This window comes from Elaeis guineensis, chromosome 4 (genome assembly GCF_000442705.2).
Source record: "Elaeis guineensis isolate ETL-2024a chromosome 4, EG11, whole genome shotgun sequence".
Classification (NCBI taxonomy): Eukaryota; Viridiplantae; Streptophyta; class Magnoliopsida; order Arecales; family Arecaceae; genus Elaeis; species Elaeis guineensis.
This window is the reverse complement of record NC_025996.2, coordinates 38,075,738-38,147,826: the sequence shown is the minus strand read 5'-3', so window position 1 is coordinate 38,147,826 and position 72,089 is coordinate 38,075,738. Positions and strand designations below refer to the sequence as shown.

General features: G+C 35.1%; 6 protein-coding genes across 8 annotated transcripts in view; 2 read left to right on the top strand and 4 right to left on the bottom strand.

Annotated features, from left to right (window-relative positions):
- Nucleotides 1-24,040: 24,040 nt before the first annotated feature.
- Nucleotides 24,041-25,551, bottom strand: LOC140857320 (uncharacterized). The gene is made up of 2 exons (XM_073256099.1): nucleotides 25,342-25,551; nucleotides 24,041-24,362 (listed from the first exon to the last, which is right to left on the bottom strand). Exons 1-2 carry the CDS (start codon nucleotides 25,549-25,551, stop codon nucleotides 24,165-24,167), a joined length of 408 nt encoding a protein of 135 aa, XP_073112200.1. The 3' UTR covers nucleotides 24,041-24,164.
- Nucleotides 25,552-29,893: 4,342 nt separating this feature from the next.
- LOC105042942 (uncharacterized) lies at nucleotides 29,894-30,757 on the bottom strand. The gene is made up of 2 exons (XM_010920314.4): nucleotides 30,424-30,757; nucleotides 29,894-30,342 (listed from the first exon to the last, which is right to left on the bottom strand). Exons 1-2 carry the CDS (start codon nucleotides 30,640-30,642, stop codon nucleotides 30,040-30,042), a joined length of 522 nt encoding a protein of 173 aa, XP_010918616.1. The 5' UTR covers nucleotides 30,643-30,757; the 3' UTR covers nucleotides 29,894-30,039.
- A 99-nt stretch (nucleotides 30,758-30,856) lies between these two features.
- Nucleotides 30,857-39,962, top strand: LOC105042943 (uncharacterized). Of its 2 annotated transcripts, none has more exons than XM_010920315.4 (4): nucleotides 30,857-31,011; nucleotides 32,114-32,327; nucleotides 38,253-38,345; nucleotides 39,183-39,962. In XM_010920315.4, the coding sequence occupies exons 2-4, from the start codon at nucleotides 32,224-32,226 to the stop codon at nucleotides 39,712-39,714; spliced, it is 729 nt and encodes a 242-aa protein (XP_010918617.1). In that variant the 5' UTR covers nucleotides 30,857-31,011; nucleotides 32,114-32,223; the 3' UTR covers nucleotides 39,715-39,962. The 2 variants fall into 2 exon arrangements, with proteins under 2 accessions (XP_010918617.1, XP_029119762.1); XM_029263929.2 differs by having other exon boundaries at nucleotides 30,970-31,011; nucleotides 32,048-32,327.
- A 701-nt stretch (nucleotides 39,963-40,663) lies between these two features.
- On the bottom strand, nucleotides 40,664-51,747 carry LOC105042945 (very-long-chain aldehyde decarbonylase GL1-10). Its single transcript, XM_073256357.1, has 5 exons — nucleotides 51,160-51,747; nucleotides 50,642-50,969; nucleotides 41,691-41,833; nucleotides 41,569-41,601; nucleotides 40,664-41,202 (listed from the first exon to the last, which is right to left on the bottom strand). Exons 1-5 carry the CDS (start codon nucleotides 51,487-51,489, stop codon nucleotides 41,128-41,130), a joined length of 909 nt encoding a protein of 302 aa, XP_073112458.1. The 5' UTR covers nucleotides 51,490-51,747; the 3' UTR covers nucleotides 40,664-41,127.
- Nucleotides 51,748-60,999: 9,252 nt separating this feature from the next.
- Nucleotides 61,000-66,557, top strand: LOC105042944 (thioredoxin-like 3-3). Of its 2 annotated transcripts, none has more exons than XM_073256354.1 (3): nucleotides 61,000-61,378; nucleotides 61,460-61,495; nucleotides 66,215-66,557. In XM_073256354.1, the coding sequence occupies exons 1-3, from the start codon at nucleotides 61,302-61,304 to the stop codon at nucleotides 66,432-66,434; spliced, it is 333 nt and encodes a 110-aa protein (XP_073112455.1). In that variant the 5' UTR covers nucleotides 61,000-61,301; the 3' UTR covers nucleotides 66,435-66,557. The 2 variants fall into 2 exon arrangements, with proteins under 2 accessions (XP_073112455.1, XP_073112454.1); XM_073256353.1 differs by having other exon boundaries at nucleotides 61,026-61,378; nucleotides 61,460-61,485.
- Nucleotides 66,558-68,621: 2,064 nt separating this feature from the next.
- Nucleotides 68,622-72,089, bottom strand: part of LOC105042946 (lysine-specific histone demethylase 1 homolog 3) — a 7,874-nt gene continuing 4,406 nt past the window's right edge. The window contains exons 2-3 of the mRNA XM_010920320.4: nucleotides 69,725-70,584; nucleotides 68,622-68,966 (exon numbers count right to left, since the gene is read on the bottom strand). Of these exons, the coding sequence (XP_010918622.2) occupies nucleotides 69,827-70,584 (758 nt within the window). The 3' untranslated portion in view covers nucleotides 68,622-68,966; nucleotides 69,725-69,826. The remainder of the gene's footprint in view (nucleotides 68,967-69,724; nucleotides 70,585-72,089) is intronic.

Genomic DNA, 72,089 nt, shown 5'->3' with positions numbered 1-72,089 from the left:
AGAATTGGGTGGCAGAGATCATATCAATCAGAAGAATAGCCAATGCGCCAAAAAGATGATCTAAGAGGCCTTTGTTAAGCTCTACTGAGGGTTGGTATGACTGAAAATCTAATTGGACTGGTCCAATCGGATTTGTTCTAGGCTGGGTCTGAGTTTTTCAAATACTTTCGGGCCTAGGCCCAACCCAAAGTTCGAAAAAAAATATTGGACTAGGCTGGATAGGAGTGTGGCTTGACTTGGCCCAGTCCACTTCCAACCGATGGCCGAGTGGTAAGGGGCAACTGCTGATGAAAGCCCAAGAAAAAAAAAAAAGAAACCAAATGGTGAAAGATATATTTATCTTTGAATAGAAGTTTAAAAAGCCAAAAAAAAAAAAAAATGAATGAAAATGACACATTTGGTATTACTATGAGTTTGATGTACTCAGATAAGAATAGAGGTTGCCAAAATGTTGAGGAGAAAATAATCTTTTTTAAAGGGTGTTCTTATTTTATTAATACAATCATGGCTTAATAAATAGGGTTTGAAAAATATTTGTTTTGAAGGTCCAAAAATAAAAAAAAATGCCACATTTCATTTTATTGTAGTTTTATGAGAGAATGGATGTTGAATAGAGAGGTAGGATCCACGTGAGACAAAAATGAAGGAGCAGTGCATGTACAGCTAGAAGTGGCTTGTTTGTGATCGTCGTTCATTCGAATAATCTCTATGGTCGTGTCACCATAATCAATCCTATATCTTCATTACTTGGGTCTAAAATTATCCCCTTCTTTAAGTGGAGAAAAGAATTACACTTTGCTAAGGTCTATTTATATACTCATCAGAAAAAAACTAATAGGTGGCTGCTGCAAGGACGCTATGGCCTTCCTCTTTTCATTGTGCATCATTTGAGTAGAGGAGGACTAAGCGAAGCATGGGCCATAAGTTTTCTTCCCTTGGATCCCTTCATATTTTCATTTTTTTGTTTATCAAAGTATGGATGTGTTGCTGCCGGTTGATATAGTAGCCATTATTGGTCCATGTTGCATCATTTTGATATGAAAAAAATCGAGACAATCTCTAGGTTGGATGCTACTATATCAGCATGTTGTATATTGCATGGATTTTGAGGAGGTTGGGGGCTGGTGTAAGAGAGGAGAGAAAGAAGAAAGTCAAAATAAAAAATTCTTTACTTTGAAGTGATATGGTAGTCAAACAAAAAAAAGGTATCCACAAGAATTATTTAAGTACAGGCTATCACCTATTGCATTGCTTTAATCAATATATGAGAACCATCCGGTTGGCCTCTATTTTTTTTTTTAAAGGATTATCTAATAAGTTTGTGTGGAAGACCTTCTACCACATGGTTTTTGAGGTAATAGAAGGGTCGACTTGCATACTTTTTAAATTTTTTTTTTTAAAAAAAAGAAAAAAACTGATGATAAAAATTTGAATGATGAAGAAAATTAGAATTAGGGTATTTTTATTTTTTTTGGATATATGTAAGATTTGTTAGGGTCCGAGCTTGGTAGACGGAATCAAAGGAAAGAAAATAGAAGATGGAGGGAATTAGGGTTGGGGTTAGGTTTTTTCTTTAAGAGATAGAGGTAGGATTTATTAGAGCCAAGATTTAGAGATCGGAGGAGAAGAAAATGAAAGATCAATGGGGATCAGGCTAGGGTTAGGTTTTTTATTTTTTATTTTTTAAACTAAGAATGCAAGATTAGTTAGGGTTAGGGTTTAGTTAGAGGGATTGAAGAGGAACAAAATGGAAAATTGAGAGGAATTAGGGTTAGGTTTTTCATTTTAGGGATCATATGAGATTCCTTAGGGTTAGGATTTGGTGAGAGGGATCAGAGGTCAGAAAATCAAAAATAAAGAGTAGAGATGAGAATTAATATTTTCTTTTTCAAAGAATAGAAGAACCATTAGGGTTAGGGTTGGATGAATGGGATTGGAAAAAGATGAAGAAAAAGCAATGGTCAGGGTTTTGATTTCCAAGGAGAATGGGTAGAAGGCAAGAAAATAAAAGACAGAAGAGATTAGGATTAGAGATAGAGAAGAATGAGAAAATACTTATTATGGATGTGTTCGGTCTACGGTAAACCTAGATAAAGAAGATGGCAATAGAGAGTTTGGTCAAGAGGATGGCCGAAATTGTGATGCTTCATGATGTTGGAGAGTGCTATTGGATGGATGGAGTAGAGGAGAGAATTAGGAGAGGAGTGGAGGAGAAAGATCTCCAATATAGGAGGAGAAGAGGCTGAATGGAGTGAAGGAGGGGATTAGGAGAGGGTGAAGAAGGATCTCGAAGATAGAAGGCATTGGAGAATAGAAGAAAATGAGGCATAGAAAAGAAAGGAGAAGAAAGGGAGTGGGTGTTTTTCTCAAACATGTCCTCAATTTTTTTAAAAAATATGTTTTAACCTCCAAAAAGGCCAATGATAAAATTGATTAATAAAAATATTTTATTATAGCACTTAGTTAATTAAAAAATTGTTAGCATGTATATTTTTTGATTATCGTTAGTTCATTAAACAAGTTTCTTGATCATATTAAATTACTACCAAATTTGTTTTAAATCTTGGCATAAAATGGAGGGTGCTCATGTTATTTTATTTTTTTTTGGATATTTTTATGATAAAAAGGATTTAGAACTATTTATCGACAAGTAATTATATATGGTCTCGAGAAGTATTAAATTTGTGATTTTATGATTTGTTAGAATAGCTTTATACTAATTAATTATAATTAAATATTTTTTATCAAAATTATATAATATTTATCCATATCAAAATTTTGTTTAGATGTTTCTTTTTTTTGCATTGTATATCATGTTTATTTAATTTAATAAGTTTATCATCAAAAATAATTTTTTTAAGGAGGGTAGGGGATGTTGGTTATTATTGAAATAACTAATTTTTGGATCAATTGTAATTATAAAAATGGAGTTAGCAAAAATTTCATAAAAGATGATGTTGCATGATATTACTAAGAAAATTAAACTTTTCAGTCCATTTATGGAATGAAAGTTTAGAGTATGGTTGATTGTACTTATGTAGACATCATGATAGGATGCAAGCAAGAAGATCCTAAGGTCGCCAGAGTTTAGGGATGCACAAAAAAAAATGAGATGAGCCGGATGAACTTGGAGTAGAGTCAGTGATAATTAATTTGAACAATATGTTTAAGTTTAAAGTTGGAGATTTTAATTTTGAAGATAAACAGTATTATAAATGTTTGTATAAAAGAGTCAATTTACTCATAACAATCTTGCACATGAATATAGATAGCTCAAATGGAAGCTTAATCTTGGTATATAAAGTATATTCATGAAACTATATAACAATAATAGATCTATATCTAGTTTATGTTGTTGTGAAGAAAAAATGAATATATCATTGTTGAAGCAAACTCCAAATTTTTTGGATATTTTATTTGATTACTCTGAAGATAAAAGAGCATGAAAAATGTTTAGAAAATATTAAAACTTATAATTGATATTTGCATTTACATTAATTGGAGTAAAAGTTGATAATGAAATTAATAGTAAATCTAGATTACATGTATTTTGGATAAGCAGATGGAATCATCATAAAATATGTTTCTTCTTTTTGATGGATGAAAAGAGATCTAAATTTGTACAGCTCTACATATATGATACCAAAAATAAAGTTAGTAAAAGAATGAAAGTACTAAATCTAAATCATATTTCTTCAAATATAAATTAAAAATCATAGATATATTAATGCAAATATTTGATCTTGAAAACTAAATTATTAAAGCTTTCAGAATGGTGAGAGATCAATTTAAATAGTCAAAATATTTGCCTGTATAATTAAAATCAGTGGAAAACTGTCTGGAAGATAGTGCACTGTATATTGCTCCTTTATGTTCCAAAATAATGGGTGTAATTGTTGGTGATCTTGGATAATTAGATGACCAACATGATATTATTATAGAGTATAAAATAGAATAATTAAAATGTATCAGTGAGTTGCATCCTAACTTTATAGCTATGCAGTATCTAATTTTATTTTTATTTAATGAAGATAATTTTAGAATTGATATTAAATACAAAAATTTTTGGACAGATAATTATCTATGAGAAAGTATGTTATTATAAAAAAATTTATGCTTATAGATTGTAGCTAAGAACGGAAAGACATTAATAAGGAAAGGATGGTTGTTTCAACAATATATATTTGATATTTTTTCATGTGTTGAAGAAGAGTGATTGGACTATATTAGAAAAAATTAAAAGATTTTAGATCAAAAATTTATCAGGATATTAAAGATATGACTATTAAAGAGGATGTTGATGGTAATGTTATTAAGAAAAGAATTATTTTATCATCTAGTTTCATCACTAGTCTAAGATATATAACACAAAACTATCAAGATGCAATAGCTAATTATTTGCAAATAACATAGATATCCAGATTTGTTTATCATATTTACCTGCAATATATAATGATCGAAAATTTATATTGCTTTGAACCTAATTCCTGGCCAGAAACCAAAAAATGGCTTAATATTATTGGTAGAGTTTTTAAGATGAAGCTTGAGAAATTAACTTTGCATATTATAAAAAAAAATATTTCAAAAAGATAATTATGGATATGCAGCTTTTTCTTTTATGGAGATCTAATTTTTAATATATTAATTGATATAATTATAAATGATATTTTTTAATATGATTTTTAACATTTTATTTATAGCTTTATACATGATAAAATTTTAGAAATATGTTTTATCATATATTCATATCATATTTTGATTGGCTTCAAAAGATAAATATCCAACAATTGAGGATATATATTTATAATCTATATAGAATTGTCTAATAAAATCATGGAACCAATTGGATATCAAAGTATTGTAAAACTTATGATGAACGGTCTATATGGATTAGCTAGTTCAAAATCATCATGTATGACCAAAGGATAGTGTTCGAAATATTTTTTAAAAAAGTTTTAAAAAAATAATGATCAATGAAAATAGATTTACTATTTACAAAAGAAAAAATGATGATTAATATGCCATGAAGAATGATAACAAACTTGATAATAGATTCATTATTCTGCATAATTTGGATTTGATCATCATTATTAGGCACATATAAATAGTGAGCATTAATATAAACATGTTGATAAAATTAAAAAACTTATTTAGACTGTATATATTTGATAGTGTACGAGGCTATATAAAGATTATTTGAATTTGATATTCATTTTAAAGAATCAACTATTGAATAATTGATAGTTAAAAATTACTTATCACAAAAGTCAGAGCTTGATATATATTCTTGCAAGAATAGATGTGAAAAAAATTATGTTTACAAAGTGGATACAGATTAATGAATTATTTGAAGATGCTTGAAACCTAACATACATAGAATTTCTTACAAAATAGTTGTAAAATTTTAGAGATAAAATTTGGATAAGAAAAAAGTAGAAAAAAATGAATTGACAGAATTATCTATATTCATCCAAGTTTTAAAAAATTATATTATTTAAGAATACTTCTAGATATAATCAAAGAACCATTAAATCATGATGAAATCAAAACTATAGGTAAAATCATTTATCCTAATTTCTAATTAGCATATCATGTACTTGGTCTATTGGTTGATGATAGAGAATGACATAAAGTATTAGATGAAACTTCTCATTAAACAATAACATTTGAATTAAGATAATTATTTATGATATTGATTATTTATTATGGATAGTTGATCCTAATAAATTATTGCAAGTATATTGAAAAGTTTTTACAAATAATATTGTTTGCGGATTAAAAAATATGTTGAAACTACTTAATCTACAAATGCTAAACTTATAGTTAAATTATCTTTCATTTGAGCTAGAAAAATTATTCAAAAAAATTATTATTTTCTTTCAGATTATAATCTTCTTGTGTCCAATAGAATCATAGCAAAGGAAGTAAATAACAGACTATTAAGGAAAAAATTAAATTATAATACATAAAAATTAGAACAACAATACTCAATATTATTCAAAGCATTGAATAAAGAATAAAAAATTATTTATGATATTATTTTAAATATTATAAATGAAAAAATAAGATGGATTACTTTTTGTATATAGTCACAGAGAAACAAAAATTTTTTTTCTAGCAGATAATAATTTTGAAAATACAATCCCAAGGAAATATTATTTTGGCTGTTGCTTTTTCTTCAATAGTATTATTTTTGTTATTCGATGGGTTGATAGCATATTTAAGATTTAAAATTCTTATTCAGATCGATAGATTCTCTATATATTAAATTAAAAAAAGTACCTAACTTGCAGGATTAATTGAATCTACAAGTTTAATAATTTAGAATAAAATTCTTATGAATGTAGAATTATTTCAAATCACTAGACAAATCTTTAAAAGATATTTTGAAATCAAAAAATATAAATATTTAAAAAAATTATTTAGTAAAAAAATAATACTTCTTGGAGAAGATTTTAGATAGATACTTCGTATTATTATTGGAAGAAGTAGAACAAAAATAGTTAATGCATCGATAAATAGATCATACTTACGAAAATATTATAAATTTTTTTATTTAAAAAAAATAAGATTGTTGAATAGTCATCTAGATGAAGAATCTAAAGCATTGATAGCGAATTTTTGTAGATCGATTTTAGATATAGATAATGGTACAATATTGGCTATCAAGCTTGAAGAGAATAAAGAAGAAGCAAGTTAGATAGAGATTTCAAAGAACTTATTTATAGGCACAAAAAAAAAGATCATATTCAATGTATTGCTTCCCTATTTATCCTGATTTTATAAAAAAATATGATGATCCTGTGTATTCAAAAAAGAGAGCTACCATATTACATCTAGAAATGAGATGATCGATGAGATAAACATAGATATGCTTTCTCTAGTGCTATGTAAAAAAAAAAAATAGTTCTGATATAAGTTGTAGGATGTCAATAGACTCTACTACCAAAGATACTTTTTATGCAGTTGAATTTTTAAACTCAAGTTTAATGGTGTTCAATATCATAAGTTGAAATTAAAAAAAGATGTATTGATAATGCTATTTTAGAATATTAATCAAAGTATAGAACTTTGTATGGTACCATAATAATAATGAGTCATTGACCACAAAGGTGATCGAACTAAATGTCATGATTGATAGTTATATTAATGTCAAAGTTTATATTCCATGTATTACTAATATGCAACCCATGTTATGCAACAGATTTTTATTCATACAAATGACATCCTAATAAAGGTTGCTTCAATCTTCATCATCCAAAGTTTCTTCACTGAAACTGAATAGAAGACAAAAAAAATTAACCATCAGCTTATAAATTTTTAGATGATTTTTTATTGTATAAGCTGAAGAAAATCTAAAATAATATGAAGTCTTAGAAAGAATTCTATTATCTTAATTTTGATTTTGTTGAGGGTGGCATGATTAATGATCTCCCACATAATAAATAGTAATAATTTTAGAAAATGTATGAGAAATGTATGCTATAGAATATTTAAAAAAAGAATGTTACTAAATTATGCTAGGTGATTTTTTCAAAGGGCTATTTTCATAAAATAGATCATGCTCGATTTATTTTTCAGGGATTGCAAAAATTGATTCTTTCATCAATTGTGATGGACGTGTTGATGAAGAGCCTCCCTCTAAATTTTCAGATCTAGATTCATCTTCTTTAAAAATTTTGATAACTTTAAAGTTTAAGCTATTATCATATTGATTTTATGAACAAAATACTATTTGAAAGATATAATCATCGTCGGTGATCTTTTAAATAACAGCTAGAAGCATAAATATATCAATTTCTAAATCTGTTGCAAGGTTGAGTGCTGAAATACCAATTAATTAGTAAGCTATATTTTTTAAATATTATAAAATTTACTGCACCGATATTATCCTTAATAATGGTGTTCGATTTATATACCTAACATAGTCATAGCATAGTCATATTTATCTAAGAAAGAAATCTATCAAGTTTCAAATTGCTAAGTGAAAATTATTTTGTAGATGTTTTAATCATACCATGATAGTGGAGGTAGATCATTTTTTCTACATTGACTGCTTCAAAAATTATCATCATAAATTTTAACAGTGGTTCTGTAACTGTAGCATGACTTATACCACCGTCCATAAGTCATATCTATGTCTTTTAATTTTAATTTATATGTAAATTTCATATCTTAAAAAGAAAATAAATTTAATTTTTCCATCTTATATAATTGTATGAATTGATAATAAAATCTTGGAATATACCTAGCAATTTAGTAGATTTGATTGAAACAACTCTTGTATTATTTTTCTATTGATGATTACCTCACACCGTGGATCAACAATTATCTGTTACTGTTATTCGGCATATGCAATTGGAATGATTGAAGTTTTTAACCATATATTTATTAAAATATATATTAAAATTTTCAAAAAAAATCTTATGCTAATTAAGTATGTTGTGATAAACTTTTTTTTGAACTGACCTTTGTTGATAATCATCAATTTCTGATATGCCGATGTCTATATAAAATTTTGAAGCATAACATGTTGATAAGCATATTTTTTCTATGGGTGCAAGTTATCATGGTTAATTTGGATATAAAGATTCTAGTTTCAGTTTTAATAATTTGGTAAAAGGATGCTAAATATCTTTGTAAGTTCTAACAGTTATGCTAGTAAAATTGATGACCATGGGACCTCCTCTTTTTTTTTTTATTTTTTTTTTATTTATTTTTTTAACAAATTTGGCCCATAAAGTAACTAATACTGTCTGTATACTATGAAATATAGGATGCATTTTTGCATGTATAGCATTATTGTATGATCTCTAAATTAAAAAGCATGTAACCAAACAATGGTATTTGCATACTGTTAAAATAAAAATAACAATAGAAATTACTCTGAATCTTAAATTTTCAAGTTTCTATTATGCACAATTTTTTGTCCAATAGATATTTGCTTAAAAGGACCTAAAAAAATGATATGGCTAATGACATCTACAAAATAGATATTTATCGAAATAAATATATAATTATAGCATCATTTATATTTTAGAAGTTTTTTTGTGTGTCATGTTTGATGGACATACCTATAAAATAGAGATCATTATAATTTCTAACTGATAAATCTTTGAATGTATAAAATTAAATTTTTGAAAAGGTATGGAGGCATCATGACCAACAATTTTTTGTATAGTTGTCCATGGATTGATATAGTTGATATATTGATGAATAGAAGTTCTAAAACTTTTGTTATTGGGAATGATGTTGAATTTTTAAAAAAATATATATTTTCTTCGATCAGTATACTTTTAAATTGTGCGTATCCTCTATGTATAGATGCTTGTATCGTAATTTTCTATAAAAGTTTAATCCAAAAAATGAATATAAATATATAGAAAATTTATAACCAAAATGTTGGCAAAAAATTATGATAATTATATTTGTAATACCTGATCATCAATCAAATATAGTCGATGCTTAATAATTGATTGTCAACATTTGGATTTATAGAATCTCAAAGCCCTACAACTCGAACATTGATCCTTCAATTTCGCTTCTCCAATGATTATTGCGATAACAAAGTATATTCCATATTTTTCTGCTAACCTATCTAAGATCAAAAAATAAATCAAAATGTAAAGATTCTAGAAATCAAAAAAGATTTGCAAGAGATTATTCATATAATACAAAAGAAGTATACTGGAGGGTAAATCATCAAAAACTTCATAATATACAATATTTTTAGTATAATTTTCTGACATTATGTTTTTATTTTTTATCAATATTTTTATCTCTTTCTGAGATATGATACAAGAAAGTACCATGTAAAGTTGACCATTACTGAAAATTGGAGTGGACAAGTACAACTCATTTTTTTTTCAAATTTTGGCTCTGACTTTTGTTAATTATCATGGCATAGCAAAGCCTCACTAAAAATTGCTTTCTTTTGAAAGTAAATGGCTACTTTGCTTCAATCACTTGCATAATAATGTGAGAGATGTAAACTTTAGTATCAATATGACTGTTCGTGATAATTTTGCTTCTATAACTCTTGAAGTTAAGTTTATCATAATCAATTTAGTACCATTGCATAGATCTATATTTTGATTTATGTTTCGTAATAACATTACTGGAATGCCTATTTTTAAATTCAATTGATGATTAGGAACCTCATTAAATTTTAAAGAATTCAAGAATTCGATAGGGTGTAACATATTGCTATTTTATCATCCATCGATGTTTTGCATATTATATCAGGACTTAAATATACTTTCTCTTCAGCATCCAATAAAGATAGAATATGTATATTTATTTCATCAACAATTTGATTTGTAGGTGTGATTATAGCTCTTTCTTTTAAATATCCTAGATCATTATAATTTATCAAAAAATTAGTGTGGATAGCTGAAGCAATATATTGTACATGATCATTCTGTATTTTTTATGAGTAAAGCATTTAGAGTTTTTATCCAATACGGTTCGTCTTTATTTTCTTCTAACTTGATGGTTGAAATTTTTTCATCTACAACATCTAAAAGTCATTTGTCAAAATTGATCAATAATGTTCTAGATTCTTCATCCATATCAATTTCCAACAATCATATTTTTTTCAGAAATAATATTTTACAGTATTTTCATAAATATGATCTGCTAATTGATGCATCAACTATTTTTGATCTATCTCTTCCTCTAACAACAACTATCAGTAGATTTTATCGAAAATCTCCATCAAGAAGTACAATTTTTTATCAAATATTTTTTCATCTGTTGATACATAATATTATAAAATATCTTTTAAATCTTTATCGAATGCTTTAAAGTAATTTTTATGACTCATAGAAGCTTCATCTCAAACTATCAGACTTGTAGATTCAATTAACTTGCAATATGTTTATCTTTTTTAATTTCATATATTGAAGAATCATCAGTTTGAAGTGAAATTTTAAATTTTGAATGTATGGTTGATCTATCAGATGTAAAAGCAATGCTATTCCTGAAGAAGCAATAGTTAAAGCAATCTTCTCCTTGAAGCATATCCTTATAAATATCGTTTGCCATAGATATGTTTTGCCTGTCCCTCTATGACCTTATATAAAAAATAATCTATCTTTATTTTTCTTAACAACATTTAGGACTGCTTCATAAATAATTTTTTATTTCTCATTTAGATTTTCAAATAATTTTTGATATTCAATTTCTAGTTCCTGACATCATAATCGAGCTCTTTCTTTAATAATCTGTTACTTAAATCTTCCATCATGATATTATTAGGTGCTGGAAGATTGTATTCAGAAAGCAAACAATATTTTCTATTGAATATTTTCTCAAATTCAAACAAAACATGATTCTTCAATTATGATTTAGAAATGTATAAATTTGATAATTGCAAAATATTCTTCAATCTGCATACAATATCATCTATGAAATTTTTTTAGTGTATTTTTAATAACTTATTTGGATCAATAACTTCATAATAAACTATAAGAGTAATGAAAAATTATCTCAACTCTGATGTTGTTGCCCAATAGAAAGCTTCTTCTAATGCATCGTTCTATTCTTTATCATCATCCAATAACCAAGCATGTTATATGTCAATTAAAAATTGGATGTATAATACTATTGATAGTCTTAATTTCTTTATAATTTTTGGGTCGTTTAACAATACTTAAAAGCATTCGTAAATAATATAGTTCACTTGAACTGAGATGAACCTATATAATCCTGACAATCTGAGTTTTTTTTTCTCATACTCTAGAATTTATCTCTTGAGTTTCATAACCGTTTAGTAGAAAATTCTGCATATGTCAAATCTCTTGCATCATCAAATATTTTATTTGTTAGCATCCATTCGATTAACATTATTTTATCAATATCTTTTCTTGCCAAAATGTACGGTAAACTTTTTTTCATGATAAACAACTCTATTCATACACGGAAGATGCACAACTAATCGTTCAACTATTGATTCTCTGAAGTAAATATCAAATTAAATATTCATCAAACTACTTTATATACTAATACATATCTACAATCAAGGTACATTCTTATTTTATCAACTTGTTCTTGTTGTTTTTCTCCAATTTGATTATCAAGTATCACATTTTCATGATGACAGCTCTTATTCTATCAACTCTTTTATTCACATATTTAAAAAAATATTAGATCATTTTTGATTTATTGCATCATTCAATATTTATATATGCTTAGTAAGATATAAGCAGATTCAAATTATATAGAACAACAAATCTATTATCAAAGATTACTCCATTTTTAATACCATCTCAACCATCATCTCTCCTTTTGTAAATGACAAATCCATTTTCATCAATTGCTTCTCTATTATAAATTTTTTTGAAAAATTTTTGAACATTGTCCTTTGACCATATATGATGATTTTGGATTTTCATATCCATATGGGTCATGCATCATAAACTTAAGAAACTTTCATATCCAATTGATTCTATATTTTTTCAAATAGTTCTACACTTATTATAGAATCTATGTCTGTAATTATCGATACTTATATTCTGAATATAGTCAAAGCAATATATGTACATGAGGCAAACCGATTTTTGAAACTCTATTGTATATAGAACTACAAAATTTTAATAACAAATAATGTCAAAATATAACTTAAATGTATTGATAATTATATCAGATTCATTCTCAAAAAATTAATTTACCTCCGATAGCTTTTTTAAAATAGTATTTTTTAGTAAGATACAGCAGTAATTTTTTAATTTTTATTTTGAAAATTCTACTCATAATATCGGGTTTGTCTTCAGCTCTTTGATCTGGAATTAAACTCAAACTGTCTTGATTTCAAGCCATTGTACATTACAGGTAAATATGATGAATAAATTTGGATGTCCATGCCATTTATAAATAGTGATAGCATCTTGATAATTTTGGATCATTTATCTTGGACTACTAGTAAAATTTGATGGTAAAATAATTTATTTTTCAATTATATCACCATCAACATCACCCCATATAACTGCATCATTTATACCCTGATAAATTTCAGAATGAAGATCTTTCTGATTCTTCTAATATAATCCAATCTTTTCTCTTCGATACATGCAAAAGCATTAACTAAATATTCTATTTAGTTGGTATAATTGCCATCTCTCATTAATATTTTTTCTTTATTTGCTCTATGCTGTATCTCATAAGTGTAAAATTCTCATTGTAAATATAGCTTGACTATATTATGTTTTCTTCCAAATTCTCTATATTTGATATCAATTCTAAAACCATCCTCTCCATATAGAAATAAAATTGGATACTGTATACAAATACAATCACTAATATGTTTTAAACCTTCCATCTTATGTTCAACAGTGATATCATGCTTGCAATCCACCTTGCCCAAGTTACCAATAATTAATCTAGCAATTTCTAATATCGAAGAAACATTATATTGTAAACCATTTTCATGATGCTTCCCTAATAATCTTAATACATAGGTAGAAATAGATTTTCTAAAATGATTTCTAGCCATTCTGAAAGATTTAACAATTTGATTTTCAGTATCAAACATCCAGATCAACCTTCTACAATTTCTTCATCTATTTCAAAATAACCATCATCTAAATAATCACTCCAATTCTTTTGCATATTTTATATTCGATGTATATATGTATAATTGTGCAAATTTTGATTTTTCTTCATCAATAAATAACAGCGATCCCATTCTATGATGATTTTGTCCACTGATCCGAAAAATATAAGATCAAATTTTTTATTAATTTTATTATCAATTTTTGCCCCGATTGATGTAAATGCAAATATTGAGTTATATATTCTGATATTTTTTTAAATTTTGTCACTATTTATCCTCCATCATTTCTCAGTAAAAGGTTCAAAAGTTTTGGAGTTTTTTTTAACTTTGGTAAATCAACTCTACCTTCATGATAACATAAGCTAAATGTGAGTTTTAATATATTTTTAAATTTTTGTATATATTTTGCATACCAAAATATAGCTTCGCAAAATCACAGGAATGTTCTATTGACCCATATCTAAAGGCTCAACAAATTTTTCTAGATGAAAAAATGTAAGTTTCATTCCAGTTATTTGAATATTTATTTATTTAAAAAAAAAATTAAAAGCTTACTTTGATATTTAGAAATAATATATTTAGATTTTTTTGGTAATCTAGTCGATCACGCAATTGTGATGATATATCTGTTGTAGCATTATATGCCACTTATTGATCAGTATTTTTAAAAGTTTCATATCGAATAGTATCTATATTTTTTTCCTATTTACAATCGAAGGATAATGTATTTGGACTATTTTCTTCTTCCTTCCATCATGTTTTGAATTATCATTTGCTTTGATCAGTCGTTGACTTCTTTGTTCTCTAAGAATTTGCATCCGCTTCACTCTATTTTATCTATATATACTTGCACAATTATTCTATATATTACATAATCAACATGTTATACATTTTATTCAAAAAGAATGAAATAATTTTATGTATGAAAATTGTAGTATCATGAAAATTTGACATTGTTTGCAATGACATTCATTCTATTTAATAGATACGAATGATAGTCATATTTTTTTTTGAAGATTTTTCATAACAAAATGAATAATAGATGCAATATAAATGGCTCAATATAAAGTCATGTATCACATAATAAATAGCTTTCATAGATGAAAAACAATATACATGTATTTATATTGCAAATGAACATACATTACTAAAGGAACTATCCACAATAAAAGATTTTTTGATACAAAAGATCAAGGATGAAGATATTGAATTTTCTTTGAGATAGACTCTCTAATTTCTCTAAGGACATGCCTAGGTGTTATTTTTGATAGATATGAACTACATAACACAACATGTCCATGATGATGAAAATTAGGGCACAAAGAGAGAGCGACCGATCGAGTTATGTTATATACTCATCAATAAAACTCTCTGCTAATCAGGAATAGTTTTTTTACATTGTCGGTGATCTCAAAAAATGATCTAAAAGATATTGCCAAAGTCTAAGTAAAGTTGCCCTTAATATTAAGAATCTTTCTTCTTCACTTATAATATGCTCAGCAAATATTATTTTTTAGATCTTTTCATTGACTATCTTTATATGATCAAGCATGTCAATATTGGATTCTGTCAATATTAGATTCTATCCTATATTCGTTCAATCTCTTTACCATTTCTCTAACACATGCTCGTTGCTCCACACTCCTTATGGCTACAGGAGTCCTTTTTACAATTATCATTTTTCTATAATAAATATATAAAAAATTAAAAAAATATGATATACATCCTAAATTATTAAAATAGAAAAATACCTGCATCTAAAATACAAAGAGCTAATATGCATTTTTTTACATGGTCAACATTCTATTTTTCTTATTTTTTTAATCCAAAATTTAGCTTACCAATCAATGATGGTTTTCAAAGAAAAAGAAAAAATAGAAAAATGATTTGCCTCACAAAATATTATAGGTCAAAATATATTATTTAGATTTGTGAATTTCAAGTTTAATAGATCTAAAATATATTTTTTTATTGAAAACCCCACCACAACTTTGGAATCTATGCAACTTTTTTTAAATTTTTTCGAAATAAAATAATATTTTTTTGTCTATGTATATTATCCAAATTCAACAAAATTTTATTAACAATTTTTTGAAAAATATTTTTTATAATTTAAGATTTTTTTAAATTAGAGTGAATCGACGGATTGCTCCGTAAAAATAATAAGTAAAGATTTTTTTTTTACAAAAATACCTTTTCTTTTAAATTTTCATCCAAAAGTTTTCGGCTCCTTCTCACTTCTCAGGTTCATACCGTTCACTCCCCACTCGCTCACTCCTTTCCATCTACTATCCGTTCCTCTCCTCTCTTCCTCTTCCCACCTCTCCGCTCGGCCGTCACCTTTCTTCTACCACTTCTTCCCAACCTTATTCTTTCTTCTCCTCCCTCTCTTGCTTGTTTCTTCAAGATCAATCACCCCACCTCCTCTCTGATAGCTTCTCTAACTCTTGCCCTAACCCCTCCATGGCTCATTTGGAGAAAATACTCCTCACTCATCGGAGCCTCCTTCTTCGGAGTGTAGACCGTCAATCTCCTTCCCCAGAGTGCAAGTCACCAGAGCACAATGCCAGTGATGATATATAAGCCGTCTTGTTCTCCCCTCTTAATTTTTTTGCCATTTGGCTTCTCCTCCTTCGCTTACTTTCCTCCTTTTTTTTTTCTTTTTTTCTTTTATGCTTCTCCTTCTTCGCTTACTTTCTCCTTTTTTTCCTTGGATTCATCTCCTCATTTTTTTTCCTCTTCCACTCTCCCCCCTTCCTTGTTCAACACTGACAACTCCCCTGTTTCCTCTTCAATTCTCCCCCGTCCTTGCTTCAACATCGGCAACTCCCCCCTTTCCTCTTATCTGGATCTTCTATCATCCATGCTCCAATGAGAGCTAGGGTTAGGGTTTTCGATTTGCTAGGATTATGGTTAGAGTTTAGAGTTTGGGTTAGCGTTAGGGCTTGAATGACCAATCCAAGCCCTAGCAGCAAAGGCTGGTTCTGTTCTGATCCATTAGCCCAATACGAAAAAAAAACTAGCAGCCCAAGCCCACATACTTGTTAACCAAGGCCATAGTCCAAATCGTACACCCTAGGCCAGCCCTACAGTCAAATCCATATCTCGATCCTAACCCATTGTGCTTAGCCCAAAAATATATTAAGTTCGGAACAACCAAAACAATACAAGCCTAAGACCAAACTACAGCCTCTAACCAAAAGTTCTAAGCCCAGGCCCAAAATAACATCAAGCCCAAACCCATTATTTGTGATCTAAAAGCCTAAGCCTAGGTCCAAGTCCAATATCCATTACCTATAATCCACAGGCCTGAGCCCAAGTCTAAAATAATATCAAGTCCAAACCCATAGCCTATGATTCAAAAGTCTAAACCCAACCTCAGCTTAAACATGCCTAGGCCTAAGCCCTAAATTATGGGTTGTGATCCAACCCTAAATGCAACTGGATCAAGCCTACGAACCAATTTCACCAAACCATGGACTCTGATCCAAAAACACGAGCCTGAGCCCACATAAACCTGAACCCACAACCATGGATCCGAACTCATCCACAAATCCGAACCCGTTTACGAATCCAGATCCATTATCGGACTCGCATCTTAAACCCATTTACATACCCATTATTTATTTATCTTTTTTCAATTTTTTTCCCACACTCTACTCATTCAGCCATCTCCTCTTTATCTGTCAGAGCACTTTACCTTCTTTCATTCTTTCTCTATTCTATTCAAATCCTCTTCCATAACCTATTTTTTTTTCTAGCACAGGAAGATTGCTGCACCATAGAAACAACTGTATCCGAACCCTTTCATTTAAGATTTTTTTTTAGTTTTATGGATATGATGAACAGCCACTAAATTCTAGCAACAACCTTTGTCCAAGTTCATGGGCACTGGAAGGCTGCTGCTCCACAACAGCAACCTCTATCCAAGCTTTTTGGCACAGTAAAGCTACTGCACCACAGTAGCAAGTGTAGCCGGATCCTCTGACCGCCCCTCTCCCCAAATGATGCTATAAAATAAAGAGCGGAAGGCTGTTGTTATTAAAACAGTAACCCTCCTACATAGTTGATGAAGAACTGAATTGGGTTTCTTATATGATGCTAAAAATATATAATATTGATGGGAAACAAAAAAAAAATTACCCTATCCTGCTCTGGCCATAACTCCCTCGCTCAAATAGTCCTTACTTACTGTACACCTAATAATAAACCGAAATATGTAATGAGTAAAAAAATAAAAAAGAAAAGAAAGAAAGAAAGAAAGAAGGTAACCCTAACTAAAAACCCCATCTTGGAGCCTCAACCCAAGCAACTAAACTAGCAACTCCCATAGAATCCTTCTTAAAGGTAATTCGTCCATGCCCTCTGTCATCCATAAATAAATGCCTGTCTAATCATCCTCCCCACCATTCTCCCCGCTGTGCATAGCCACCATCCGCAGCCTCCACAATACTCTTCTTTTTTTTCTCTCTCTTCCAGCACTGAACAATATAGTGACATGCCACTGTATCTGTGAGATCAGACCATTTCTTCTTTTAATTATCTCCCAAACCTAGTTTAAAGAGTTAATCAACCATTAGATCAACAGATATGCACTTCTCTCCTCCCCTCTTTCTCTTTATTTTTTTTAAGCATACGAGAATATTACGATACCTTACCAGCCTGTGCACAGTCAACTCCAATTGGACATGTTAGCCGGCATGCCATATACCACGTGAGGGATAGCACAGTCAGCTCTAACTGGACACGTTAGCATACATACCATGTGGCATATGGAGAGAGCGTAGGGATGTGCTTTAATGTATAGTATAGATTATATATATAATAGAAACAAATGACCATGTATTTTAAGAGGAGGCATTTTAGTTAAAATTTGCTATGCCATGATGATTAATAAAAATCAAGATAAACATTAAATATCATTGGATAATATTTGACATAGCCAGTATTTTTTCATGGTCAACTTTGTGTTATGCTTTCACAGACCACATCACATCAAGAGCTTAAAATTTGATAAAAAATGAAGTTTATATTAAACTTTTATATGAACTACTTTCAGATTTTTTTTATATACATGAATGTATGATGGATTACTAATGTCTTAGTTTTTTATTTTATATCTTTATAAAAAAAATAATATTTTTTAAACAGAATAGCAAAACGAATGGAGTACAGTTTATTATTGCAATTATTGTTACAAAAATGTAATTGGAAAATAAAAATTAGGGTTGAGAGGTTTTGGTATTTGGTAAATCCCAACGTCAATAATTAGCTATTGGACATTGACTGCTCTTGATTAACAAAGAGGTTATAATAATTAACTATAAATTTTTATCTTTTATATATAACTATGATATCTTTATATTTTAATAAATTACTTTATATGGGATATTACAATTCAAGTATTAATCCCAAAGGAAGATATTATGCAGTTTAGAAGCCTGCTGATTGAAGTAGCTATATATTTTCTTGAAAAATTTAATATTACTTTGAACAAAAAAAATTTCATACATGCTATCCATTAGTTTATATATATATTAATAGATGGATAAGTGTACAAAAATCTGAAGGTGATAGTAGCAGTGTACCACTTCAAAAAATCAATTTCATTCATTTTGATGACCTATAATATAGAAATTATAATGACCTTCATTTGACGGATATATAGAAGCTTTTTTTTTCTTTATTGTTCATTCATATGAAAAATAGAACTTTATTGTACTAATACATTTGCTTTGTAGATGTTATCAGTCACATTATTACCGCTAGATCTTTTGATCAAGTGCATGTTAGGTAGAAGTTGGTTCATAAAAGAACTTTGAAGATAAAAATTTAAAGTAACCTTTATCAACTTAATTTTCCTTCGAGTTATTGTTATGCAGATATATCTTTATTTACATTTATTCTATTATCTTTTGATGCTATGGTAATGTAAAATATATATAATGTTTTATTTGATTGTTAGTAATCAAAGAATTTCCATCATTTTTTGAGCTATATTCGCAGAAGAATATGACCAAAACATTATCATGAAAAAAGAAAGCTTGGTTATTATTATTTCAACAAGTATGACCATGAGAACATACAAAGGTAACTTTTTTTCCAATAAATTTTGTTGCAAATATTGATGTTATAATTGTGAAGATCTTTTCTTATTTTCTTTGTATAGAAAAAATATGTTTATTGATATATTTGGCATCAGGATACTATATTGATATGCAAATAACGAAAATAATATATTATCAAAACAAGATATGACATTATACTTTGGAATTATGGATTCATAGTAGAAAACTATATGCTATGCTCTAAATATACTTGTGAATTTATATGTAGGATGATTACGCCAGTTACTCCAATAAAGTTTAAAGAACAAAAGTGATAAATTAGTATTTGTTCTCATCAACAAGCATCCATCACCTAACTCTGTCTGTAACTCACTAGAGGCTCATAAAATAAAGAGAAGATGTATACGAATGAGATATCTAGCAATAAGAAGAAGGAAAAGGATTAAATAGAGGAACTTCTGAGCATTTGTTAATCTCATATGTATTCATATCTATGGAATGGGTGACTCATTATTTGATGAATCATTTCTTCAGACAGAAAAAGATTCTGTAAATACTTATTCAAAATCTCACTTATCAGAGTCCATTGTGAAAGAATCTTCTGAGAAATTGGCTATACCGATCTATGCATAATATCATGAAAAATAGATACAATTTTTTGACTACTACCTAGTATCGACGATGGGCCCAAAAAAGTATCTAAAAAGATAAAATTTAGATATTTGCAAGAAAAATTACTAAAATTAGATCCGCGTAGCTTTGAAGTTCATATATAATATTCCATTATTAGTGATGATAATATGTTTGCACAAGATCTTTAATTATTTGATCTTTTTTAGAGATGAAATTCACATGTAATGCAACTATAAAATCAATTAACACATCTTATGGTTGGTGGTATAAAGCATACTATAACTATAAGGTTGTCATAAAAATTTATGGTGATACTTTTAGGGAATCAATGTGGTAAAAATGATTAGCCCACGTGATGTGGTAACATTGCAATATGTTTTTAACCTTGTATTCTTTTACTGAAAATAAACATATTTTTTGTTTAAAAATGATAGTTGTGCATTTATTATTAGAAGCAATGTTGTTGAAGATATAACTAGTATAACATTTTTTATAATCTTTAGAAAATTAGTTCAACAATTGATTGTATTCTAGCAGCTAATTTTGGGGTGGACATGGAATGCGATAGATTTAATCTCCTAATTGTTATTAAAAATATCTTTAGTCGCACATATTTTTTTAGAGTATGTTGGGTTCCTAGAGTTTTAATGACAATGTCTATAATTTCAAATAGCCAACATATTTCTAGAGACTAAATCTCCATCGAAAGTTTGCAAACATATTCTGTACTTGGACCTTCTTTGTCCCAGCTTCAACAAGAATATGTTATTTCAACTCCTGAAAAATAGATTTATATTAAACTTTTTGAAGAGGCAACTTCTTTTTAAAATTCTCCGAGTACAATCCAATAATCAAAATACTTTAGTTACTATTCTTTTCCTCTATTCTTTTTTTAATTTAGTGATTGATATATATATATATATATATATATATATATATATATATATATATATATATATATATATATCATTGATAGTATCACTTACAAAAAAATTTCTCATAGGGGTAATTTAGCTTTAGAACTTATGTTACCAAAAATTTTAGTCAAATAATACTTTAATAATTTTTTCTTTTGTATTGCCAGCCTAAATGAAGAGACAATGGATAATGAAGATTAAAGCATGTGTAAGTTGATGGTGGACCATAGATAATGAACTTATGGTAGATTTTTTCTTTTTTTTTTTTTTAATGTAATGCAGTGCTGGTTAGATGCTAGTCATACATAATATGAAGGACATAGCATTCATGGTGATGTAAATTGAATTTTATGGAGGAATGGCATGGAATGTGATGGGCTGTGCAAGGTAACAATTTATAAAGCAATATGAAAGCAGATATGGAGGTTCTTCTGTGTAGCTAGGGTATCTTGAACTGCTCCTTTAAATGCATTATCACAACAAAAGGATTATTTTTCTTGATCTTATAGTAAGGGCATTTATTATGGTCTATCAAAAATATTTTGTAAGGCTATTGGGCTCGACTAAAATCCTTATGTGTAGCATCATAGTGTGCGGTGCAATTATGGAGGGCCATTATCAGAAGATGAACGGTCATCAAACAACATACACTATGTATGATATAGCTTGCATTAATTGGCTATTATTTGATGAGCATTCATCTTCTGATGGTAGCTATCCACAATTGTACCACACTCTATAGTGCCACATGAGCACCTCAAAGATCCATACTTTTTTTGGCCAGGAAGTAGCAATCTAAAAATTGGAAGCGGTCATCTTACCTTCATTCAAGTTTTGCTGATGAGGAGACTATTCCTTTCATGATTGGAATTCAGCTACGTGATTCATGCAGATTCTTGAGAATATAAAATTTACTGGGAAATCTCTTCATCTTAGCTCAAGATTCCTTTATTTTTCTTAAGGAGTGGTTTCTTTATTGGTGCTCTAGCTATTTTTTCTTTAATTATCAACATAAAAGATATGATACAGTACATACATCCAAGCTATGGAGATATTGATAAGAGACAATATTGTATGATATGCACAAGCTTGGTACAATCTGGAGTTGTTACAAGAGGTCAAGATGGGTTGTTATACCAAAAAGATATGCATATATTTGTTATATGATCTATTGTAGCTGAAACTTAATATTCATTTTTTTAAGTTAATCTTTTACCATCAGGAATTTTTTGTCAAAAAAACAAAAATCTCACGTTATTAAGGATGCAAATAGGTTGAGTCAGATAATATCGTGAATAACCCCGACCTGACTTGGTTCTTGATCCAGTCTTATTATTAGACTCAAATTCAATTCAATAGAAGATCGAGTTGGATCATATTAGGTCCATGACCATTCAGATTAAGTTAGATCTATATATAATCTAGTCTCAATTCGAAAAATTTAAATCTAGATCAAACATAACCAACTATATTTTAATTACTATATAACCAACTACTATTAATTACACGAAATAAACAATAAATAATATTGTTTTAAAAAAATTAGGATATAAAATAATTTTAAACCTATTTTTATGTTAATAATATTTTATGTTAATGATATTGTTCATGCAAGATTTAAATCATAATTTAGAAGTTCAAACTAGTTTTAGTCCTAATGGTATACTAGGTTCAGATGGGATCAGGTCTGAATTTAGTAAACTTAGATTCAATAAAAAAAAAAATAGAATGATTCAATTTTAGAACCGATCTAAGCCCATGAGTCTTTTAAAATGGACTGAATTAGATCTAAGCAGGTTGGTTCATGGGCCAACTCATCTTATTTGCAAGCTTACTTATCACACAGAAAGAAATATATGTTGTCATCAAATTTAAAAGTGAAAAAGTAAAAGAGATGAAAATAGATAAGAGATAAGAGATAAAGGCAAATGCACAAGCATCCACTAACACGAAAAGAACCAATGTTGCATTGAGCCAAAGACCAGTACCAAGCATCGCATGTCATAACCAACTTAGATATAGCAACTGCTTAGCAAAGGGAACAATACTAGCCTTCTATTTGATACGAAAGATGGATTAAAAAAAGATGGATAGAGGAGGAAGGATGGATAGAAAAAAGGATGAATGATTTTCTATCCATCTTCTCATATGTTTGGTAAACATAGAAGGATTGGTGAAAATAATTTCTCTTCTGTTTGGAATAAGAGGAATAAGAAGAAGGATGGATGATATTTTATAAAACTATCCTTTGATAAAATTATTATTATTATCAATTTATAATGCTTATTTATACTAAAGAAGTAAAAAATCTATAAACTTATAATCTTTATAATCTATAATTATATTAAAAATTATATAAATATTTAATTTAATACATAATTTCATAAATTAATTGTTAATAAATTAATTATATAAATAGCTAACTAATTTATAATTTAATTTAAATAGTTAATTAATATTATATAAATAGTTAATTAAAAATAATAAATAGAAATAGAAAAACCAAAGATAATCTAATTATTTAATTATAATTATAAAATTATATATTAAATTAAAATAATAGCTAATAAAATTTAATAGTATATAATTAATAGTATATATAAAATATATATAAATAATATTAATGAAAAAATAATATTATATTTTTATCAAAAAAAAAGAGAAATAATTTTGTCAATATTAAAATCCATCATTCAATGCTCCACTCATCCTTCCTTCGTCATCCCAATTTGCAAGAATGCAAAATGATGGATCAAGATGGATGGACAATCCATCTTTTTCATCCATCTTCTTTATAACTTTTTGAACCAAATATGGATAGAGACCATCCATCCTTTAAATCCCATCCATCCACCCTTCTATGACCCAACTAAACACAACATAGATGTAGAGGTAGGTGCACTACTTTCACCTGGAAGAATGTTATCAACTCCATTTGTTAGGAACCACTGGTGAAGCTTGCTCCGAGGGAGGCACCATCGCCTCCATCTTCTTCTACTCCTCAAGCTCGAAAGCCCACGTCGGGAAGGTCCGGAAAAACCCCATCGGGCCCTTGCAGGTCAGCTCTCCGGTTGGCTGGCCGTCGACGGAGATTTCGTTTAGACCGACCCAAATCAAGATCTCTTTGGCCTTGTCACCAGTCAGATTCCTGATCTTGCACTTCTCCATATAGGCAGTGATTTCAGGGTCATAGGAGACTGTTGGGATATACCGACCGACGACTCCGACGGACGACCCCGACGGACGACTCCGACCGACGACCCCGACGGACGACTCCGACGGACGACCCCGACCGACCCCGCTCGTGCCGACTTATAATCGGACCGACCGGCCTACCGACTGACCGACCGACCGACCGACCGACTGACCGACCGACCGACCGACCGATCGGCCGACTGGACGACCGACCGACCGACCGACCGACTGGACGACCGACCGACCGACCGACCGACCGACTGACCGACCGACCGACCGACCGACCGACTGGCCGACCGACCGATCGACCGAACGCCATCACCGACCGATTAACGGCCCTTTACCGACGGAGGATATGTCGGTCGGACAGACCTTTTCCACTCTCCCGACTGACTGAACCAGGAAGTCTGATGGCCGACTCTCGCAACATGCCCGGCTGACCATCGGAGGGGCCCGAATCTCCACCCGGCGCCACACAGCTGGCCACCGACCTAGGGTCGGTCGACTCCTCCGATCGCCGTACAGCCGTCAGAGCCTGTCAGCCCTGACAGCGACATGCGGTACTGCCACCTAAGGGCATTATCCCGTCGAGGGCATTGTCAACCCTAGCGATTTGACAGCCCCACGGCGATGTGATACTTTCACGGCGACTCTAACAGTCTACAGTGAGTTGACAATTCTTCAATTGTCCGCGCCATTAATGACGGCGCCATACCACGCTCCACTGTAAATATCGGGGAAGGCAACAGTGCAGGGAGACCCCTTGAAAACCACAGGCTTGCTCCCCCCCTCTCTCTCTCTCGATTGAGCTTTCTGTCTTCATTTCACTGTTGCCCAGTCTCCTCTCTGACTTGACCGTCGGAGGGTCCCCGCCGGAGCCGCCTCTGATCAGTGTGGACTTCTTTTTTTGCAGGTGCTCATTTTCCGACGATCAGACGATGAGGAGATTGGCCGCAACAGAGACCAGTCTCCCTACCTTCTCAAAGCGATGCTCAGTCTTCTTCTTTTGTTTGAGCCAAACAAAGCCAGTCTCCTCGACATGGCCACACTCTATGATGTCCTTCAAGGTGAGGAGACCCCTTGGGAGGCCTACTTCTTGGAGAAGGGACTTGGACTTTTCTTGACAGATTTCATCACCATAGCAGACCTTAGCCTTGGCCTTGAGCTCCTCTGTGATTAGAGCCATCTTCTGGGCTCTTCTGTCTCTTTTCTGGTGGGCTTCCTTTAGTGGGACTCCGGGTGGGGCAGCAAGAGGGAGTGTGAGGGTCTTAACATAAGAAATTGGTGATCAAACAGCCCAGAGGTGGGACAATTTTTTGGTACTGCTTGATTGGGACGCATTGTCGCAACAATATCTAAGCAAATCTAATATATAATATAATATTAAAATGAAAGCCATATGTTGGCACCGCTTTCCTTTTATTTAGAACCTAAAGGGTCATGTGCTTATTTAGAACCTATTTAAAGATAAAATAAATAATTATTTAAAAATTTAATTATTTGTGTGGTCCAAGGTATTATTGTAATCCAGTTTTTGCAAAACTAATATATTAATAATATTGTTGGAGAATACTCGCTGCCCGACCGACTGCCGGGAGGCCCGACCGACCAGAGGGCCCGACCGACTGCCGTAGGGCCCGACATACTGCCGGGAGGCCCGACCGACCGGAGGGCCCGACCGATCGGACGGCCCGACCGCCTGGCGGCCTGACCGCCTCCGTTGGACGACTCCGACTGGCCGATAGGCCGACCGATCGTCGGTCGGGGCGACCGACTGACGGGAGCCATCAGCGGCTAACCGCCGGCCGTCCAACGGCCCGTCGCCGACTGGGGGTATATCGGGCGTGTCCATCCCGACCGACCGAACCCCGAGGTTCGATGGCCGACTTACATGACGCTCGCCGACCAATGGAGGGGCCCGACACCACTTATCTGGCTACCGACTTTGGGTCGGTCGGCTCCTCCAACCGCCGTACAGCCGCCAGACGTGGTCAGCTCTGACACGGACATGCGGCACAGTTACCTAGGGGCATTGTCCCGCCGAGAGCCAGGTCAACCCTGGTGATTAGACGGCCGCACGGCGACATGACGTTTTCACGGCGGCTCTGACAGCCCACAGTGAGTTGACAGTTCCTCACTTGTCCGCGCCATTAATGACGGCGCCATACCTAGCTCCACTATATATACCAGGGAAGGCAACAGTGCAAGGGATCGATCCGCCCGTCTTCCCCACATACGCAGGCTCGCTCCTCCCCCTCACTCTCTCTTTCTCAGAGCTCTCTGTCTGCATTTCACTGTTGCTCAGTCACCTCTCTGACTTGACCGTCGGAGGGTCCCCGCCGGAGCCACCTCCGGTCAGTGTGGACTTCCTTTTTTTGCAGGCGCTCGTTCCCGGCGACCAGGCGACGAGGGGATTGGCCGCAACAGATTGGCGCGCCAGGTAGGGGGGTTGTTGACCCGACCGCCGGCCCCTGGAGCGGAGAGCCGAAACTGCTCCGGGATGCGATAGTGCTCCCGAAGCTGATCGACGTTCGGCCCCGAAAGCGAGGAGACCTCATCTTCCGGAGCCGATCGGGAGTCGTCGGTCGGGTTCCCCGATCGAGCTCCCTGAGTCGATTTCCTGGTCATTATGCAGGGACCGAAAGAGAAGAAAGGAAGGAAGAAGGAAAAGGGGGGACCACGAACCGGATGGACCCTCCGCAGGCGAAGAAGAGCTCTGCCCGCGACGACTGAAAAATCGCCCGGACAGAGTTTCCCCAGCGAAATGTTGCAAATGTGGGTCAGGGTCCGGGAGGTCCTATATATATAGGGCCGACCGACGGCCGAGATCCTTCCGCGCCGACCGAAGACCTGCAGATGCGCGACGCGTGGCGCCCACCGGTTGGCGGAAGATTCGGCGCGCCCCACCCCGGGACGGCCGCACCGCCCGCATTAAATGCCGGAGGGGGCACCGGCCAACCACCTTGACACGCGGCACGCGGGGCGCGGCCCTGCATTCACGCACCTGCGCCGGTTCGCGTTCCCGATGGGACGCCTGACAGCGGCCCTCTCTTCCGCGATCGGCGCCGAATATCCGGTCTACTGACACCGACGTAACGACTGACGACGACAAGACGTGGCGTCTGACGCCTGACGCCGACGCGACCTCTGACATCGACTGGACGTCCGGATCGCTGAGCATTCATGAGGCGTCTGACATCGGATCATCCGACAGTACGGTCGGATCTACACATACGACAAATCCACTCCCAGTCGTCCGGGATTGCTGCCCGAATGGAAGCCTCGGCCAGACCGCCACCCGACTTGGGAGTGGAGGGGGGCAACTGTTGGGGAATACCCGCTGCCCGACCGACTGCCGGGAGGCCCGACCGACCAGAGGGCCCGACCGACTGCCGTAGGGCCCGACATACTGCCGGGAGGCCCGACCGACCGGAGGGCCCGACCGACCGGACGGCCCGACCGCCCGACCGCCTGGCGGCCTGACCGCCTCCGTTGGATGACTCCGACTGGCCGATAGGCCGACCAATCGTCGGTCGGGGCGACCGACTGACGGGAGCCATCAGCGGCTAACCGCCGGCCGTCCAACGGCCCGTCGCCGACTGGGGGTATATCGGGCGTGTCCATCCCGACCGACCGAACCCCGAGGTTCGATGGCCGACTTACATGACGCTCGCCGACCAATGGAGGGGCCCGACACCACTTATCTGGCTACCGACTTTGGGTCGGTCGGCTCCTCCAACCGCCGTACAGCCGCCAGACGTGGTCAGCTCTGACACGGACATGCGGCACAGTTACCTAGGGGCATTGTCCCGCCGAGAGCCAGGTCAACCCTGGTGATTAGACGGCCGCACGGCGACATGACGTTTTCACGGAGGATCTGACAGCCCACAGTGAGTTGACAGTTCCTCACTTGTCCGCGCCATTAATGACGGCGCCATACCTAGCTCCACTATATATACCAGGGAAGGCAACAGTGCAAGGGATCGATCCGCCCGTCTCCCCCACATACGCAGGCTCGCTCCTCCCCCTCACTCTCTCTTTCTCAGAGCTCTCTGTCTGCATTTCACTGTTGCCCAGTCACCTCTCTGACTTGACCGTCGGAGGGTCCCCGCCGGAGCCACCTCCGATCAGTGTGGACTTCCTTTTTTTGCAGGCGCTCGTTCCCGGCGACCAGGCGACGAGGGGATTGGCCGCAACAAATATATTACAACTTCATATGCAAAAATAATAACGTTTTACAACCATTCCATAATACTCTAGAACCACTATTTTTATCTTACTTAATATAAAAAAATATAATCACTAGAGAATTTATAAATTGTAGTCATTGATTGGTTAATAATAAACTGATATATTTTATATTTAATTTATAAAATTATCATGATAAATTTTTTTTGATATCTTAATATAGTATGATTAAATAAGATATTTGATAAATGACAGTCGCATCTCCGTTACCTCGTTGCCTCAGATTTGTGGATGTTTTCTTTATTTTGATTTAATGATGATTAGGATGTTATTTATTTTACTTTGATAGGAATGTTGGTCGCAACGCAATGAATAAAAAATTTTATAATAAATTGACATATATGATAAGGATATGAGTTTTATTATGATTTTTTTTATAATATTTTATTATAAAAAATATTTAAAATATTCATATTATTATTTTTATATATTTTATTTTTTTAAAAAATAATATTTTATTATTATTATTATTATTTTCTCTTGCTGTCTGTGGCTTATCTGCACCTGCCCCACCATCCCAGCAACACCTGCAGCTTCTCCACCCTTGACCTCTCTCTACCTTGCGTGCTAACAATTCCCCTAGCGTTGATAGCTTTTGCGCCCCCTTTCGTCTCGCACGTGCCAATGATTTCCACCCTCCAGTGTCGGTAGCTTCTATGCCCCTTGCCTCATACGCGCCCATAGTTTTCAACCAATCAATGGGCTGAGGGGGAGGAGGATCTATGGTTCTTTCGCCCCCGACCTCCCCCCACCTCATGCACCCATGATTCCCCCACCATACCAATCGCCGATGGCTTCTACACACCCCACCCCATCTCATGCGCACCAGCAATTCCCCCATCCCCCAATATCGACACCCCATCTCATGCGCACCAGCAGTTCCACCATCTCCCAATGTCGACTTTGCCTCATGCGTGTGCCAATGGTTCTCTCACCCTTCAACATGCCCCCCACCCCACATGCATCTGCAGCTTCTCCATGCCATTATCTCTCCACCCACGACTGCTTCATTTTTATTGCCCATAATGAAAGATTTAAAAAAAAATTAATTTAATTATAGCATAAATAGTCTTCATCTTTAAAAATTTATTGTATCAGTAAAATTTGAATGATCCATGTTTAATCAATGATCAGAAATGGATAAATAATAGTAAGACTAAAATACCCTCCGGTTCAGCAAAATCCTAAGAATATCCCTAAGATTATTTTTAATTTTTTTGAGAAAATCGTGGATGATACAACAACTATTGGCTTCAAAGGAGTGAAATAAGAAGAGCATAAATCCCATCCTGCGAATCGCGCAGGTTATATGCTTGTTCATGAAAGAAAGCGAGTTGGAGAAGAAGAGTCTCCTGAAAAATACATTGTATAACTAGGCCGCATTACTTTGCAGAGAACAAAACAGCCATCACAGCAAAAATAGTTTTCAAGATTTGGTCTTTGAAGTACCGACGCCATACATTTTCCTCAGCGTCTCGATGACCGGCCGGAACCCAGTCCGGAGCGGCTCCACGGCGGCCACCCGGAGGTGCTCGGCGTTGCCCTTCTTCGAGGGACTCAGCGTCATCCGGCACATCTCCCCCTCCAGCACCTCCGCCGCCTTCTCCGCCGCCAAGGGGTGGGCCCTACAGAAGTCCACGAACTCGTCGGCGGAGCACCCCATCAGAACCCGCGCCGCCCGGTCGAAGCACACCACCACCATGACCTTATCCACCGTAGCAATCGACACCTATATATATAGAAGAAGAGAGCCAACAACTTCGATAAGTAGAAAACACGAGACCATTTTCAGAGGAGTATTGGTGATTACGAGGAGGCGGTAGAGGCGCTTAGAGGGAGGGGCGAAAGTTCTTTGGCTGCAGAGGCGGCAGGTGGGGTTGGAATTCGGGTTGCGGTGGTCGTCGGGTAGGGTCCGCTCGCAGTTGGAGCAGGCGCGGTACCAGAAGCCGCCGCTCGTGTCCACGCCCACCACCGTGCAGTAGGGCGGCGTCCACGCCTCCACCACCGCCGTCCGCCGCCCAGCCTCCATCGGTGGATATAACTGGGGATTTTTCGGAAGGAGGGTGAAAGGGAGGCAAGGAGCGCCGTGGGCGAGGAAAGGGGGATTTTGAGGAATTTCCGAAAAAGTACTGGCGACGCTCCCAGATCACGTGATGTCGCTTGGGTTCAGGGGAATCCAGCAAGGGAAACGGAAAGTGGGGTCATGTCGAAGAGAACGGGAAACGTGTTACTTTGGGCCAGGGCCGTCCCTTGGCTCGTCGCGCGGTGGCATAAAGTATGAGATATTATTATTCTTGTCCCCCGGTTTTAATTAAGTCTTAGTGTTTGGATAAAAGCTCGCCGTGGGAGAATCGAAGGCGAGAGAGGGGGAAACCCTAGCGGGCGCCAAAGTGAAGAGGTCGGTATATCGCAAATAATACTACGTTAATTTTCTCGCGAGAAAAGGGTAGAGAGAGATCGAAGGAGTTGCGTTGCGTGGATCGTTTCTTCCTTTTCTGTTGTTTTCGGTAAATCGATGAGCGTTTGATGCTAATTCTTTACTTGTTTATCGAGATCGATGATCTGATTGTTTTGATTAGTGGTTCCTTTGAGATCTGGGTTGAATAAAGAGAGAGAGGGAGAGGGGCGGGGACAATTTGTTTCTGAAATTCATGTTTCATTTTTTAGGTTTGCTGCTTCTTAAGATTCGTTTTTCTTCTCGCCAAATATTTTTTTTAAATAATTTGGTGATTTTTTTGGTGGGCTAATCTAGTTTCTTCTATCGACCCTTCTCTTCTACCGGCAGAAAACCCCTTTTTTCTTTTTTCAAAGTCTTGGATCTCAAATTTCAACACGGTGTGCTCACCAAATTAGATATTGGATAGAATGTTTGGACGAGAAAGTTTGCTTCTTTTTTTTTTTCTTTTTCTTCTGATTTTTATTGTTTATCTTCTGAGGCTGTTTTTCTTCACTTCCTAAATTGTTTTAGTATTTTATTGTATATGCGATAATTGTACAATAATGTGCATTACCAACAGAGCGCATGCTTGCTTTGAATATATGCATGCAGGATGATTTTGTTCCCCACCTTTTCTGTTTGTTTTTTTGCTTGAGTTTTTTGAGGTTTTTTCCTTTTATTGCTTCGTTTCAGATGTTGATTCCATATCGGGTCAAAATATGTGATCCAGGTCTCTACTTAATTTGAGATGTCAGATGTATGAATGTCTGGTAGTGGAGGAGGCTGTTTTGTACTGGTATCTGGTATATTTTTTCATGTAGAACGGGTCTTGTTTGGCTGTTTGACCGACCGAAGTAGAGTAGTTGAAGCCCTGGGGTTAAAATTTACTGGATTTGTGGGGAAGGGTGTAGTAGTAATCTGGATTGCGGAATTTGGTAACTTTATTTGGTGCAGCTTGTGTTTAGTGTTGAAATTTGGGTCGTTTCTTTTTTGGAAGGAAAGAATTGGTGGTTTCATTTGGACTCATGGAGGTAGCTTGGATGTCTGGTTTTGTTGTGGACAGGGAGGAGTGTGTTGGTGGTGCTTGTAGTGGTGGTGGTGGTAGTGTTGGTGGGTTTGTTGGTGGTAGTGCAGATTGGTTGCAGCTGGTCGTGTTGAGGAGGAAGGTTGAAGATGAGTCAAAGCAGCCGCAGCCCTCCAAGAGACCGCAGGATCCGCACCGAACGTTCCTCATATCGTGATGCACCATACAGGAGAGATATTCGGCGAGGTTCCAGGTCTTTATTCATTTTACTGTCTTTGTTCTCTCTTGGCTCTTATTATAAGATCGGATGAGTATCATAGGAGTCTGTGATATCATTTATTTGATACATGACATACCTCTTTGTTGAGTGCATCTTAGGCCTTCTGTTGCAGCTTTCAATTATATTTTTATGCTTCAGCTATATGTTGCCCTTTATATTTGTTTTGGGCTTAAAACATACTGATTTGCAGTTCTATATTAAGGCAATTGCTATTTCAGTGCAAAATGCATTTCATGCTGTATAAATGTGGAGAACTTTCTGAAAATAATTTATAGGCTGAAGTATTTGTCCCCAGAGGTTCGAAGATGCCCATGCTGTATTGCAACGTAAAGGACTCCCCTCAGGCCCTTTATGCTTTTTTTTTTTTTTTTGATTTTTAGAGAGTGAAAATTGAAAATGAGACTCATTCATTCAAAGATCTGTTTTGGCTGCATGAATGAACCATGTCGAAGAAATATATTATTATTTTTGGCATGCTGTTTTAAGTTAATGCCCAAATGCCTCTTATGTACCAATTAGCAGCTAAACCTAAATGCGTATGTACTAGCCACCTAGTGTTGTCATGACTGGTATCGAATCATAAATCACAAAAGGGTTTAGATTTGATGGGATTGTTGATTGAATTGCTGCTCATAAGATTTTTTTTTTTTTAATTTCTACAAAATTATATAATATAAAATAAATCAAAAATTGAAACTGAGTAAACTGTAAAGGAGATGAATGAAGAATAAGAGGCCATAAATATATGAAGTCTAGCTTCTAAAATTAGAAACCCATACATAGCACAGCCTATCAATCCAATAATCCTTTTACAGAATATTTTCCGGCAAAAAAAAATTAGATTTTTAAAAATGTGAAGAAAAGTATGACAATTTGCCTATCTCTCCTAATTCCAATTTTCCTGTTTCTTGACTTTTAGATCAAAAACTGCAATGAGTCTGCTAATTTTACATGGTCAAGCTTATTAGAGATGAATGGGCAATTTTAAAAGACATATAGTTCCACATGATTCCATCTTAATAAAAAAAACAAGGGATTCTATGATGTAAAAATGGTCAAGCTTATTGGTGATGATTCTTGAAGTGATTTAGTTCCAGTTCCATATGATTTCATATTTAAATAGCATGATCAAGTTAGATCTCATGATCCAAGGGATTATATCATGTACAAAACAGATCTGGATCTTGTTTCCTAACTAATCCTGAACCTAAATGAGTTCTAGAATGCTTAGGGCCATTTTCGATTCTTAGTTCCTAACCAATCCTGATCCTAAATGAGTTCTATAATGTTTAAGGCCATTTTCGATATATATATATATATATATATATATATATATATAAAATCATGGATTATGAGTATTTCTAACAGCAATGTAACCATCTACATGCAACTCGAACCTCATCAAAACCCCTTGATTCATGTGCCTGGTATGTATCTAATGCATCACCTACTTCATGAAGGTTTTATGTGGTTCAATTTGTATGTAGGCAATTTTTCATACATGCTTAATATATGCACACTAATGCCATTTCGCATGCCTTGCATCTATTCAATGCATCAATGACTTCATGAGGGTTTATATTGGTTCGAGCTGGATGCAGATAATTTTTTCCTACGTGCATAGTGTATGCACACCTCATGCACCAATCTGGTGTACATTAGCTGGACCATGTCAGACATGAAGCCTTCAAGGCTTCCTAGGGAGTAACACTTTAATTGGAAACATATTTCTGCTGGACATCTACTTAACAGCAAGGAAAAGTGACAGTTTGTCTTTGAATGATACCTTATTAACATACTAAAAGAAACAGTGCATAGTCTGCCCTTGGCTGCATTGGGGAAAAAGGAATAAAGGAACAAAAAAAGATAGTCTAACTCAAAGGTAAACACCACAACGGAGAAAAAATAAGCAATGTAGGTAAATAGTTCAAGTCTCTTAATTGTTTTCTCTTACTTCAAACTTTGTTTTTCCTACTCTTCTCATTATACATATCCTTGCCTCCTTGGCCCTTTTGTAAATTTCAATCTCAGGTCTTTCAGAGTGCAACAAATGTATCTTGAGGTATTTTTGTGGAAGCATCATACACTAGTAGGGGTTAATCTTTATATCAAAATAATAGATGATGTGCTCCAGCATAACAAAATTGGAATCCATTATTAGAAAGGGGAAAAACTTTTTTAAAAAGAAAACACTGAGTGATGGGCACACTATGTGCAGATGTTTTTTTTTTTGGTCATATTAAATGTTCCAAATATTATCAACTTGCTGAAACATAACTTCTCTTGAATGGTTGCTTACACATGTATATTAACCAAAGATCAGGTCTATTTGTATAGATCAACCCTCAAACAGGCCCTCTCCTAGTTGATGAGGTCTTACGACCTGTCATAGAAAAGTTTAATTATCTTATTCATAATTTGGAACCCAATAAAGAGGAATGAAATTTATATGATGGCTATCTGAGTTCCATATGATTTGACTGCCTGCAGAAACCTGAGCATGATCAAGTTTGTGCATAACTTATGTTTATGATTGTTACATAACAGTTCTGTTGGGTCCTTATTTCAGCCTATGCAGTATCACTTGTGAGGCATGTAATAAGGTTCTCTTTAATGCTACCATAATGTAGAAGCTTCTGAAGATGCTCTGTTTTATGTTGGTAGCGTATTGAACATAATGGATCAATGATGACACCCATTACATAATAACTATCTGAAAATGGATTTACAATAATATTTGCTTAAAGATATCTCTCAAGTCTGTACCTTTGTTGTGTTCCTTTTGCATTTTTATTATCATGTTCAAACATATCTTTTACCTTGAAAATTCATCATTGCTATTTATGATCCATGTAGCTGCAACATAAAAATTCAGGAATTTTTGTTATTTAGGATTATGTGCATGCTTATTTCCATCTTGCCTTCTTTTTTTTTTTTTTTGGTTCTTTAAGCTTTCAACTTTACTTTTTTGACAATCCTTTTTCAAGATATGCATTTTTTGGCCAATATCTATGATTTTATATTTGAACATGGTCACGCATCTGAACTCATTCACATTTGATGATTGTCAACTAAGTTCTTATACTTTGCAGTTTGAATATTCCATTGGAGTTTGTTTTTTCTTTAGAAAAATAAAAAAAAGTATGTCTTGTGCCACATGAACCACTATATTCATGCACAACTTGAAAGTGAAAAACATGAAGTATTAAGATATAAGGCAAACCTTAAAATTTGAATTGTTTTAATCTCAAAATCTAATGTCATAAATTAAACATACAGTCCATTGAAAGCAAATTCTTTAATGGTTTCAGAAATAGAACAATTTCTGAAAATTAAACTTACAGTCTGTTAAAAGCATGATATTGAATGCTTTAGATATCGAACAATTTTCTAAAATAGCATGTGGTTTAGGAACACAAAGCAAGCTTCGAACAAGCCTCAAGCTTTCGAAACGGCTTTCAGAAAATGGCATAAACAAGAAGTAGGAAAGAAATATTGCTCATGCAAGTCATAACTGTTTCTGGCATGAACCTTCCCTCAACCTAAAATTATTCCAAAAATTGTAGCCAAAGAAAAATTTGAATTACTTGTGGAATAACTATTCCAACCAGCATAACTTTTTATTCTACTTTTTCTTAAGGCATGTTTGGTCCTTAAGAAAACTAGCTTCTGGCTTTTTGTTCTCTTTTAATAAAGCAAAAGCAACATGAAACACACTTTTACTGTTCAATGAGACATAGTCTAAGGAATTGTAGAAGTATGAATAATAGTCCTGGTTAGAATATTGAGCTTATATATTTTGCAGGGATTTTTAAGTGAAAACGATTTATAACCATGAAATATGTTCTAATTGTATATGATAATGCCAACAAAATTAGAGAAAAACCTTTAGAAATTGGTTGTTTGAATAGAATTTTTGAAATTCTTTAAGCAACAACTCTCTAAGGAGCTATAAAATTTTGAAAATAAGATCCTAAATAAAAATATTATATAATTGGAAACTGTTAGAAGTAAAAGAAAGATATGTACAAGTACAATGTTGTAATCACAAATTTGGTATTGCCTTACGCATTTGTATATGAGATGAGAAATCTGAAGCACTAGTACAGCAAAAGAAAATGGAGTTAATATGTCCCAAAATAAAAATTATTGGCCAGTTAAGATATACCGCACAGAAAACAGCCAATAGAGGATTTGAAGCAAATATTACATAAATACCCATTGCATCGATGGGTACAATTGTAAGTTTCATATGCAGAATACGATTTATATCCAGTCTTTAGTGTCCTTTTTCTACATTGGTGTAGGCTTAAAGAGCAAACTCAATTATAAGCTTTTATGTGATTGCAATTGTTGCGGGTGGCGACCGCTTGGGTGATACATTGGGCTTATGACACCTAGCAACCTTTGCCTAGACCATCATAAATGCAAAAGTGCAAAAGAATATGTATATACATCTAATATTTATTATATACTTCATTGTATTGGTAAATGACTTTTTGTCTACATGTATTTATATATGAATGTATATATACGTGCATTTGTACACACATACATACAGATGCACACACAAATTTTCCTCAAAATATGTACGTATGTATGTTGGGTTGGGGGGGGGGCACATTGGCGATGCACACATAAACACTTAGATATGGATATTTACTACATATATAATCTTTTATTGTAAATATCCTTTTATAGATGACATATTGTTGCTTATAAAGGAAAATAAAAATAAATTGGTTGAACCCCAAGGAAAAATCTGATTGTATTAAAAAGAGTCAGTAAACTTATATTTAAGTATTAAATATTACACTGAAGGGTTTTCCATTAAAGACCCTCAACATCTCTGTAGTCTCTAGCAAGACGGACAACTATATTCATCACCTGAGAATAACGCAGCAACATAAACACTTAGATATGGATATTTACTACATATATAATCTTTATTGTAAATATCCTTTTATAGATGACATATTGTTGCTTATAAAGGAAAATAACAATAAATTGGTTGAACCCCAAGGAAAAATCTGATTGTATTAAAAAGAGTCAGTAAACTTATATTTAAGTATTAAATATTACACTGAAGGGTTTTCCATTAAAGACCCTCAACCATCTCTGTAGTCTCTAGCAAGACGGACAACTATATTTATCACCTGAGAATAACGCAGCAATGATATGCTAGTTCTGTTATATATCCATGCATGTATGTATGTGTGTTTGTGTGTGTATTGGAGTTGAGTTAAATTTGACATATTGAATATATTACCTAAAGTTGTTTAATTTGTTTATCTTTGTCATTTGTACCTGAAAAAGTTCTTTGATGAAGTTTCCAAGAATGAGAATTGGTTTTTTTCTAACATCGTTTTTTCTGATTGTGTGCTTGCCCAGATGAAATACCTTTAACCCACGAATGAGCTATGCGACTATGTTATGTTTTGCATCTATGTTGCTTGTTTGGTTAATATCGAAAATTACTTGATTGGTGTATTAGTTGCATTTTAGTTTAATAACGTGAATTTGATTACTAATGTAGCAGAAGCTTGGTACTTGGTAACTTACACTGAGGGCAATGACCCTACTTTGGAAACTCTTGGAAACTTGAACTCATGCCTTCTTCATGTATTTTCTTAAAGTGTTTTTTAATTTGCTTCTTCGCACCTCTACATGCTCCTGCATCTTCTCCCAATTCTTTCAATAGGAGCAGAAGATATGCCTACTTAACATGTTGACCTTGTTATTGCTTTCAAGAGAATCTGTTTATTGATTATGCGTGGATGGTCCTGGATGCATGTAGCCATTTTAGTGATTTTTTTTTTTTCTTCTAAATTATCTGTCACTAGAGAGTAAGAGATTCTTTGTATGTTTAAACAATTGTCACTTGCTGTTTGTTTATAGGCATCTTGATCTGTGCAAGAACTGCAAGCGACCTGGACATTATGCTAGGGATTGTCCAAATGTGGCTGTCTGCAATAACTGTGGCCTTCCTGGGTAAGAATAAGAATATAGTATGCATCGATTATCTATTCAAGTTACATTAGCATAAATCGTTGTCTTGGTAGGCTTGTGGCATTGAGTTTGCAAGTACTTGGTTGTTTACTTGTGGATTTTACAGTAGACTGACAGTGTAAATATATTTTACATCTTTGTTCATTTTCCTTGCGTCAATTCATCATAGAATTAAACCAGTCAGTCATAATCCTACTGCACTTTCCAACTTTGCATGATAAAATACAATATATGATGGTAATAATAAGTTTGAATGGGTTTTGGCATTTGTTTTTGCAGTTTAATGTGAATCATCCATTACATCTGGTTGCTTTTGAACTGCAAATTCGGGCTTGTTAGGATAGTTGGGCCCAAAATCTTATAGAATTTGTGGCCTAACCACCAAAAATACAGAATTATAAGTTGGGCTTGGACTATTTTCCTAGTGTCCATGACCACCTTTTGAGTTGAATGGACGTGATCAGTTGAGATCTTTTTTTTTCTAAGGGATTCGTACCAGTCCACTCAAAAGGTGGTCCTGGACGGTTATAGAACAGTCCAAGCCAACCTATAATTCTGTATTTTTGATGGTTGGGCCATGACTCCATTAGGATTTTGGGCCCAACCATCGAAACAGGCCCTTGGCTGTAAATATATCCTCTAGTTTTTCTGGTTGTCATTCAGTAGAACATTTTGCTCTCTTCTCGTGCTAGCCAAATCTTAGCTTTTCTGAGATACACTCTCACATGAATAATTTTGTTTGCCCAGGAGTGAAATATTTTTTTTAATGCTTGATTTTCATTGGGTTTATATATATTACTGCATAATCCCTTTATTCAGGCATATCGCGGCAGAATGCACTACAAAGGCTCTGTGTTGGAACTGCAAAGAACCTGGCCATACGGCGAGCAAGTGCCCGAATGAGGGTATTTGCCATACATGTGGCAAGGTTGGTCATCTTGCGAGGGACTGCGCTGCTCCCCAGCTGCCGCCTGGTGATTTAAGGCTCTGCAACAATTGCTACAAGCAAGGACATATTGCTGCCAACTGCACCAACGAGAAGGCTTGCAACAATTGCAGGAAGACCGGGCACCTGGCTCGTGACTGCCAAAATGAGCCTGTGTGCAACCTCTGTAACATTGCTGGGCATGTGGCCAGGCAGTGTCCCAAGGCAGAGGTGCTCGGTGAAAGGGGTGGTGGGCTTCGTGGAGCTTACAGGGATGTCGTATGCCGGAATTGTAACCAACTAGGCCATATGAGCAGGGACTGCATGGGTCCTCTAATGGTCTGTCACAACTGCGGTGGAAGGGGTCACTTGGCATATGAGTGCCCATCTGGGAGGTTCCTGGTCCGTGGTCCTCGAAGGTATTGATTGGTGGCAGCTTAGATTGATGCCGGGGGCTATATGTCTGAACTTCTATCCAAATATTAGATGAGAACTACATTTTGAGTTTATTTGTTTGGTCATCTTTGATCATTTGACTGAATTTGGATTCACTGGAGGCATCGTTTTAGACCTGTAACGGTTAATAATTCAGGTTTGGTGTATCTTTGTTTTAATTTGACTGGTTTTTAAGCTGGAAACAATTAGGTAATCTTTGGGGCTACGGGTTGCTATTACTGACGTTGCTTTGAGTCATGGTACTTATGTTTTTCTATCTAATGACGACTGGCTTAACTGCCAATCTGCCATTAAATTGTTGATCTTAAATTCATTCTCACAGGATATGACCAGGAGGTACAATTGGAATCAAATGATTTTAATTGTTTTGCACCATCCCTGTACCAGAAGCAGCCCTCCCTCATTTAGAAGATTCCAGAAGGCTGGTAGAAGATATCAGGCACATTATTCAAGTGGCATCAAGTTTGTTATACTTATATTTAATGTTTTCCTAAGCCCTTGAACTTGCTTAATCCGGAGCTAAGAAACCAATTCTTCTGGATATGTCACTATCGGTCAATTGATGCCTTGGTTTAGCATAGCCAATTTGCTAATTTTCAAGGCAGCATTTCTTGAATAAAATTCTACTAATTGGCAATGCAATGCATATTGATCGTTTAACCTGATCTAATTATCAAATTAATAGGTTTAGCACGATGCCTCATTAATAGTACATCTGAATGTGAGGGGGAACGGGAGAGAAAAGCATAAAAGAACAAATACTTTGTCACTCCGCTGGCTTAGAAAGCATGACTTGTGCTTGTTTATGGAATCAACCATTTTTTTTCTCTTCAAAAATATATTTTTAAGTATCCATAGTAACTGATATGTGTGCCAGGAGAAGTAACTTAGCAGGAATTCCATGCATTTAAAGGGAGGATTGTCACAAGCTAATTAATGATTTCATTACAATAACAGTCTAATTAGAAGCAGGACGAAGCCCGCTTAGCAACATGAGGGAACAGTACCTGAAACTCAAGTTCAAAAAACAAAAAAACAAAACAAAAGAGAAAAAAAGGCACTACATGACAGGGTTTTTTTTTGCCTTCGTCAGTTGAACAAGTGCCATTGCTGGATGTTCTTTTTTTAAGCAGTCCAGTAACCAACAACACAGCATCAGTAGAAAAGCAAAAAGATAGATAACCCTGCTTAAAGACTGCCTAGACGAAACAGAAACATCCTCCAAAACCATTGCAGCACCAAAACTCGGATAAGTCTACTTAAAGACTGCTTTTAATATAGCCCACAATGGATAATGACCTGAATTTGATGCATAGCAGCCAAAGCCCAATAGTCACACCAATAAGCACAAATTTTTGTGGCACAGGGCTTTAAGATCTTAGCCTACTCAAACTTCTCATTATAATTCCAACCATTGGCTTCTCCGTTTTCGCCACCTGCTCCCCTTTGCTCCCTTAGCTGTTAAAGATGACAACAGAATAAGTGAAGAAAATGATAATAATGAATTTATAACTTCAAATCTAACGCATGAATTCGTTTCAGTTATAACCTTGTACGGTGACATACATGGAATTTTGAAGTCTCAGTGCATCAACTTTTTCCAGGCAAATGAAAATAAATCACATAATGCTATCCATGTTTCTCCATTTAGTTCAGACATGTTATCCACACACACACACACACACCAGCATCTTGCAGACATTTGTTTTAAAAAACATTAGCAGACATGTCCATGTATGCTTAAACAGAAAGCAATATGCGATACTTGCTGAATGAAGAAACCTAGTATTTAAAGTCATGGGCAAAGAAAGTTTGGAGAACTACCTTTGCAAGGTGTGCCTTACGATATCTGTAACCCTGAGATGATAAAGAAACAAATATAGCATCAATATACCAGATCTCTTCCTTCAAAGCTAATCACACTCAAAACTATGACACTAGCTCACCTTGTCAGTTCCATATATGTAGTCGCAGTAGGTAAAGACAGAAGCAAAGTTACTCTGGCTCTGGCCTCCTACATAGTGATGATAATCATGGTACTCAGCCCCTCCATAAAACGGGATATATTTTGTGGGACTCAGGGGAAGTCGTAGCTGTTTGAAACCAATGTGTCAGTGAAAACATAATACGATTCAATAATTGCTTGAGCAAGTGCCCAGCTTTGTGGACACAAAGCAGACAGATGCTAATTATGGATCAAGCTCTGATATGAACTAAAATGAAGAAACAAAAGTGAAAAAAAAAAAAAAAAAAGATAAGAAATTAAATTTATATGCGAGAATGGGAAATGCCAGCAGTGAGATGACCATCATTTCCCATCCACATAAAACTAATATTCAGAAAGAAGTAATCTGACAGTGACTTCATGAGCATTCTTTCCAGTAAGTTATCGGCTAGTTTCATGTCTAGCATCCACAAAGATCTGGAAGAATTGTATCACGAATTCTTCTGATAAACTTGCTCTATTCAGTTAGATCCATAGGAGTGTGACATAACAGGCAATAAGAGTCGTGCATCACTTTGCAATAATAGAGTGCGAGGTACAAATTGGAGTTCCTGGAAAGATTCTGTACGGTGTGGAAACCTTCCTTGGATGTTTAAGCTGCTTCATAAGCAAATTCTTGATCATACAGAACTTCAGCATAGAAATAATTTAGTGGCTTTCCAGAGATATTGAAGGCTGTTCAAACTCAAACATGTACATGTTCTGAGCATTGTAGAGTCTAAGAATAAGACAGGTTGGCATTTTGAATTTAAAAAGCTTTTGTTGACCAACATCTTTGGAATACAAAACGTCTTCCTGATTACCCTTTCTTGTTTTTATTGATAAAATTATCATGAAATAAACTAGTATATACTTCCTAATTTAGGCAAGCAGTTTCAATAACTATAGGGACTCAAACTTGTAATATTTACTATTTAGTTAGTGGACCTGCTAAAACTTAAAAACATGAGAAGTATCAAGCAACAAAGTCATCAATTTTCTATATTAAACTCCAAAATCTATATGACGCTATGTGCCTATGGTTGTTACAGAGACTCTAGCCTTATAACATAGCATGCACATTACATATATGACGCTATGTATATTAAACTCAAAAATCTATATGACGCTATGTGCCTATGGTTGTTACAGAGACTCTAGCCTTATAACATAGCATGCACATTACATATATTATACATAAAAACATATGTAAATATACATGTACATAAAGATGCACATGCATACATATTGCGTATGGGTTTGTGCAAGCTGAGATTTATGACATCAACAATTTGAATGGGTCTGGAGAGAGGACTTTGGAAGAGATGAGATCAGTTAGAGAAAGGTACCGGAGAGATAGGGAGCTAGTTGTTACCTTTTTTAAAAGGATTTTTCATATATAGTTATTCTATAATAATTTTTTCCACAAAAATTATTTCAATGTTTCACTCAAGGGCTAATTTGCCAGGGACCCAAAGACAACAGCTCACTCATTATAGTATTGTATAAAATATAAATAAATACAGATACATGCATAAATAAATCTGGTTTACAAGTGCGGTTATGATATAGGGGTGGGCCTTGGTGCAAAGTAAGGTTGCCCCATTGGGACCTGGGTGTCACAAATTCAGGCATGGAAACAACCTTCACGCATGCAGGGATAAGGTTGCATACATATGATCCTCCCAAACCCCGCAATTACGGAAACCTTGTGCACTGGGATGCCCTATTTCAGGTGCAATTATAATACACAGAGAGTAGTAAAGGACTTTACACCCACTATGAACATCAACTTTGGGGGCTACACAATGCAAAACTAACCAGTTGAGCAAGAGCTATAGGACCTAGAATGATTATATACAAATATCCAGATATTTACATCCTTGGACCACCCATCATGATCTCCATGGTAATTTTGGGGTGCATTGATGCATGGACACGGGATTCATGTAGCCAACCCCAACTAGTTTGGGATTAAAGCTTAGTTGAGCAAAGTATTGATGCATGAACAAGGGGTCGTCAAAATATGTGATTTTTTGTATGTTAGCATTTTAGTTTTGGCGATCACAGCAGCCCCCTCTCTCCCATTCTAATGAAAATCATTCTTCATCAACTGGATCTCAAAATAGTGAAACTCATGAAGTTATGCCCCATGTGAATTATGACTGCATCCCAGGATGGACCTTCCAAATTAAAAATTGAAATCATCCTTGATTGACACCATGCAAAAAGTGACTAGAAACTAAGCATTTTGTTTTGGTGGAATTTAACCTAAGAATCAAGAGGATAAAAAAAAGGATCTTTTCAACGGTATGATACAATATTTTGCTATAATCTAATTGTCTAGACATGCTGAGTTTAAATCTAACCAATTTTTTCAAGTTATGTGTCATATCATGTAAATTAGCATGTGCAATTAACACCACTCATTTTTGGACAAGAGAGTATATCACTAGATACTAGGTTGTAGTCGGATGTTTGGACAATACACATGCTACAACAAACAAGACACTGGAGACAAAAATATATGAAAAGGTGGTTGAAAGTGAAGGTAGAACAAATAGCTATTTTGTTTCTCTAACATTTTAAAGTTATCTTATCTTCATATTGTTCTTTTGAAAATGTATCTCTTCTTCCCCTTAAATGATCTTGATCATGTATACAATCAAGAATTAACTAAATCCTAATAAAAACCATAAATATAGGATAGAACTAAATAAGTTTGGTAATAAAATATAGCCAATACAACTTAATTCATTAGAATATGATACATGTTATACCCATTATGCGGAATTTATTACATAAAATTAAGGATGAAAGTAGTATGGATATTATCCATCCGGATCCATTTTCGTATCCGAATCAATCCGGATATGGATAGAAATTTGTGGATCCGACTAATATACGTATCCGTATCCATATCCGTCAAAGAAAAATAGATATGGATATGAATAGACAATTATCCGATCCATATCCAAATCTACATATAATCCTATATAATTTTATATAACAATTATTAATTTTTAAGAGAAATATACAATCGTATACTATTTAGTAATATCTTTGATTTTATAGTCATAAATTTTAATTATCTAAATAACATCTATAATTATATCCATACTTTCAGTATCCGAATCATACCCGTATCCGTTTAAAACAAATATGGATATAAATTTTTGCATCTGAATAATTTCCGCATCCGTATTTACATTCGTCAGACAAAACAAATACAGAAATAGATATAGTGATATCCGATCCATATCCGATCCAGTTTCAGCCTTACATAAAATGCTTAAAAGAAAAAAATATTTACTTCAGAAACATCTCCATATACAAAATTGCAATATTCATAAACACATGTAACATTTGCTAAGAAGAAAGAAATTTCATGTTGAATTCAAATATGGAATGTGGTACCGGACCATACCGGTCAATACTAGGTGTATCAACTCATCCCAGTAATGAAATGATATTCAGTACACCTACCATATCAAGTGTCGATATCAAGAACCATGTTGTACCAACACCACCAATAAGAACACTGAAACCAGTATTGCAAACCTTGAATAATTCTCTTAACTTTACAAAGTCATAAAATACTAGCCATGCAAAGTGAACAGCACAACTAGTAAACATCGTGTGAAATTCTCCAGCTGAAATCTCCAATTGTTAAATTGACTTAATAATTAAAATATCTTAAACTCAATCATGTAACTTGTCTGAAACTTTGTGTCCACACATTGCAAGATTCATTAATTTTCTATTAACGCAGTAATGCTTGGAGCATTGTGGTGCCTGAACACTTATTGTTTCGAAATTGTCATCATTGGTGTTTTTATCCAACTTAAATGCCTGAATATGAAATTTATTTAAGTTGATTGCATTTATTAGCATGCAACTTTGTTTGATATTTACTTATGTATCACCATCGTGTATATGGTATCTTCCAGGCTGTTGGCTACATTTGTCCCTAACATCCATGATGTTAGGTTATGTCTGATCAGACAGAGCTAAAGAATTTTAGACCATTCAAAGTGGTTTGGTTATATATTGAGAATGCTGTGAATCATTCAGTTTTCGTGAATTTCTGTTCTCAAAATTGTAACAAGCAATAATTTTAGTACTAGTGAATAGTACTACAATATATGATACTAAAAGTTTGATTGCATTAATATAAATCCTTGTTATGACAATCTGCATTCTATCTAAAAATCAAATTTTGTGATTGAGAATTATTGTTGCCGATACTTCTCATTATGGAATTGACTATATGATTTCTTGAATTTTAACATCAATAGAGAATGGGCATCCTGGAAGTGGTTGAAGAAACATTTATGTTCATACATTAGCATGGTACAAGCCATCCTAAGTCAAAACTGGCTCAAAGACATTTATGTGCTCACAAGCCTATAGAAGAGATTATCTGCCCAAAACAAGCACTCCTTCGGTCTTCCCTCTATGCCCAAGACAGACAAGTTTCCGAGGCAGGTGTCCTACCCCAACAAGAAAACTCTGACTGCTAAAGGCTATATAAGTTTCACAGGTGGTCCCTCTCTTGACCATATTTCGTTGGCCCAGGGTTTCGTGCAAATTCTGTTTGATAGTAGTCATTGGATTGTTATCAGCTTGACAACTAATTATTAGATTTGCTCAATACTTCCTTGAAGGATTTTCACGTTAATTGTGCTCTATAACCAAACCCTGATACTATGGCAAAAAAAAAAAAAAAAGCAGCTTGGATGATACGGATGATGATGACCAAGTTAGCTGCTAAATTTTGACATATAGATTCTCTTCCCAGCTCTGTGACAACATTACCTCAACTGCCTATCTGTGACAGCCAATCTTGATTGCATCTCAGGCTCAAAGAATCAGATTTTTATTGATCTCATAGATGACGTCTCTTTCTCCCATCTGTCAAAATACTAGCTGCAAATTAGTTAAGCATTTGGCCCTTTTTTCCAGAAAAGACTCAATTTTTCTGCTGTTTTAAAAAAGGTAACTTAAGAAGTCAGAGGTCCTTAAGTCCTTTGACTTTATTAGATAAATCTTTCAAATGATACAATTACTAATTGTAAAGTCCTTTCATTTCTTCCCATGTCATTTAAGTTAACTGTTATGAACCCCATTATAAACTAGTCTTTTCAATTGAAAGACTCAAGAAGCTTGCTTTTCCAGAAATGGTAGTGGTCCCTTTTGAATTCTTAGCTGAACTTGTTCATTCAATATATGTGGTCCAGCACCCAATATTTTCCCTTTGTTAACTATTATAATATTTCCTGTGATATCTCTACCACTTAACCAGAACCTATTTTTAAAGTCAAACTAAGAGACCATATACAGTTTCCACTTCTTTATAGTCATTTTCAATAGCATATCATCAATTTATTTAGTGAATCTGGAGGCAAATCCTCATAGAAGCAAATTAAAGGTTTTGCTTCACGGAAGGGATTAAACCATATATAAGAGTAGATAATAACATGAAGACATTATGGAGAAGGCCTAACTATGCACTAAGATGATCCGATATAGTAATCACACAACCTAGGAAAACTTTTTCTTATGTTTTCATTTCAACTATTTTTGATTGCTTTCTGGTAGCAAGATAAAATGTTTGAAGCACTTACATGATATCTTGCCTACTCAAGTACTTATAGGATTGCTTACTTATAGTATACGTACATGTAATCAAAATGTCAAATAATAGAACAAAAAAAAGTCAAACATGAATTAGCAGTATAATGGATAAAAAGCAAACAATAGGAACCTTATTGTTTCGGTAAAAAAAAAAAAAAAGAAAGCATATAAAGTTCTTCATAAGGGGTTACAGTATATGGGGCTAACATACATACATGAATGATATACTATAAAATTAAAAATGTGAAAAGTATGTTGAACACTTAATGCAGCAATCTGCTTACATATAAGCTTGCACTACACCCTACTGTACCAGCATGACAAGTTATGACTGATACTGTGCAAGACAAACCAACATCCAGTGTGATGTAGCATCCATTGTATCATTGTCAACTTCTCTATCATGTTTACAACATGATACAAATATAAGCCATGGTATAATATTTGTATGTAACCCTATCTCACCAATCAAGATCCTTGTGTATTGTTTAATCACCACCAAATAATCAACAGTATGAGGGTCAGTAAAAATGAATATATTTATGCATTCTTCATCTAGCTTTCTTCATGCAATGATATCATCCTATTTTCAATGTTTTGTGGCACAATCAAATGGTGGTGGGAAAGCTTCACAACATAGTGCATAAAACATAAATTTGAGACCAATGATTTGGGACCCTGAGAGCATCGAGTGGTTTACTTGAAGCAGCGAGTGAACGAGTGGACCGTGGCGAGTGGGCCGGGATTTTTTTAGGTCGTGAGCCGTATCAGAAAAAGAAAAATGTGTTGCAAGACAGCGAATGAGACAGCATCCGAGTCTCGCTTAGTCGTGAGCACTCACCAGACGGACCGAGTTGGTAAAGACACACAGGTTCCGAAGGAACGAGCCATGAAGGTAGGTTCGCGAGCAATCATCATACGAAAACAAACCAACTACAACTTCGTTCGGTGGAACCACTTGCACTTATTGCAGGAGATCCAGGAAGCTACCTAAATGGAGAGCCCACGCCTGCAGGGTGGTTGGTTCGCCTCATTAGGGAAGAAAGATGCACATGAAGAAGCGGCTCTTTGATAAAGCAGATGCAGATGCGCTAAGGATGGATGAAGCAAAGATAGATCTGCTATGTGCTTCTTGCTGGGGTCGGGTCAACTGTCATTGGTCGAACAAAGTCGTCACTGGTTTCAAGTATAAAGCTGACCTATCTTCGAGGATACTATTTTGCAATTGCATGTGTAGCATCAAAAAATTATACTTCATTGAACTGCTATGTTTTGGGGGGTTGGCTTATCCAGTTGATCATCTCCTATCACACGTCATTCTTATAGAAAATAATTTGTCATAATCAGTTAGTGGTTTTCTTTAGACTATCACCACTAGTTTTTGATATCTCGCTTGTAGTCAAAAAAATCATCATTTAGGATGTATTTTTGTGTCATCATTAGTTACAAATGGATAGATTCACAATTTAGACAACATCCTTCCATCTCTTGGAGACTATATCTTCTAGAAGAGCAAGCTCAGGACTTTCTTATTTCTAGCCAAAAGTTCAGCACATATGCAACATATAATGAGTATCACCAAGCAAAGACTAAGTAAATAATAGAAAAGCACAAAAAGACATGGTATAACATCAACCAACAAGTGCATTAGTAACCAAGACAGAGTAGTAGTTTTCCAACTGATGATTTATGCTATTAGGCTCTATAAACCCAGGAAAGAGAACAGCTCAGCAAACCAATATTTGCAAATACACTAAAACCATCAATTATATTTCAAATATAAAGCAAACATATCAAGCCAAGAATGCATGACTGCAGTACAGATATTCCAAAGATCCAAGACAAGTCAAATTACACCAGGTTTGACATGCTTGTCAACTAAATGGTGAGATTAAGCTTTCTTTGTATGTTGTTTTTCTTTTCTTCGAAGCAGATAAATACAGAAGCAAATCAAGAATAAGATCCACAAAGTGATATGGAAATAAAATAGACAAAAGAAAATTTTATGTAAGTTGTTTCATAAGTGGTCCTACATAAGAATTAAAGCATCATAAACATGCCTTCAAGCCAAAAAAAAAAAAAGAAGAAGAAAACATGGAATGCATTTGTTCAATTTTATGAAGAATGGCATATGAAAACAGGCATTGTTCAAACTTTCACAATCAAAGCAATGATCAACAAATTATATATGACCACTGCATCTATCTGAAATGCATATAAACTTTATCCACCTATGAAACTGCTAACAACAACACAAACAAGGAGAGACAACGAATTTTTCCAGAAGTGCGATGAGAAATTTGGCTCCAGACAGTTAATTCTTATAAGCATATCAACCTTGAGCACGATTGAGTATTCGAGTGGAATGTCATGTACCTAACATGGACTGATCAACATCACATTTTTCACGTTATTTGCGTGCAACAAAATGCAAGGAGTAGGCTGGATATGCAAAAGACATAATTAACCAAACATGAGGAATGCCATGCACCAATTGTACAATAACATTTCTTAGGTTGTCTGTGACATGACAAGGTAGAGTCGCTGAGAATTGATTTTCATTTGCTTCATTTAGTTCACGGATAACTGACAAGGTCATGAAAAGGGTTCAGAATGCAAAAAAAAAAAAAAAAAAAAAGGAAAATACAGGAGTCCCATAGTGACAGAAGTTTGTTTGGCTCAATTTGCACGTTATTACAATCTCAAAATAAAATAAACCGATGGTAGAATGCCAAATTGAATAATGAAATTCAAAAGGAGCTCTCCTAAGTCCTACATGGAGAATGGCTGGCCTTGAAGCAAAATTTTTCCCTCTTCTTTGCTTCCTGTTTCTACTTCTTTTGTTACAAAACACATATATGATAATTTGATCCTATCATCTACATCAGGCCAGATGCCTAGTAGTCTCCATGCGTGATCTATGATAGCAAATAACGAGTGACCATGACATAGTCAAATAGTCAATAGCCAGAACATTTCCTCCTAGCTAAATCATGTGCATAACAAACCATTAATGATGTTAGGTGGCCAGACATTGACAAGAAAAACAAAGGGTGTCCAAACTAGCATGGTCAAATAATCCAGAAACAGAACATCATCATCATCTCATAGCAAAATCAAGTGGTTCATACGCAATTGCTTTCAAACATTTCCCTTTCCTCCAGCACCAAAATTAATACAAAACCACTGCACTAGCCGAAAAAAAAGCCATATAAACTATAAGAATGAGAAAAGGATGCAACTCTTATAAACTCAAGCAATCAAAAGTTCAGTAATGATACCCGCTGTGGGTCTCGATGGCCTCGACCTGGCGGAGGATGATCCAGAGCCAGAAGGTGATCATGTGGCCCGGGGCGATGGCAGGGCCCACGAAGGAGGGGATCCCCAGAATGAGGACCTCCGCCCAGTGGGCGTAGGGTGCGGCGAACCCGATCGGCGCCATGAACTCGTGGTGGACGTGGTGGATCTTCTCGTACCCCCACCGCCCGTGCAGCAGCCGGTGGATCCAATAGTTTCCGTAGTCCTCGATCAAGAAGTACACCACCAGCTGTGCCGCCATCTCCCCCGCCGACGGCAGCGGCAGCCCCGTCCGTATCCCCACAAACTGCACCATTGTCAGCCATTAAAAAGAAAAAAAAAGACCATCTTTTTCAGCATTTTCAATAAAGCAAGCGCTAGAAAGAGGAATCCAGGCTGGAAAACGAGAAAAAAGGCAACTTTTACGAAGAAAGCGAATCGAAAAGAAAACCCTAACCCCAGATCCTAGAAGGTGGAGGGGGGTAAGGAAGGGAGACCTTGATCGAGGGGTAGGAGAAAAGCTGGAGGGGCCCGACGACGAGGAGGAAGACGCGCATGACGTCCTTGTAGCACTGGAAGAAGGAGGACGTGGGGAGGTGGACCTTTGGCTGGAGCTTGTAGGGGACAAGGACGGAGGGAAGCCGGACCTCTAGGAGGGCGAGGGGGAGGGGGACGAGAGTAAAAATGACGAAGAGGAAGAGGATGTTGTGGCAGTAGAGGAGGTAGTCAGGCATCCGGGCGGAGTAGCGGAACCAGAGTGCCTCGGAAGCGGTGAGGTTCCGCCCCATCGCCGCCTCCGCGGCGGCGATCGTCTCGTACGGCAGCATCTCCAGCGGCGGCGGAGGGCGGGAACGGGGAGGTGGAGGAGCTGGAGGTGTACGGCAAAGCCCCTGCGTTATTTATAATTCGATAGGAAAGAATGTCGGTGGTGTTGGCGAGCCTCCGGAAACTGGGGGCGCCGGGTCCGCGAGAGGCGGAGGAGGGTGGAGGGTGGCCTTGGAGGAAAGCAGGAGGGGAGAGAGAAGAGCTAGTGGGGGACTTGGGTGGGGGATGCGATATTTCGGACCTATATATGGGAGGGAGTGGAACAACGAGCGCTGCACCCGACGAACTCCAGTGAAACGTGTCGCGTAGGAATTGTCTTGTTACAGAGATTATATCCCGATCCCACCTTGGGTCTTGCGAGATCTCGTGCCATCTGGCATGACACTTGTTTGGTACCATTTGTTGGGCTCCGTAGCGTTGTTCTGGGTTTAAAAAGAGAAAAACAGTGGCCAGGATACGCATCACTGGAGAGGTGGAATCTCGGAACGTTGCATAGCGTGGATGCCTTGCGGTTACAATGCTGTGGCAGTCGCTGCGTGCAGCGTTTGACTGGCGGTAGCTGCGTGCGCCAACGTGATGAAGGGCGGGCCCCGCTCCCAGTCGTTGTGGGGCCCACGCATGCGGACCAATGCGCACGGAACTCGGGCTCTGTTGCAACGGGGGCCAAGGAAGGAGTTGGGAGTTGGACTGGCAGCACCATGGGGACGTTTTTTTTTTTTTTTTTGGGGCTTGTGGTATCGGACAGGTGGAATATGGCTGGATCTTGTTCTCTTCTGTTTTGGCTGGAGATGGAGGGATATGCTGCTTGGTATTGAAGAAATGCACTGCGGTTTGACGATCCGTTGTGTGGGTCCGTGGAGTTTTGGGTTGAGTTGATGGGATGTTACGGATCGGAGTTATGATGAATGTACTGGTTGGGATGATGCCAATAATCGCATGAAGCCATTCTAGGCCTATATGTGGGTGGGACCTGCATAGCATGAGGCATGTGAACCTCCCTCTCGGGATTTGGTTGCCTGTGATTCGTGTAGGGACGAGAGTTGGACCGAATCGAATCAGATCATAAATAAATTATATCAAAAAATTATTAATTTTAAATTTAATTTATTTATTAAATTAATTAAAATTTTAATTTAATTTATTTATTAAATAAATAATTTGATTCGATTTATTTAATTTATTTATTAAATAAATTAAATTATATTAAACGAATTAAATAGGTTAAACAGATCGGATTAAATGGATTAGATACAGATTAAATAAGTTTTAAATAGGTTAAATAAATTTTAAATAGGTTAAATAGATTAAACAGATCGGATTAAATGGGTTAGAAATAGGTTAAATAAGTTAAATGGATTATCTAACTTAACCCGATTTAGATATTAAATGAGTTAAATAGATCAGATATCTAAAATCCAAATTTGATCCAATTATTAAATAGATCGACTCGTTTATGATCCAAATCTGTTTAACTTCAATCTGAATCCATTTATGACGAATCGAACACAGAGCGAATTGACGAATTGAATCATATTTTGCCAGTCTTAGATTCATATGAAAACTCACAGAGTGAAAATGAAAGTCACAGAAAAAATAAAAATTAAAAAAAAAAATTTAATCTCTCTACAATCTAGCCCGAGGTCTCAAACCTCAAAGCCTCTATATTAGTTTGGATATATAACCGAACACCTTTAGTATCTCAATCAAGCTTAAAACTTTTCTTTTTTTTTATTTTTATTTTTTCTTTCATGCAATCATACGTTTTTAAATAGTATATGCACATCAAAATGGATTAAGGTAAGGATATGTTTGATGTTGCTTCTTCTTTAGAAGGAAAAAAAAAATTATAAATTAGATTTTTTTAACTTCTTCTAAAATTATTTTTTAACCTTTTTTTTTCCTATATAAGCACCATTTAGAAGATATAACCAAACATTTATTAGTACCTTTTGCTTTAAAAATCGTGAAAACACTTGTTTAAGCAACACCAAATACGCTCAGAGTATCTCATTGAGAAAATCATGGATGGATTTAAATAAGGGTCTAATATTCCAATGGAACAAAAAGTTATGTTAGTAAGTAATAGAAGTTAAATTTAAAAACTATCCTTATATTTGAAGGAGCAATGAAATATTGCATATATATATATATATATATATATATATATATATATATATATATATATATATATGCTCTTAACACTTATCAAAGAAGTTAGAATAATAGCTAAATATTTATTATTATCATTATTATTATACTATACCCTTTATATTGTTCTCTAAAATTATTATAACAGTCTAAAATTATTATAATATTCTAATGGCTGCACCTTTAGATAAATTTCGGACTATTGATGATGATGGCAAGGAACACAAATCACACGTCTGACATGGCATCAAAAAAGCCATTATTTGGTATCATAGCCACTTGGACTAATGGCCATGAGAAGATTAGACCAACATGCAAATGTTTATTAATTTGGTATGCTTCACCTGTGGCCCACTCCATGTGAAATGGTTTACATGATGTAGGTCCAACCGACATGGATTAGATTCAGACATAGGTCAGAAGGTATGATTCTGAAAGCTGGGTGAGATTTAGAGATCGGTCAGAAGTAATGATTCAAAAATCCTAGCAGTTAGGCATGGAAATCTATAATACAACCATAGTATCCATGATTCACCTTTTTAAGCTTTTTTTCGAGTTAATCATCAAGGTCAACCGTGGAGTACACTCACACTTCAATGAGTGCAGAAGAAAAGTTCTTTTCCTTTGTTACCTCAATGAATGGAGTGGGGACTCTCCTCCTTTTTCCTCTCAATCCAAAAGGTTAAAAAAAAATGTGTAATATATATAAGCCATAGTGAAGTGACTAACTGAAAATTTTTCCAAGGATGAGTGGGCTTAAAGTGTTCAGATGGCTATCCATGTTGTTCTTACAACATCATCATCCGCATGGGATGTCTACATAATTTCAAGCACATTAACAAAAGCATATTTTAGGATAACATGGAGGTCATTTTTTGTGGCTAATTAAATACAATTTTATGGGAACTGTTGGACCATAGATTTTGCCCATATGTTTCTTTCTCTAATTTGATCATGAATTTGGGTATCCCTTCTCATGATTCAGACTGACTTTGCCGTCATGAGACTTCGATCAAAGTTAACACTAGCTATTTTTTCTAAGAAAGGACTAATACATTAGGTATTCCTTATAATAATTTAAAATATTTAAACTTTGTTAGCTATGTTGTATATGGTTTATAAGTGATTTACTCCAAATATTTTAGGCGAAAGGAAGAGAGACCCACCTGCATCACAGTTATTCAAGCTCAACAATGTACCATTTAAGGCTTGAGGCCTGGAAACTCTAGTTGTTACCTGGGAAGTGGGTGTTGATAGGAAAAAACTTCGAGTTCTCACAATTTTTTACTCTAGATATAAATAATCAGTTATAAGAAGAGCGCTCTTGTATAAATATCAATCCAACTCCCAGTTTCTCCATACTTTGGTACATAATACTCTTGTATGAATGTTAGCCTGTGGATGTCAGGGTGTTGGTCTCGTTGGGATGAACAGCTTCCTCCCATTGTGAACTTGACCTACTTCAGCAGACAGTACAGCTTTGTTTTTTTACAACTTCTCAATAAAATATGGGTGGTTGCTCTCAACCTCCCAATCTTTACATCAAAAAAAAGAAACAAAAGAACAGGGCTCTAGCTCTATTTGATACTCTTATCCATTCCAACTCTTATAGGCAGAGTTTTAAGTCTCACATACCAAATAAAAACTTGCAAAACCAAGACGTTGCTAATTGTGGATTGAAGCAATGGTTTGACCCCATTAGGAATCAAATCCCATCTCTTTACCTCAAATAATAGTATAGAACCATCCAAGCAAATTCTGAGTTGTTACTACCATTATTAGGATTCATTGGATCGTCAAAAAAAAAAAAAAAATCTTCTTGAAATATTTTTTTATAAAATCAATGATTGGATGATGATATTTAAAAAAATAAATTTTATATATTTAATTGATCATATAAAAAAAATAATATACTTCAAAATAATATATTCAGTTGAGCATCTATCTTCTATAAAAATTATGTAAAATATTTATTATATTTCTCAATAAAAAAAAAGATCTTACTTCATACTATCTAAAAATTTAAAAGTATATTTGTAAAAAAAAAATCTTAATTCTTAGCTGATGTAAATTGAAATTTTTGATGTCTCCCATAGGTTTTTTTTCCTAAGAAATATGAAAATTTTATTTCTATAAAAAATTAATTTTTAATTTCTTTTTTGAAAATTATAATTAAAGATGAGTTTTTTTATCTATTCTGTTGTTGACGATACTTTCCCATCCTTTTCGAACGAACTACGCAAATCCTTATTTCTTTAAGATATCTTTTCTGAACAGTAGTTTTTTTTTTAATAATCTCATCCTGTGCTATTTAGATGTTGACATGCTTAACATTTGATTGGTTCCGTCTCTCGCGCGGCCTGCGGGTTGGCACCTGTGAGAAGTGGACGAACGAGAGCTGCTCGTCCAGGAAACCAGAAAAAAATTGTAAATAAATAAATAAATAGTGACTATTTAATTTTTTAACCTTTTCTAAGACGTCCAAGAAGTGGACCGGCGCCAATGAATTCAAAAAGCTGTTTTGTCTTTTACCAAAAAACAAACCAAGAAAAAAAAAAAAAAAAAAAACTCTTTTGTCCGAGGTAATGGTGGATCTTGGCCAGCTATTAAAAAAATAATTATATGCACATCCCTTCCTCTAAACCAACGGCGAACAACACCGAGACAGTTAAAAAAATTCAGAGTCCATACATGAGTTCTTGAAGATAACATAGACCGTTGGACAAGTGGAGGGCCGGGAAAATTACGTGGTTTTGAGAGGATGCATGCGAGTCCAATTTTATATGCTCATCCTTAGAAGTGCCGTCTGCCATGTCTCATTATTCAAAGGCTAGTTGCTTGGACGATACAACTCAGCTACTTCTTGCGGTATTATAATGCTTTTCATGCAAAAAATTATTGGTTATAACCGTTCTACCGTCATATACATTAAAAATTATTCAATAAAATAAACTACTACATTTATTATTAAAAAATTATAAATTGTTATTGAAAATTTTGAATTAAAAATTTACTATTAATTATGATCTGTTTGCTAACAATATTTGTTATTTTGAATTGAAAAAAATTTATTTTTTTAGATGATGTGATGGTTTTTTATTGGATGGATCTAAAATATTAGGACGGTTCTATTCAATAATTTCTCTACAAATATTACTTTGTAGTTGCTCGATATAGTTTATTTTAATAAAAAAAATATGGATGGTCAAGGATTACGTTGATAACATGATCCGTGCCCATGTCGAATTCTTTCATAGTGTCCCATGTATACGTGAACTTTGACTAAGCCACCACCAAATCATGTTGTCTTCAGCTCAATGGTCCTACTTGTACGGTCTTACTAATCAAACCACGAGATGAGCTAGGCTTGTCTAAACAACTACCTTTTTCTTTAGATAAAGGAATTGCTAAGCAACTATAGGACCACGTGTTATTTGGCCATGGTCCCCCTTGGGGTTTACAAAACCATGGGACTGATGGTTACATATTTAGATGCTTATATTTCAAAAAATACATGCAGTGTGCTTGATTTACAATCAGAATCGAAATAGTTTAGAATCGGAATCGAAATCAGAATATCTAAATCCTTCATAGTGCTTGGTTCGTGATCAGAATCGAAATTGAAATGAAAATTTGAATCTATAGAAAGAAATAGGGATTGAGTTCTATATAGATTGGATCATTTTCATTCCATCCCAAAATCGAAATCGAAATGGAACTTCTTCCAACTAAATAATTGGAATGGGAGTCATCATTCTTATTACGATTCCAGACCTTCACTCCTCCCAACCAAGCATCTCCATTTATAGGAGTAGTATCATTTATATTTTAGATGCTTACGAGCAATTGTGTTATCTGAAAATAATAATGTGATGACTTGATTGTCATCTCAGTAGTCATACCTTTTCATTGACAAATAGAAAAGATTGGAATGGAGTTTTGAGTGATGTTATCCTTCAAGATTTTACCCTAAGACCGTGTTTTGGAAGCGGAATAAGAGAGACTAAAATGTATTTAACCCAACTGTTCCACTACTTTTTTAGCTAAACGCTCGTTGGAATATCTGTGTTAAATCACTTTTCAAAAGATAAAATATGAACATGTATTTTTGAAATACAATTTTCTACCTTCCAAACCTATCTACTCCACTTAACCCACATGAACTAATTTATTCTGAAATAAAGGGGATAAGAGTAAATTGATTCGATTTACTCCGAACTAAATTATTCCGCTTCTAAATGCATGCAGTCTAAGTAACTCTAATAGTTGGGAGTCTCCTCCAGGTAATTTATATACAAACAAGTAGGACTCCTGAATGGGACTCCTTTATATTTTCAAGAGAAAGGAAAAAAATGTCATAAAGGCAATGCTGATAGCTTGAGATTCTAAAGAGTTTTTTGTGCAGAAGTATGAAAGAGGGAGCATTGTCAAATATTTCAACTCATGTGATATCCATGACAGCTCAAATCCTTGTTTGAATCTTTCTAGTTAATTTTTTTTAATAATATAATTTTAAATTTTAAATTGTCTACACTGGACAAAAAAAAGTAAGAGTACTTAGTTACGTGATGTTCCTTCCCTTACTTCCGTAGTTGTCTAGATCCCTTAAGACTTTAACGTACCTCGATTCAATTTTAGCTGCCCACCCATGATTGCGTCTACGGGAACACCATCTTAGGATCAGCAAAATTCCTCTCTCTCTTCATAGGATAAGCAAAATTTCTCTCTCTCTCTCTCTTCATTCTTCCCCTCATGAAGAACAATCCTTGCATTCTCTCTTACAATACGTCTATAGACAACTAATGTAGATTAGTTTAAGTCAGAGTTGGACTAGGGACCGGCCCAAATAATGTGAGAATCCAGATATTAAGTCCTACCCCTGAGATATCTAAAGAACCAATAACTGGCTTGCATTTGGTTGTACCTTTCGTGCTAAAGAATGATTGATCTTTTTTCGCAACATCATCTATTAGAGCACGCCTCGTATAGCTCTTGAAGCATTTTAAACTCTTTCATTTATCGGCCTTCATAAATCTTGGAGTGATGTTTGTGTGATCGATTGATGGATTCATATGAAGAAAGGTTGACCATTGTTTCAGTGCGGAAGATCAAATCCTCACATATTAGAATATCAAGAACGCTGAGATGGACGATGGATCATAATGTTTATTGGGCCTAATACCATGCAGTTAATCTGAATCACTTCGAGCCCATTTTCATAAATAGCATGAAATATGCAATAAATGGCGGTCCATATTATTTTATAAAAAATCTTACAATTATAACATATACAATGGCTTACGAAATGCTTACAACAAGATTATGTTCGATCCTATCAAGCCCATCAAGCTAATCTACTTTAAAATCTTCATACGAATGCCCTGCCTGCTGGATGATATTCTTGTAAGATATTGATAAATATTGTATGTATTAACCGTATGGAAGTTGTTCGACAGCTGATAGTCTTTTTTTTTTTTTTTTCCTTTCTTTCTTTTTTTTTTTTCTTTTTTTTTTTCTGATATTAGTATGAAGGATTTCTCGTGTATTAGTCCTTTTATTGGCTCGGTTCAATATAAACGATAGGGGCAGGTGCTTGAATCCTTAACATCCAGTCTTGAGAGGGTGTTTGGTTCATAATCAGAATTGGAATGGTCAAATCTTCTGAAATATTTGATTTGTAATTGGAATCAGAATCGGAATAGAAATTTGAATCTTTAGAAAAGAGTAGAATTGAGTTATAGATAAATTAGACCATCCTATTTCACTTCGAAATCGGATCGGAATGAGACTCCTCCAACCAAACGATTGGAATAGAAGTCATATATTTCAATTTTGATTATAGGCTCTAACTCTTCTCAACTAAACATTCCTTAATGAAGATAGACCATGATTGAATCCATCATCAGTGCAATATAATGGATGTTGTCACCTGTGGTGTTTCGATACATTCTATTTTTTCCGGTAGAATTTGATACATTCTGATTGAAATAACTCTATATTTAGCATTTAGGAAAAGACAAATTAGATGAGATTGGACAGATCAGCGCATCAGATGGTTTGTAAAATAGAAAAACTAATGCTATTGAATCAGGATTTTGATTCAAATAAATGAATAGTTAGACTTCAGGAAAACATAAACCAGACAAGATTGGACCAAGCACTGTTTGAGACAACAGGCAATAGTAGGAAATATGGTGCCATTGAATTTGGAAAATAAAATTCAAGGTATGACAGTAGTTTGTTTGATTGGATCAAGCAGTGATCTAGAAAACTACGTGTTACAATTGTTTCTTCTTTAAACATCACAAATGAACACTTCAATCGTTTGAGGTAGAATAGACTGACAACATAAAGCTTTCCCTCTCACTCCACACTCATTTAAAATATTTTTATTTTTACGAAAAACAAACAGAATAACCCTTAAACACCTCCTTCCCGTTTAATTTTTTTCAATAAAAAGAATCTTTTGCACTGCAAAAGCAACACTATATGTATCTCTCCGCGCCAACATCTCTTTACGTCGAAGTCCTGCAATACGATTCCATGAAACCATTTCAATATTTAGCTCCACATTAGAATGATAGTCTATCGAATAGTAATAACTTTTGTGTGCTTACACCTTCTTGATCATCATCTTGGACATCGTCCTCGGCCAGCATACAAAGACGTCATCCGATTAATACCGATCCTGTGATCGGATCCCAATCGACGGCTTATGAAATTGAATTTCATAGGATTATGACAAGCATATCGAATCGAATGAGGTTGGACTGAAATAATCCTTACGATCCAGTGAAAATTTCAAAATATTGCACATAAGATATTGTTTGCTTTGACTCATGATCATTTTTATGCTTCAGTGGGTCTTAGACTTCAGTGGACCTTGATCATTTAAAGCCTCACAATTTTATCCTTTAAAAGACACCTCACGTGAAAAGGATGGTCCCCTTCTATATAATCCAGAGTCCTCACTCCAACCAATGTGAAACTAATGATATCCTTTCTTTTACATCACAATACGAGTTAATACCATTAATTGTTCACTACCCATGATGATGAATCATGATTCTCTACGATGGTTATCAGTTATATATTTTTTTTTTATAAAAAAAAATATAGGGAAATCTTCGATTTTTTTTTTTAAATTAAAAAAATATTTTTTAATTATTTTTTAAATTTCGATTAACTTAAATATCAGAAAATCTATTATCAAAAAATTTATGGTGACCGAACTTTATTGCAGGATATTTTCTGATCTCCACCGATCATGAAGCTCTATCTCGAACATGCACCGACCTTAGCTGCTCCTCCTCGGTTTGGAGCAGCAACAGTCACTGGAAATTGCTTTCCTCAGCCTCTTGGCCGTTTGGGCATTGGGCAACGGGCAGAGTTCAGGGTCTGATAAGAAAAGGAAGGGGTCGGATCGGTCGGGTTGGAAACCCGAATCCGCTCCTGACCCGAAAACTAACCTAATCACTTCTTAATTTTTCAGCGATTTCAATTTGTCGGAGGATTTTCACGAGGTTCGCTTCCGGAGCTCAAGCAGCAGTGGGGCAGATACAGATTGGGTTAGAAGTGAGTGAGAGAGAGAGAGGGATGGGCGAGGAAGGAAAAGAGGAGAAGAGAGGACTCGAAGCGACGGGCCTCAGCCTTCCCCCAAATCGCCATGGCAACCTCAGCAGCGCTTCCAGCGATACCCATCTCAAGAAAATCCTCCATGACATCAGATCCTCGAAGACTTCTGTAACTCCTCTCTCTCTCTCTCTCTCTCTCTAAAAATGCTGGTAATTTTTTTTTGAACTTGAATTATTTATCTGTTTGCAGGCAGTCATCAATTATGGTGCTTCATGGTAAGCCATGGTATCTCAATCTCGCGTTTTGTCTTCTGGGCTCTTTTCATGGAATGATATTTTTGTTCATCTAGTTATATTCGGATGTGGATTTAGTTTAGGCATGTATTCTTATTTATTCTTGATTGTTGTCATCTTTGAAAGAGCAATTTCCTCTTACTAAGTTGATGACTGGCAATTTTTATTTTTGTGCATTATTTGCTCATCTGGCATTGATTTGAATTTGAGTCTGGAATTAATTAGTGAATCTGGTAGTATAAATTAAAGAAAGGGCAAGTTTGATCCTTATTCTATTCAGAGGTATATTAGTATAGAACCAAGAAATTGATCATTGTTTAATAAGCTAAAGAAAAAGTGTGTTGCCTTCTTCTAACTTGGTGGCGGCGGTGCTCACATGTTCCATATTCTGAAGTCTTGGCTCTTTTGTCGAAACGAGAAAAATGACCGTAATGCAAAATGGTATGGCCAACTTGGGGAGGGTGTATCAACTTGACTAAGCTGGGTGTCTAGGAAATTTATTGTTCGAATGTATCCTTTCAAAGTTATATTTGAGATCAGAGTGATCATAAAGGGATTTTACCAAGTGTGTCTTTAAAAAATTTCCGTGAAGAGAAGATCAGACAATGAACCTTGTTAAAATACTAACAATATTTTTGCAGTCTAATTGATTGCTCATGAGATACCTACTTTATTCAAGATCTAAAGTGATTGCCCTTGCATACTGTGTATATGATACTTGCTGAACCGGCTAGATACTGACGCAGCATGATAATATGTTTGCAGCCTACATGAGGCTCATGGGATGCCTACTTTATTCAGGAAGTAAAGTGAGTACCTTGCATATTGTGTATATGATACGTATTGAACTGGCTAGTTACTGAGACAGCATTGTAAAGTCAACCTGTGAAATCTTCAAAGTTTAAACTTGTGCCTGACCATCCTTAGTAGCCTCGTTTCTTCTCAAGACAGTATGGAACTTTTCACTGTTGATTTTTTTAGGGATCTTTTTCTAGGATTATAAGTTCGAGTGATAGGTTAGACTTAACAAGGACAAAAATATCATCTTCTTTTGCATTGGACAATAGGTTAAAAGAGCAAGGTGACCAGAGGCAAAATATTATTGGTATACATAAACTTCTCATGGTACTGGCAATAGTGTAAAACGAGCATTTGCCCAGCACAATGTGCAGAATCCTGGGCATTTGGGAGGAACACATTAGCTTGTTTGCCAATTCTAGTATGAAAAAACTATGGGAAAACCAAGACCTATTGAAATTCCATGCAGTATCTATTTCATAGAATGCTGGAGAAAAAGAAAAGAAACACTGTTGCTTATCATTCATGATGAACAATGAATATAAAGTTTATTAACAAGCATCTAAAGTAAATAAGATAGAAGAGAAACTAAAAGAAAGTAGGAGAGTACGAGCTTTTTCTTAAAGGTATCTTCTGAATATATGGTTTATCGTCGTTTAATGACTATTTAGGTCATGATCATATGACACCCACACAGATTTTGGCAATCTCTGGCCATTATCATTTAACTATTAAGTGTCTTTAACTCTTCTTGAAAATTTTGTTTTCATCAGTTTTTCTTCGTTTTCAATCAGTTCAGCAGATTAGTGATTCCCATAATAATCCTGCAAAAATAAAAGAAAAGAAAATAGAAAAGGAAGTGAAACATTAGATGTGGGAATAGACATGAAAAACTGCTTAACAAGAATGATAACAATGTACCTAAAAGAAGTGAAACATACATTCACGGCCTTAAGTATGGGAACTCAAGTAGAACAGGATAGAAATGCGCGAACCTCTGCCAGTATACCAACTTGATTACTGATTAGATGCAACCATCACCAAAACTATTTCATGGAACCACCAAAATTGAACACTTTATGTGACAACCTTTTTCATCATCATCACATTAGCAGATAAGATTATTACTTCATCACTAATCGCATGGTTTGGGTTCCATAAATTGGTTTCCAAGCATTTCCTGATGAAGGTTTTATAGACCTTTGTTTCCAGCGAAGCCCATGCTTGGATGCCAGTACAATCACGAAAATAACTTTCCATTCTCATAAAAACAACTATCAACACCTAAAAAGAAAATGTAAGGGAGGGTGGGGGAAGATATTGGTGCTTATAGGTTGAAATACATAGCTTGATTCATCTAATCATCCACATTTGGATTGTGGAATATGTTTCAATACGAGCATCTGAATGAAACATCGCATTTAACCCTCTTCAATTGGTCTAATCATGTACATCATAAGAAGGTTAGCTGGTTAAGCATATTCAACTTTTTACTGCATATGTTATTTGGCATGTGATTTGGAATATCTGGAACTCAAACAACTGCAAGGATAAGGCAAATGGTGGAGGGTAGATTTTCTCTGAAATCCATATGTTATTTTTTGGGTTGAAGAAGCTGCCTTCATAATCCAAGACACAATTAAAGACCTATGATGTTTAATTTGCTTGAGTTTTTTTGGTTTTGTTCTTCTACCATCTTTGGTGCTGTACTTGCTTTATCTCTTGCTTTATGATCTTTCATATTTTCTGAGTTCCCCTTCAATTCAAGGGAAGGAAATGCACACAATAGTTTATAGTGCCTTCAGGCATGTATATGCTGTGCCTTTCTGACATCAAGAGGATGGATAGGTTGAGACAGCCATTAATGGAAGTTTAAGACCATGATGGGGTTTCTTGATTTTTTTTTTCTTAACTGGAAAGTACATTGAGTTTTGATGTTGCAAATTCTCTTGCATGTTTATATGCCATGATACTAGATACTGAGGTCTAACAGACTCACTGATCTCTCTGTAACCTAGCCATGATTACTTGTTCCAACTCTTTTATTCAGGTTGATGAATCATTTATTTTGTCATTTTCATTCCTATTTTGAACTTTCTCTGTTGTTTGACAAATTGTTTTATTCCATCCACTGTTGTTGGTTGAGAATTGTGTGCTGCAATTCCTCTCATTTCACTAGTTCCAAAACTTGTATTGACTCAATCACTGAAGGATGCAGTAACACATGCCAATGGCATGCCAGTCTAGTACTCCTGTGGTAATACTGTGTTGTGTTTCACTATGTCAATGCTTGGCAAACACACTGATGGCAGCTTGCTAAGTACCAGCATGCACTGCCAGTACTATGCCAGTGGCGCATGCCAGCAAGGCATATGTACTGCACCATCCTATGCTTCACAAACTGGCACTTTAAATCCATGATTCTAACCATCGTGCACATGTTTATCTTGATTCAGAGCTCTCTGTCTATGCCGGCATTGATAGTCTATTATACCAATTGAAGTGGTGATATATAAATTTTGCACTCATGCAATAGCAGCAGCACTACCATATTTCTAGAGAAGATCATGAGGCATGTCTGCTGCCTTGTCACCCATGTGCTTACACTGTCATAGTTTAGTTTTAAAAAAATGGAGGCATGCACACACAAGCATTCATTCACATGCACAAGGACATGCATGCATGTGACACTGACACGTGCACCCAAGCCCTGATTCAAGAGTGTTTAGACATATTTTTCGAAACATAATGCCATGATATATGTATGTGTGTGTGTGTGTGTGTGTGTGTGTGTGTGTGTGTATATTATGTAGTGCTTAAGCATTATGATATACTTTTGCACCTGTTCTTTCATCTTCTTACAATAAATCCTCTGAACCTGAACCAAATCCTTTTCTTAAGCCCCTAGCGGCAGCAAATTCGGGGTGAGCATATGCAACTACTGAGTTCCTGTAATAACCTGAGCGTATGACTTTTGGAAAGAGAGCATTCCAATGTGATGCTTAAAAGTGGCTTGTTTTGAAAGGAAATAGATCTTGATCTGCCGTTTTATAAGCATTTCTGCAAAACTAAGCCTTGAGAAACCATTAATATACCTGACATCATTAAGACATAATTTTCAATCTTGATAGTGGAAATATGTTGCATAATATATTTAAATGGGAGGGTTATTTATTTTAGTTCAAAATATTCATTAAGCTATTCAGATTTTGTATTTGTAGTTTGATTATAAATATGCCATGCATAGTGTTGTTTGTTGTTGGACTGGTGTATGCATCATACAAAATTAACTAGTTTTATATATAATGCCTTCTCGACTCAGAGGAGTTTGTTATCTATACTGGATGTCCATTTCAAGTAATGGCCTGTTTCTTTTTGCTTCAATCATAAGGTTATGCATCTTAAAAAAGAAAACTACATACTCTTCCATACACAAAGGAACTCTCACATTCATGCATTAAGGCATGTGTATGGATTTCGGTTGTGTTCTTTGGAGGCAAATACAGCCTGAATTGTTAGAAGCTGTGTTTTGTGGAGTAGGATATCGACACTGAATATTAGTTTCAAAAAATGAACTTGCTCTCAACTTCTAAAAGAATACTAAACTGGATGTGAAAAAAAGAGTTGCAGAAGTTTGCCTCAATGTAGGGAGAATCAATTTGGTGATAGTTGAAAGAATGCTCGCATATTTAGGAACAATAGGCATTGATATGGGAAAAAGAAATGTTTCAAGACTGACATGGTAGGGAAAGAAAGAAGGCATTTAGATTTGTCATGCATGATGCTCTGACAATTTAATATGATCAAGACTTTTGCAAAACTGTAGTTCTGTATTATTGTTTCTTTTGGTATAATGAGATAAAAAAATACACATGCTAAACACCATTTATTTTTATCTTGAAAATGTTTTCAGGTGCCGTGTATGCAGCCAGATCCTTCCTTCATTCTGCCAGTTGAGCAATGAATTCAAAAAGTTTTCTTTCATATATGCTGATATTGATGAATGCCCTGAAACAACACTAAGTATACGGTACACTCCAACTTTCCATTTTTATCGTGATGGAGAACGGGTCGACGAGATGCTTGGTGCAGGGGAAGAGAGGCTGCATGATCGGCTCTGGTTGCACTCTTAAGAATGAATGCCATAATGTATGAAGTTTGAGTACCATCCTTTGTGGATCATTTAAATTTGTACTTCAAAATATGCTTTTTTTCTTAAATGCTTATATTGCTGAAATGCTCGATATTTTAAGTAAGACTTATGGGTGCGGAGAAGCGCATGCAATCTCATGAGTTACAGCTTAACCATACAATCTCTCTGACAGCGATGAATTCTTTATTTGGATTACGATAGCATTTACAGGCTGAACCTGTTTAGATGTGCTACTGAAATATTGACAAAGTTTATAGCTGGCTTTGTCTTCCAGAAAGTAATTCGTGTCTCTCCTTGTTTAAGGAAATCATCCAAATCACCTCTGGCAAAAGGTTTTAAGGGATTACACCATACACCAGGTAAGATGACACCAGGTATTCACATAGCAAGCATCATGTCATGAAATTGACTCATAATGTTATTAATTGCAAGCATGTTTTGCAAGTTAGGTCATCATCTACACCGATGACTCACTGCATTTTACATGCTAGCCTCCTAATTGAGGTGGGCAATTTTTGATGCAATGCTGTTTGATTCGATCAAGCATGCAGTAGATGTGTAGTTATGAGGCTTGGCTGGTATAGCAGGTGGGATATCGCAAATTCAGGTCACTATCTGGGGAGGCCAGCTTAAGTTATTATCAAGTTGCATACAGATCAAATGGAACTTTCTTATATGATGCTAATTTTTCAGAAATGGTTCTGACTTCTGAGACATGAAAGAGGATGAGATATTGTTAATGTTTGCAGTAGCGCAGAAAGCATATGCATGAACCTGAAAAATCAACTGGCGCTGATGACATAAAAGAAAAAAACCTATGCAGGGAATCTGGATCAAAAAGACATGTTCAACAGCTCGACACCTTTGGGCTTATAAGTTGACATGGGAGGCGTATAAATCTGAAGAGAACCGAGAGAGAGAGAGAGAGGCTACAGTTGCAGACATTTTAGACATGCAGGCTATAATCTAATTGGTTTTTAGATCATGACCGGCAAGTGGGTGCAGTACACATCTTGTATCCAGATCCATCAAGTGTCTAGTTTTCAAAGAACAAGGTCATATGCATTCCATGTAGTGGCATGGTACCTTTGGACCTAGAGGAGCACATTTTGCATCAAAAGTCAAGATCCTCCATGAAATCACTGTAAGCTACCATGTATGAAATGGATTATGGAATTTTGTTGGCCCACTCTGAAATACGTCTGTCTACTTCGCTCTGGAGTTTTTGTCAATTAAATGAAAAAGAAATACGTCTATATTTATCTCTACTCTAGAGTTTTTGTCAATTAAACGATGATCTACATGGCATTCTATATTGGATTGATTTTATTTTTGAAGGTCCTTCGAGAAATTATTGGTTAGAACAGTTTTACTATATATATCTTGCACCGTTCAATAAAAAGTTACCGCAAAATTCATTATTGAAAAAGGAGGACTGTTGTCTAAGCTTAGTTGAAAATTTTGAAGGAAAAAAAAAACTTTAGCCACTAGCTAACAAATTGTGTTGGTTTGAACGAAAAAAATTTACTTTTTTATATTGATATGATAATTTTTTATTGGATGGTATAGGATACATGTGGTAGAATGGTTCTAACTAATAATTTCTCCCTTTCTTTCCTTAATCTGCGGAGCATTCTGCATCCAATTGCATTTATTTCCATATTAATCTCTGCTTTCCACACATACAGTTGTATTAGCTATAAGAAATTTGGAAAAGTTGCCTGCCACAAAAGAAACCAAGCTTATATGGATGCTTCAGTCCAATTGCGGATAGGTTTGGATCCTCTCCTAACATTGTCACAAGCTGCAATATCATAAACAAGGTTTGAATACTTCAAAGAGAGAAACGGAACATTTTATAAAGAAAAAAAGCCTATATGAAACTTTGCTATTTAACAAACTTTCGCAAATCCTAATTGGAAAACCCTAATTTGCTTTTTGGTGATGCATGGTAGCAATGCATACATGTGATCAATTTTGGTTGACTAACCTTGTACGCCATAGATTGTGTAAGATAAAAAACCATTATCATCTTGAATTGGTAAAAGGTATTGGACTACCCAACTTAATATCCCAAGACATCCGATTAGGTTGATGAATGAACTTCCATTGAGAAAAAGAAGCCAGAAAAAAGGATAGTACCACAACAACACGAAACAAAACGGTATTAGGTCTTTAGAAAGTCACAATAACCCCTTATATTAACTTATGATTATCATCCTTTGCAACTTTATACATACGTCAGCTTCAATGCCTCCTATGGGCCAATGTAGAACAAAGCATGCTGTTGAACAAAATATGAATCTTAACAAGCAGCTTCGACTTCCAAAGGACCAATGACTTGATTTCAATTAAGCAATTAGAAATAGCATCAGCCAGCTGGAGATGCATATTAGAGCTTTCAACAATCTAATCTCATGGATGATCTTCACATTGGCTGCAAGCGGAAGAACGATGCTTCATGTGCCGGAAGCAACGAGATAGATGTTTAGAATTTGACTGCAACACTCAACTGCAAAAACAACAATTGTATTTAGGTAAATAATGCGATGAATCAAAGCAGAAGAAAAGCTAACAGAAGCTTGATTGAACAAAATAATCAAAAAGTTGGCTAAAACTTGGAAATATGAAGGGCTTGCTTTTTGACAGAAAGATGGCCACAAGAAGATTGCTAGTAATTCAAACTTGGATATGATTTATCAACGAGTCAGCATCATTGAAAACTCATGTTATGTCATAAGAGTGCATAATGGATAGTCTATAAAGAAGTATCAGTGGGAAATGATATGCGGGAAGATTAAATGATGAAATGTGTGAGGAAAACATGAACGCATGGAAAGGAAAAGGGAAACAGTGATGTTAGCAATGAAGCATACAGCCATTTATCCTTGTTATTAAAACATGGATTTTATGATTGATGAGATTCAAAATCTAATGTCATGAAAATGCTTTAATCATGAATAAAGACATTTTGTTCTTTTCAAGTTAAGAAATTTACAAATATGGCTTTGACACAGATATAATAACTGCTGGGCTCCACTCTCCTTTCCCTCAAAAAAAACAGAAAAAAAGAAAAAAAAAAGAAAAAAGGAAGGAAAACAAAAACTGAATTTGACAAAGATATTGCTGGAAACAGCGACTAGCTTCATTCAGCATTTTCATCTATTAGAAATACAGACTATGAAACAATTCCCAACTCCTACTGAACAAGAGGAAGCATCAGAAAATATGGTAAGAAATGCAAATTACTCTTGGAACTTCTGCACTTACCAGCAAGACATAAGAGGAGATCAGCTTAGCTTGTCCAATGATGATTTTGTTTCTGAACCAGTATGGCCACCAAGGGATGAAACTCTTGTTCATATATCTCATTCAGTCTAATGAAACTGAATTGGTTCTACGGTTGCTCCTCTCAGCCTTGATGGAAGCAATAACAGAATCAGCCGCTGGACCCAGACCTCTTCTACCAACCAACTTTATGCCAAGCTTTTCACACAGATAATGTAGCCTCATCTCATCCCCTCCTCTCACCTCTCTTAACTCCATAGCCTGTTGCCGAGATAACAACGTGTAGACATGAAGCTGCTGCTGATTATTATAATGTGATTGGAGCTGCTGAAATAGCAACTTATTTGAATGCTGTTGGTCTGCTTTTGTTCCCTCATTACTACTCTTCTTTCTTGGACCACCTAATGCAACTCTCAAGATTGCTGTAGATTTGGGATCAGATGATTTGCGGCCGAAAATAACAGAAAAGTTTCCAAATTCTATATCAGGTTCCCGAAACAAATCTGCTAGAAGTGCAGCACATGTTTGAGTGTTCTTTGATGGGCTCCTTTCCACTTTTATTTGCAGTGCTCGAGCATTAGCATGGTGAGCCATATTAGCAGCTTCTCGCAGGCCACTGATGAAAGCACCATGCATGGTTGCAGGGTAACGCCTCGTGGTGGCCTCACCAGCAAAAAAGAGCCGGCCATCTCCAACACTTTCTGCTAAAATATCGTAGTCATCTCCCGATGCTCCCACAGCAACATGAGAATAGGAACCTAAACTGAAGGAGTCAGTACCCCATCTAGTGCAAACACTTTGGAGGGGGTCTGGAACTTCAATTCCTTGTGGTTCATAGATACCTGTTCACAAAGTCCATAATTAGATAGCAATTACCATTTAAAAAAATTACAACTAACAAATTAGAGAAATTCTAGCAAAACTCCCAACTGAAAATGAAAAAGGGAAAAGACACCTTGTACACTGGGCATTAGTTATCTCAATAAGCATTAACTAGAAAGATTTTCATTTATAGAGAAAATATTATACATCAAGCATGGATAATGATTTCACTCCCATGGTCACTTAAAGTACTGCTTAAGACACATCCACTTATTGCCTATTTCTAACTTAATGCAAACAGAGAATCCTTAGTTCTGTAGGGAGGTTAGATGGTGAAGCATATCAAAGAGTCAACTTACAGAATGATCACCAAGTACAAAGCCCGAGTGTCTAAAGGACTTCCTGGACATCAGAATACCCTGGTTAAAGAGGTATTCTACCAAACACCATCCACAGGTAAACCTCAAAGGTGCAAGCGTTGGCAGCCTACCAGAAACAAGGCATTAAAGGAACCTGGATATAGTAAGGAGTCTAAGGACAGTGAGAACTGAAATCATGTAAAACCTCATCCACCAAAACAGCATCATAGGAGTTGACTAAGAAACATATTGTCAGAGAACAGAATATACTGTCCTCTCTTAAAATTCAACCTCCTTCAGATAGTCAAAGAATTCAAAAAAATTCACAAATTTTCTGTCAATGAAGATCGGTACAAAGTATTGAATACCAAAATATACGAGAGCTAGAATTCCACTATAACAGTTTAATCTTCTATCAGAATGAAATTGAGGGGGAAATCTGAGCATTGAAGAATTTAAATCACCATGTATCTATCTACCTGAAATATATGCCACCAACTTATCCCATTCTTAGTAGCAGAAAGCATCTACTAGGAGAACAGACCCACGTCCCATGCGCTGTTTTCAAAATTTGTTTGAAAGATCCACTATCTTGCGCCCAAATCCACTTCCACATGCTCTTGATTCAGCTAACAAAAATCTCACCTCATATCAGAACCCACCTTAGAATTCCCACAGCTGAGGAATTCCAGGAAGCTACAAAGGCATCAGAATCTATATACTATGTTCTATGATCCAGTGATAATATCCCTCACCACATTTCAATAAAGAGACTTGTTATCTTTCTTCAATCCCAAGAAGGGCCAAGTTTAATTTGAAATATGTTTTACAAACATGCCCCGATTCAGTTTACATACTTCTTGCAATTCAGTAGATGGCCTATCTTTAAGAAGAGAGCTCAATCCCAAGAGATAGCTTTAGTTTCAAACAATGATTATCAGGATAGGGCTTGTATCATCCATATTGTGACAGAAGAGTCTAAAAGAAGACCTACATAGTCAAAAAGGAACCATTATCGACTTTCAAGCCCAAGCAATGACTTCATCTTGCAACATTTTGCCTTTGATTCCCATGTTATAACTAGGATTACAAAATAAGCAACATTTAAATTGTATGCCACTGAACATGTCAAGTCCTGGCTACCGTAGGATTATAACAACCTTCTT

Excerpts from the sequence above, each read along its gene's own strand:
- LOC140857320 (XM_073256099.1), bottom strand. The coding sequence starts at position 25,551 with ATGGCTCTAATCACAGAGGAGCTCAAGGCCAAGGCTAAGGTCTGCTAT. Across the intron at positions 24,363-25,341 it reads CTGAGCATCGCTTTGAGAAG|TATGACCCTGAAATCACTGC; the intron begins GTAGGGAGACTG and ends CCAACAGTCTCC.
- LOC105042945 (XM_073256357.1), bottom strand. The coding sequence starts at position 51,489 with ATGCTGCCGTACGAGACGATCGCCGCCGCGGAGGCGGCGATGGGGCGG. Across the intron at positions 50,970-51,159 it reads TCTCCTACCCCTCGATCAAG|TTTGTGGGGATACGGACGGG; the intron begins GTCTCCCTTCCT and ends ACAATGGTGCAG. Across the intron at positions 41,602-41,690 it reads ACATATATGGAACTGACAAG|GGTTACAGATATCGTAAGGC; the intron begins GTGAGCTAGTGT and ends TTATCATCTCAG.
- LOC105042944 (XM_073256353.1), top strand. The coding sequence starts at position 61,232 with ATGGGCGAGGAAGGAAAAGAGGAGAAGAGAGGACTCGAAGCGACGGGC. Across the intron at positions 61,379-61,459 it reads TCAGATCCTCGAAGACTTCT|GCAGTCATCAATTATGGTGC; the intron begins GTAACTCCTCTC and ends ATCTGTTTGCAG. Across the intron at positions 61,486-66,214 it reads ATCAATTATGGTGCTTCATG|GTGCCGTGTATGCAGCCAGA; the intron begins GTAAGCCATGGT and ends AAATGTTTTCAG.
- LOC105042942 (XM_010920314.4), bottom strand. The coding sequence starts at position 30,642 with ATGGAGGCTGGGCGGCGGACGGCGGTGGTGGAGGCGTGGACGCCGCCC. Across the intron at positions 30,343-30,423 it reads AGCGCCTCTACCGCCTCCTC|GTGTCGATTGCTACGGTGGA; the intron begins GTAATCACCAAT and ends CTATATATATAG.
- LOC105042943 (XM_010920315.4), top strand. The coding sequence starts at position 32,224 with ATGAGTCAAAGCAGCCGCAGCCCTCCAAGAGACCGCAGGATCCGCACC. Across the intron at positions 32,328-38,252 it reads GATATTCGGCGAGGTTCCAG|GCATCTTGATCTGTGCAAGA; the intron begins GTCTTTATTCAT and ends GTTTGTTTATAG. Across the intron at positions 38,346-39,182 it reads AATAACTGTGGCCTTCCTGG|GCATATCGCGGCAGAATGCA; the intron begins GTAAGAATAAGA and ends CCCTTTATTCAG.